The 72089-nt window shown below is 39.8% G+C and overlaps 1 protein-coding gene and 1 long non-coding RNA gene across 2 annotated transcripts in view; one reads left to right on the top strand and one right to left on the bottom strand.

Moving 5' to 3' along the window:
- Positions 1–24076: 24076 nt before the first annotated feature.
- Positions 24077–51075, bottom strand: LOC126596019 (uncharacterized). Its single transcript, XR_007613805.1, has 2 exons — positions 50842–51075; positions 24077–24136 (listed from the first exon to the last, which is right to left on the bottom strand). It is a non-coding gene; the product is annotated as an uncharacterized LOC126596019 (long non-coding RNA).
- A 20499-nt stretch (positions 51076–71574) lies between these two features.
- LOC126596634 (serine/threonine-protein kinase STY13-like) overlaps positions 71575–72089 on the top strand; it is a 5626-nt gene continuing 5111 nt past the window's right edge. The window contains exon 1 of the mRNA XM_050263286.1: positions 71575–71736. The gene's annotated coding sequence lies outside the window, so the exon portion shown is untranslated. The remainder of the gene's footprint in view (positions 71737–72089) is intronic.

Genomic DNA, 72089 nt, shown 5'->3' with positions numbered 1-72089 from the left:
AAAAAAACCCAAGCCACCTCCTATCCCTATAAATATACTCTCATTCTCACCAAAAAAGCCAATTCCAACACTTTGGCAAAAAATCCCAAAATTCTCTAAACACTCTCTCTCTAAATTCTAACTTTGGCATCGGAGGTTCTTCGGCCAAAGCCCCCCCCATTCATTGTGGGCGCGTGAGGCTCTTGGCCTTGACCTAAGGTGTTAATTATTTTGTAGGTGCAATTTTGTCCAAGAAGAAGAAGGCGGAAATTTGCATCCACAAATTGGTGCTTTCATTGAGAGTTGAAATCCATACTCGTAGAAGACTCTCGCACAAAAAGGTTTTTTCTTTATTTTCTAGTCCATTTGAATATTTTTCATACATTCTTATTATTAGAATTTTTTACTTGCAAAGGTTCTTTGATAAAACGTATAAGCAAAATATAAAGGCTAGAAATTTAGAAAATTCCACAAGTGAAAATTCTAATGTTCAAGAAATGGGATTGCGGAGATCAGTAAGGCTAAATGCGACAATAAGTGGAGCAGCATCACCACCACGAGTTTCCACCATGGGAACCACCACGGTGGCTACCTCGGTAGCCACCCGTGGCGTGGTCCATGGTACCTTCACCACGGCTCGAGCAGTGTCATCCAAGGCTTACGACATCAAGGCCACGACCCAAGTCGTGCCATCCAAGTTTGCACGGGCCCAGGCCCAAGCCTCGCATTCGTATGCATCACATACTAAGCAGCCTGTTCCCGCCAAGCAACCTGCTCTCGTGGCCCAGCCTGCTCCCGCCAAGCAACCTGCTCTCGCGGCCCAACCTGCTCCTGCCAAGCAGCCTGCTCTCGTGACCCAGCCTGTTCCCGCCAAGCAACCTGCTCTCGTGGCCCAGCCTGCTCTCGTGACCCAGCCTGCTCCCGACGAGCAGCCCACTCCCGTGGTGTTGGAAATGTGCCCTAAAACCAATCATATGATGATACTTTACGGACATTTCAAATGTTAAACTAATCTAGTTTAACATATAAAGGGCAAAGATTATTGTTTGAGCCGTCTCATATAAATATTATATGCTTAAACGATAAAGTCCAAGGAATATTTGATTGGGAGAATGCAATCTAATGAAGTTAGATTAATGAGACCATTCTTTCGTAGACACATCCTAAATGTTCCTGATCATAGGATTACCAATTGGGCATTGACAGTCCGTTAAGATCAGTACGTACTGTGTCTTCTCTCAGGGAGAGTGACTAGTCTCGAGTCATTGGTGTGTGTGACATCAAGACAAGTACGTAGGTGCTCAATAAGAGAATGAGTTCACTGAACGTGATCAACGAAGAGTTCTTATATTCCATGTCACATGAGAACTCATGGTTGGGATAATGCAAAGTAGTCCTTTGACCTGAGGCATCACAGTTGTCTTGTGGTTAAGTCCTTAATCTTTGATTATGTCTAATTCACCCCCTAGGGGTGTCACGGCATCGTTGGGGTTAAGCCACTTAGCTATGGAGACAAGTAAATGCGCAACAAGGGATCTCTAACCTTCAAACAGTTGAGGGAGAATACTCTATGATATGATTTGGAATCTCTGGCCAGAGTATGAATGAGATTGGGGAATGCGTTCCAAATCACATTCAAGGAAATCATATAAGCAAACGATTCACATTGGATAGTAGACATGAGTAAATAAACTATCATACCAAACAATGTGGTCAAGAGTATTAGATTAGAGAAGGACCGTATTGCATTTGTAATCCCGAACTGAATAGGTTCTCTAACCTCTTCTGATTAGCTTGGGTAACCATGACATGCTGCTAGGCGTCAACCATGGTTTGTGGAAGCCCTATACGTGTATAACCACTAAAGGGAGAATTGAAAATTGTTTCAATTCACAATCGATGTAAAATGGTTTTAATCGCCCACTGCCTCGCTAAAAGGAACCTAATGGATCGCACACCATAAAAGGTGGAGATTGAAGATTAAACGGAAATGAGTAAGAATGATTAAATGGTTTAATCATTTATTTATGGCAAGGATTAATTAATATGTTAATTAATCAAACGAATAAGTTCGTTAAAGACTTCGGGATAGTTTTGGACCTTAAGGCCCAATGGGCTTCGAACGTCAAGCCCATTAACTTAAGTTGTATGACACTTTAATGAATAAAGATTCATTAAGGCCCAAAAGCCCAAATCTCTCTATATGGCCGGCCATGAAGATGAATTAGGGTTTTTTGGTTGTTTAGGTCACTTAAAGAAGTGACTATATAAATGACTTTATAGCCAAATATTCATTATGTGATTAAGGGTTTATTTTGGGTGAAAATGGGTGAGAATTGTCTCTCCATTTTCTCTCTAAAGAGGCCAACACCTTGGAGGGTACATCTAGCAATCCTACTACTCCAAGGTCACTCATTTCTTCTACAATCAAACCTTGGTGAAGAGACTTAGAGGTTCCCTATTTTGGGAACTTGGAGAAACCTATTTTTCCATCCAAATCCATGGATCTAAGAAGCAAGGAATGAAGGCCCTATCTCTTTGGGTGATTAGCCTTTGCTTATGCAAAGAGGAATCTACAAAGGTAATAATTTCAACTCACTTTGTTTTGAGTTGATTATTGGTTCACCAATCTACTAGGCTTTGAATTTCATGGTAATGTTTTGTTTTTGAGTGCATGCAAGCATGATTCCGCCTTTAATTGTTAATTGCATGCTATATGATGTTGCTCAAATGAACATGTTTTTCAAAATAAATCCTTCACGTGGTCCAGCCTGCTTCCGTCGAGCAGCCCACTCCCGAGGCCTAACTTGCTTCTGCCAAGTAGCCTGCTCTTGTGACCCAACCTGCTCCCGACGAGCAGCCCACTCCCGTTGTCCAGCCTGCTTCCGTTGAGCAGCCCACTCCCGTGGCCCAGCCTGCTTCCGTCGAGCAGCCCACTCCCGTGGCCCAGCCTGCTCCTACCAAGCAGCTTGCTCTCGTGACCTAACTTACTCCCGACGAGCAGCTCACTCCCGTGGTCCAGCCTGTTTCCTTCAAGCAGCCTACTCCCGTGGCCCAGCCTGCTTTCGTCGAGCAGCCCACTCCCGTGGCCCAGCCTGGTCCTACCAAGCAGCTTGCTCTCGTGACCTAACCTGCTCCCGACGAGCAGCCCACTCCCGTAGTCCAGCCTGTTTCCGTCGAGCAGCCCACTCCCGTGGCCCAGCCTGCTTCCGTCGAGCAGCCCATTCCCGTGGCCCAGCCTGCTCCTGCCAAGCAGCCTGCTCTCGTGACCCAGCCTGCTCTCGACTAGCAGCCCATTCCCGCGGTCCAGCCTGCTTCCGTCGAGCAGCCCACTCTCACGGCCCATCCTGCTCTAGTGGTTTTCCAAGCAGCCCAAGTTGGCCCAAGACTATCTCAACCATCCAGACCTACCATCGAGCCGGGGGCATTCTCACCATATTTTTTCACGAATTTGACATTTCCCAACTCAAATCTCGTGCCCGGAGTCTACCACTCTTCCATTGCCCAAGGAGGCACATTCCTTCCAAGCTCTTCCAACCCAAATGGAGAACAACACTTGTCACGACAAGTCATAGAGTTGACAAGCGTCCTCGCACAGTAGACGACCTTGGTGAACCGACTCTTGCAACGCACCGAGATGCAATGTGCCCCAGACGAGGTGTTCCGAAGTAGGACAAGGGCAGAAAAAGAACTTCTCCAGCAGCGTTCTGGTAAGCAGCCACTCAACCAGCCACAAACGGAGCGTTCAGGCAGTATACACTACCGATTGGGCCCTCATGATAGCGTATACTCCCGTCTTAGAGCGTGGACGAGCGTGCACTCTCGACTAGGCCCACAGACGAGCATACATTCACGGTTAGGGTCGCACTTCGATAGTCAACATGAGCAGCCTTCCAGGCGAAGTGTTCATTTGTGGCTAAGCCCGCAAGGAGCATCATCCACCTCATATCGGAGTAGGCAGCCCGACGGACGGAGAGAAGCAGTCTCTCAATCCAGCTCAAGTTCAACCAGCAGCCTGCGAAGAACTCGTTTGCCTGCTAGGAACGCACCACATGCACTACATCCGCGACATAGACGAGCCAAACACATGGAAGAGCAACCTAGACCAGCAAGTCATGGTTGAGGGCAGCCGAGAGCTCCGCTACCCCAACAAAGGCAAATTAAGGAAGAAGTAGAGAGACTTTTGACCAAGCGATTGCATGATTTCCAACGCAACGAGGTCACCGACGAGGCACTACGACGAAACTTGACCAACATAAGCAGGTCCCCCTTCACGGACGAGATCGAGTAGGCAGAACCTCCATGCGAGTTCAGCATGCCACATTTCACATCTTTCAAAGGGGATGAAGACCCGGAGAGACACCTAAAGCGCTACCGAAGCTCAATGATCCTTTATCGAAACAACGATGATCTCATGTGCAAGATATTCGCCACCACTTTACAAGACGAGGCGCAAGATTGGTTCTACACCCTGCTGCCACAATCCATCCGAAATTTCTACGAACTTTCTTTGGTTTTCACCAAAGAATATTCATCCTATCGCTCGATCAAAAAGAAGTCTGACCATTTGTTCGACGTCAAGAAGAACCCAAAGGAGTCGCTTCACGACTATGTGAGGAGGTTCAAAGTAGAGAAGGCAAAAATAGTCGGATGCAACAACTCGATAGCTAGAGCAGCCTTCCAAAAAGGACTTCCAGCAGACCACCCTCTATTCAGAAAATTGATCATGAAAGAAGATCTAACTCTGGCATACTCTTTTGCTTTGGCAAATAAGCATGCACTTTGGGATGAGGCTCACCAATGCACATTCAAGGACTTGAAGAAGTACCCGACATCACCTCCCTAGAAGCAGCGGAGGACTTATTCGCATGTTTGACGATATCTAAAGTAGCAATAAGCTCTACCATCATGCGAGAAGAGTTGGGGGCCAGACTACCTGTATTCTACAGTTCAAAAGCTCTCCTCGATGCTATTAAAAATTCAAAAACTAACGTTGGCGATAATTGTTGTAACCCAAAAGCTTAAGTTTTACCTTCAAACGCAAGCAGTCATCATCATGACACACTATTCTGCCGAATCCAAACCAACGACGATAAAGGCGTAGACCCTAGCAGATGCAAGTTTTTTGACGAACGTAACAACTCGACCCAACGATGCCCCGAAGGCAGCCGAGCACACTTTAGCCACACCTGCTCCTTCAGTGGAGATTTCTGGCATTTTCATGTCGAAGGCGCATCGAACTACGAAGGCTCATGAGCAGCCGTGGTTCTTGCCACCCCAGACGTTTCAATGCTCAAGCAGGCGATCACTCTAAGCTTCAAAGCATCTAACAACGAAGCAGAGTACGAAGCCCCACTAGCAGGCCTTCGAATGAAAAAAGACTTGGTGGTGAAAAAGCTTTCAATTCATTCCGAGTCCTAGCTAATCACCAACCAGACTACTAGGGGTAAAGGCATGATGATCGTGACAACCGACTACTTCACCAATAAGAAAAGAAAATGGCCAAATGAACTCCAAGGATGTCTATGGGCATATCGCACAACCAAAAGACGAGCAACCGAAAGGAGATGGCCATAAGCTTAGATCTGGCAGAAGAGAGGCGCGAACAGACTATCACTAGCATCGTAGCCTACCAGCATCAGCTCCTCTCCAACTACAACAAAAGGGCCAAGATCCGGCAGTTCCAGCCTGGAGATCTGGTCATAAGAAAAACCTTCATCACTGCTAGCAGAAAAGGCTCCAAAAATATGGATCCCATCTGGGAAAGTCCGTACAAGATCAACAGAGTAGGTGGCAAGAACAATTACACCCTCGTCACCATAAAACGACAAAAAGATCGAAAAACAGTTGAACGCCTACAATCTGAGGAAGTACCATGTGTGACCTCTTGCTACATCAAAGCCCGAAGACTCAAGCAGCTCGACGGGCACTACCTCACCAACCAAGGATTATCCAGTTGTTATGCAGTTCTTACCTTACATCTAAGTTCTCGTTCATTTAACTCATTTTTCAATGAAGAATTTAAAAGTAATCACGACTTGGCTTGGCTACATGCTTACAACAACTGATCACTCCTGCACTTCAAAAGAAGACCGCACCCTTCTTAGGGACTTACCGCAGGAATTGCGCCCCCCGAGGGACCAACCATGCTTACCAGTGCGAGAGGGTAAACTAATTGCTCTCCAATGCGAGAGGGTAAACCAATTCCCCGACACCCACATGGGTCAGCTCTCCAAGAACGGGAGGATAAACTCTACACTCCGAATATCCAGACGTGGATGAGCCGGGCTGCCCTAGTATAACTAGATGCATGATGGCTTGCGCCGGGATTCCTAGAAGTAGTTGCAATGGTCTTTTTCAAGGCTTAGCTAACTGAAAGATTTTTGGTCTCTTGGCCTAATCCGTGGGGAACCGGGCCCTAGAGACGGAGAGGGCACATTACGCAGTACATCTGATGGACAGCTGCCCTGGAATCCTAAAGCTGCTACCGAGTGCACTAAGGTAGCCTACGGATTCCGGAAGACTGCCTACGGCTTGCCCTTCGAGCAGTAAAGCCGCACTAGACTTATACAACCACACATTCTTGTGAAAGGTTTGATTTTTCAGAAAACAAATAAATGTAACAGTAGCGTGAAAAGCATCTATGAAGATTATGAAGTATTTATTTTCTTCAATTGTTTGTGTGTGAAAAGTACCACAAATATATGTATGGATTATTTCTAAGAGTGGTTTGCTCCTAGTTGAACCCTCCTTTCTTTTATTTGTCATTTTTTTCCTTGACACAATCAATACAAAATTCAAAACCATTAAAATTCAATGAGGCAAGATTTGGTTTTTAATCAAAAGTTCCATTCTAGTTTTTGAAATATGACCAAGTCTCTTCCCAAAGATTTGAAGAGTTCTTTGGTCGTGTGGTTTCTTTATCAACATTGAAAATATTTTCAGTTTTATTTAAATGGAATTTGAACATACCATGACACACCCCGATCCTAGAATCAAGGCGTGCTGGCCGTCACGTGAGTGTGACGTAACCAAAAGTGCGACGCGGAAGCAATAGGTAAGAGAAATACGAAGAAATAAAAACCAAATACTAGCAATAATATCCAACTAGCATGCTAGAGTAGTGAAACACACATATTCAGAGCATAAGTACTAGGTGCAGTCAAGTAGGAACATTACTAAATTACAACACCCGAAGGTGAGTCCTACATGAGTAGTCTGTCAGAATGCCGTGGGAATCCTCGTGGGCCACCAACACTGATAACTAGAACCTGGAGGGGTGCAAAACAAAGTTGAGTGGGTCAGTAAAACAAAGCTTTTTGAAAACATTTCAATTAATAACATTTCTAACCCCTCGCTGTAAAACCTGTATACTTTCCCAGAAAATAACATAATATGCATATAAATCTTCCTATATCTCAAATCACAATTCTTTATCAAAAATCAGAAAGTATGTCATGCATAAATGTCAATAACATAATAAGGATGCATCAATATAACAAGTGAAATAGGGAATCAACCGGAGACCCTGTAGTTGGTCCTGTACGATTAATTCTAAAGCTCAATATGCCATCCAACCGGAGTCACCGCAGTGACCTAGACGGCGCTACTCTGCACATAAATCGGAACTACCTGAAGTAGTCTGTACGATAAGAAAGGTGTAAGAATACGCTCTAGTGCTTCTCTCATCAACAGCTGTATAATAATCTAAAATCACCTACAGTCGGAACCACTCTATGGTCTGTACGACATGTCGGAACCCTCTCATAGTCTGTACGACATGCACCTACTTGGATCCAAGGTGAGCATGTGGTGCGGGGTGAATAATATAAGCACTAACACCAAGGGTGCAGGTTATGAGCTCTCAACACAATTCACATCATCAATAAATCATATGAATAATATAAACTCACCTGATACTCACCTGTGCGTCCACAACACCATTTAACATATATATGCATCAATTACTAATTCATATAATTCATAATATGCATGCATGGCATTTTAAAAACATACTTTCATTTAAATTCAATTTCTGGGAAATTCAGTAGTATATAGGTAATAACAGAAAATAACTGCCCACTCATTGATAAGTCGAAGGGTGGCAACCCCCGTGACGTCCTTGAATGCGCTCGTCCTCGGGATAGGTATCACCTATATGCGACACAACTATAAAAACGTTAATTAAAGCACATAACCGACAATTCGAAATAACTTCTCATACGATGCTCAATATGGGTATATAAATATACCACAGTGACCTACTCGACGTCACAGATGTCGAGGTAGTTTTAGAAAAAAAATTTCGACGCCGCACGTGCCGGGAGGGGCACGGACCCACGCGCCCCCACGCACGTCACCTTCTTCCTCCAGTCGCCGGACTGGTTTCGCCGGCGACGGAAAAGTCGCTGATTTCTGGGAAATTTTTAAATCGCCATAACTTACTTATTTCTTCACTATTTTGAACTCTCTTTATATCAAAATGAAGATCTTGATGAGATGAACACATCCATACCTGCCTCGACCCCTAACTCGCCAGAGATTCATAGGAAAAAGCTTCGAAAGTTCTGGCTGAAATTGAAAAGTTCCGTTCTTCGTCCTCCGACGTCCAAATTTTACTAACGAAGTACCCCGAAGCTTGTGAGGACCTCCTTAAGCTCACTGTGAGCTTAAAATTCCCTGAAACACAGCATTTTACGTGTGCATGAATAGTGCACATTTTCGGGGTTATGGTTTCATGATGATATCGAAGGTTTTAAGTTCTAAAATTAGTATATTTGAACTCAGGGACTCAAGAGGAGTTCGATTCTTACCTTAGAACCTTGGATCTGTGAAGATTTGAGGGCTTTGTTCTTTGTCTGTACGGTTTCAAGAGGGAGAGAGTGAGAGAACTGAGAAGGAGGAGAGAAAGAGGGCACGGGATGAGTATGCTTGTCCCGTGTGTGTGTGGTCCAGCCAAAACAATCACGATCCAATTTTCTTAAGTCCCTAACCACACAAAATACATACAACCTTTAATCCAACGTAAATTTTCCAAAACTTAGGAAAGTATGCATTATTCAATAACATGTCACACACATAGCTTAATCACCTTAAGGGTAATTTCATCTTTTCACATCAACGATAAGGTAATTTCCGAGACGGGTTGTGACATACCATCACATAAAAAACCGGTGCATTAATGAGAAGAAATGTTAAAAAAAATGTTCAAGCCTTTATTATTCAAAGTAAAATAAAAAACTAACAAAACCAACTTCGAAATGAAACTAATTTCATTCTAATATAAGGCACATAAACCTCAAAGCTTCAACCTCAAAGCTTCACCTACAAAGCCTCAACACCAAAGCTTCGCCTACAAAGCTTAAATATATATATATATATATATATATATATACATACATTTTTTTTTCGGAAATTCGTAAATTCAAAAATTCAAAAAAAAAATAATAATAATTGCCTAAGCCTCCTCTTCTTTGGGCCTAACAACTTTCATAACAAATATATATGAAGGAGAAGTTTTGGGCTACCACTTAGAAAGGAAATGCCTCATTCGTCAACTCCCTCGACCGGAGACTTGGGGGACACCTACCATAAGCTACTGCACCTTGATACTCAGAAGTCTCACGACCACTCAATGACTTGGATTTTTCAAGTCTCCAACCGAGAAGTTTTCCTCACTCGAGAAATTAAGAGAGCACTACCTCAACATACATGTTTCACTCTCAAAGGTTCAACATACAAGCTTCAACAAAAGAAAAAATTCAAAGAACTTAGTGAAGAAGGCCTTGGTGTATTTAACATAATACGTTGAAATGAAGCAAAGCTTGTTTAGATATCTCCGATAAGTTACAAATATGTACATATACATGAATCAAAATAAACAAACAAGAGGGAGCCTTCACAAAGGTTGCTCGTGAGAAGTCTCAGCAGTCGGCAGAGCCCCAGAAAGAGTAGGCACCGGAGGGTGATCATTCGGAGCCTCAATATTGGGCAGAACCCCAAAAGGAGGAGGCACCGAAGGTTGATCATTCGGAGCTTCATTACGCGGTACAGCCCCAGAAGATGAAGGCAATAAATGCCTTTGGAACAAACCCACAAATCTCTGATGATCAAGCAAAATCTGACCATCAGATTCCTGTAGCTAGTCAAGCTTCCTCTTCATGTTTGTAGCATAGTCATGTACGAGCCTGTGTACTTGTTTATTCTCATGCTTGAGCCCTCTGCTCTCCTGTTTGAGACTTATCACTTCAGCCCCAATGATTCAACTTGGCGGGTTCGAGCAGATCGACGTTGGGCCATATTGGACATAGAACCTGCACACTGAACACTGAGAGACAAAGAATCATTAACAACCAACTCATCAGACTGTTTGGAAAGTAGTCTGTTATCTTTGGGAGTGAGAAGGTTCCTGGCCACCACCGCAGCGGTCATATCATTCTTCATCACAGAGTCCCCAACGGTAAGATGACCAGTAGGGGATAAGAAGGATGGGCTGAAGGATTATTTTGTGAAAACATGTTCTTTTAAGCAACATCAATAAGCATGCAATTAACAATTAAAGGCGAAATCATGCTAGCATGCACTTAAAAACAAAACATTAACCATGAAATTCAAAGCCTAGTAGATTGGTGAACCAAGAATCAACTCAAAACAAAGTGAGTTGAGATTTATACCTTTGTAGATTCCTCTTTGCATAAGCAAAGGCTAATCACCCAAAGAGAGGGCCTTCATTCCTTGCATCTTAAATCTATAGATTTGGATGGATCTACACCAAGGAGAGCATGGATGATAAATGAGTGACCATGGAAGAATAGATGGCTAGCTACAACTTCCATGGTGGCCGGCCTTTCTAGAGAGAAATGGAGAGACAATTCTCACCAATTTTCCCCAAAACAAACCCTTAATGAATAAAAGGCTATAAAGTCATATTTATACCTTTATTCATTTGAGTGGCAAACTTGTAATTCAAGCAAGTTCACTACCCTTTCTCTATATGGCCGGCCATGGGGGGTTGTTTGGGCTTTTGGGTCTTAGTGAATCATTATTCATTAAGTTGTCATACAACTTAAGTCAATGGGCTTGACGTTCGAAGCCCATTGGGCCTTAAGGTCCAAAACCTATCCCGAGGTCTTTAACGAACTTATTCGTTTGATTAATTAACATATTAATTAATCCTTGCCATAAATAATTAAACTATTCAATTATTCTTACTCATTTAGTTTGTTTCATCCATCTCCACCTTATACGATGTACGATCCATTAGGTTCCTTTTAGCGAGGCAGTGGGCGATCAAAACTCTTTCAAATCGATTATGAATTGAAACTTACTTTCAATTCTCCCTTTAGTGATAATACACTTTTAGGGCTTCCACAAACCATGAGTGACACCTAGCCGTATGTCATGGTTACCCAAGCTAATCAGAAGAGGTTAAGAACCTATTCAGTTTAGGATTACAAATGCAATACGGTCCTTCTCTAATACAATACTCTTGACCACATTGTTTGGTTTGATAGTTTATTCATGTCTACTATCCAATGTGAATCTTGTGCATATATGATTACTTTGAATGTGATTTGGAACGCATTCCTAAATCTCATTCATACTCTGGCTAGAGATTCTAAATCATATCATAGAGTATTCTCCCTCAAACGGTTTGAAGGTTAGAGATCCCTTGTTGCGCATTCACTTGCCTCCATGACTAAGTGGCTTAACCCCAACGATGCCGTGGACACCCCGATGGGGTGACTTTGACATAATCAAAGATCAAGGACTTAACCACAAGACAACTGTGATGCCTCAGGTCAAAGGACTAATTTGCATTATCCCAAACATGAGTTCTCATGTGACATGAGTATGAGAACTCTTCGTTGATCGCGTTCAGTGAACTCATTCTCTACTGAGCACCTACGTACTTGTCTTGATGTCACACACACCAATGACTCGAGACTAGTCACTCTCCCTGAGAGAAGACATAGCACGTACCGATCTTGACGGACTGTCAATGCCCAATTGGCAATCCTATGATCAGGAACATTTATGATGTGTCAACGAAAGAATGGTCTCATGAATCTAACTTCATTAGATTGCATTCTCCCAATCACATATTCCTTGGACTTTATCGTTTAAGCATATAACATTTATATGAGATGGCTCAAACAATAATCTTTGCCCTTTATATTAAACTAGATTAGTTTAACATGTGAAATGTCCGTAAAGTATCATCACATGATTGGTTTTAGGGCACATTTCCAACAATCTCCCACTTGCACTAGAGCCAATCAGCTTGGTCATCAGTGATGATACCTCTTCTGTAGTCATTTCATAAATGGCTGAATAGTAGGCCTAGACAATGGATATCTATATGTTATCCATAGAAGCAACCTTGAGAATAACGACGTCACCATTATACATGATTCTCAATCATGTGGTTCAGTCTCTCATATGAGTTCGGACCTTGATGAGACCTTGATTCCCTGGCTTGAGCTATCGCCCCATTAGTGTCATAGTGTCAGTACACTAGATACACTTTCTGGTTGGAACCGAATAGAGAGTTCACTAAATGAACTTTCCCATCCAAACAAGATTGTCCCAAACTTCTATATGGCAATATATTTTGCATTCATAATGGAACACACTACAGTCATTACTTTAATGTTTCCATCCAAAAATCTCTTTAGTCATAATAAAGAGATATTCGTTTATCTCTTCATTCATAATGAAGAAACATCCAATGATGGATTAGATTCATAATCTAATACATTTAAGCTTCCATTACGTTACTCTAATTCTTCCTCATTCTTTGAGGAATCTATCCTTTAGTATTTCTTAAATACTTAAGGACTCACTTGACAGTTGCCATGGTTCTGATCCTGGGCTTGCACTGATATCGTCTTGTACCGTTCTAGGTACAACTCATATCAATGTTTTTCATACAATATGAAATACATAAATCACCTTTATGCGTATGCATAAAGGATTCTTATTTACGCATTATTTCTTTGGGAGTCAAAGGCTACATTCCCTTTGAGAAGAGCTACCTCCTAGTCTCACTAGATTTGTTCTTCTGATTAAAGTTTATCATCATATGAGAAACTTCCTAGCATCTTTTGTCTATTATTAGGGATTTATATAATCAAATTATATCCTAAAATCTATCAATATAGATTTCCATCCCATGTATATAGACTATGTCTCCCATATACATTCTATCGTTATAGAATGCTTAAAGTCATAAGTTTAACGAAGAAATATTCTTTTCATTTCCAAAATTAATATATCATATATACATTCATATATATCACATATATATTTATATATATATATATATAAATTTTGGGAATATGATTAACTCCCACTAATCTTTTGTAAACCTAGTAAACAAAAGATTCATTTACATCTTTATGAGAAAGCAAACGATTTGACCTTTCTCTCATAAGATGCTTATAGCTCCCACTAGCTTGCTTAGATTCATGATGGTTGGATCTCTACAACTTATATGTCTTGTGATTCATAGTTTTAGACATATATATTATTAAGACTATCTTAATAATGGTTTCGGAAACCCATATAATGTCCAAACATTGAATCACCATTTAGTTGTCGCTAGCTATCTTCGAATTAATTGAAACTAAGACTACGTCAAAAATGGTTCCTTCAAAGTCAACCATTCTCTTTGATTGTAGTCACCTTAAGCTACCAATTAGCTATGAAGGTTTCATTATTTCGAGTCAAATGGTACTTTACCATTTCCTTGAGTATATATCATATATATACACTCAATGTAGTCATAAGGATTTTCATTCTTATTTCTTTCGAATTAAGAGGTGTAACTCTATGACATAGTCATAAAGTTCAAACCATTCAACTGAGACGGTTTATAAATCCTTCTCGACTACCTTGGAGCTTTTGATATAGGAACTAGGTTGTTATATTTGTTGATTATTATCTTGTCTCTCATAGAACCCATTCTTTGAGTTCTATCTCACGTTCATTTGCTTTTAGGCAAATCACATTGTAGAATTACAATGAACTACCCAACAAAACAACATTTGTTAATTGGTTTATAGAAGCGATATCCAAAAGTTAATTTAAGGATATCCTACAAGATTGTTATCAAACAAATATTGCTTATTAGCACACAACCCCAAATCTTAACATGCTTAAGATTTGTCTTTCTTTCCAACTACATCTTATGGAGTCATGAAAAATTTGGAAGATCTTCTAATTGACAATCATATTGTCTTAGAAGCATATATATCCTATATATGGGTAATTGATAATATCCAACGAACTAAATCTTATTCAAGTTCGTTCTTCTCCTAATGGAGAAATCTATTATCTTATGATGCTTCTTTCCTTGATATCTTTCAAGAAAACTATTCTAAAGTGTTACCATTCCTTGGATCAAATCTAAGGATGTAAATACTTTAGACGTCTTACTCATCAACTTACATTTCTTGAATTCTTTGAAACCTTTTGCAAAGTATTCGGACTTGTGTTTATTTAAAATAAACTATAGTCCAACCGAGGGTGATCTTCGGTGAATGTCATACAACATGAGTAGTATTATGTTGTGGACAAGTGCCACTAACATCTAAGTGAATTAACCTCAACAACTTTGTGATTCTTTATTCTTTCCAAAAGAATGAAGATTCAAATATTTTGCCTCTATACAATTTTAACAAGAAGGCATTGGATCCGGATCTAACGATCCTAAGTATCCATCTATGACTAACTTGTAATTTATGTTTTTAGAGGTATCACAAGTTTAGTTGGGATTAGTCACTACCTTGCAACCTTTTGGGTTTTAAGCATCGTTGTATTCTAAACAGTTAACACTACCATATCATCTCTACTATAGAGACAATCAATTAGATTACTATAATCCAATCATTGATTAATAAAGAACAATGTTTTGTCAAACAAAACATTCATCCATCTCTACTATAGTGACGGAATTAAATTCCTTAAAATTGGAATGTAAAGACAATCTTTGGTTTTTCCAATTTCTTTGGTAGTTCATATGAGGAAGTAAGTACCATCTGCTTTCGCAGAAATCTATATTTTATTCACTTTCCGAATGTGAAGTACTTTCTCTTCTCTCATTAATCTTCTACTTCTTATTAGCCACACTTTTACAACGATTGTAAAACATAGTTACTAATACGGAATCAAACATTCAAGTAGAAGAACCAACTGTTTTGAACTATTCAAGAACAATTTACAACACCTTCGAAAGGTGTGTTCTTGACACTTGCAAGACATTTCTTGCAAATACCCCTTCCAATGTCCATCCTTTCATAAAGAAAGTTTGTTCCCTTGGAGTTATTTCGCTTTCTTCATTTGACTTCTCCTTTGACTACCATAGTCAAGGTCCCTAAACTCCCACTATCTCTTTTGAAACTTATTTCAATTGTGTTATACACATCAAACATTTTGGAGAGCATGTGTTTATTGTACACTACATAGTTTACAATAAACTTAGTGAACGATTAGGATAGGGACACAAAGGTGAAGTCCTTGCCTAGTTCCCGTCTCTAGAAGTGTTCTAACACTTCAACACTCAATGATTCAAAATCATCATAAGTCCATGTTGATGCACTATTTTTGTCAACCAACCATTATGTTCTAAACATAATTACAAACTTTCAAGAGTTGTTCAAAGCAACTCTCATTTCTTCATACAACAATTTGTAAGTGAAGAATCATGGCACATTAAGTGTCCATGCCTTTGTGCTTTCTTCTTAAGTTCTATGTTCATTTAACAAAGAAACAAGCACTAAGTGTTTGCATTGACTAAGGGTTGTTCAAAACAACTCATTATTTCTTCATACAACGATTTGTAAGTGAAGAACTAATAACACTAAAAGTGTCCTTTTCTTTATGCTAATCTTCGTAAGTTCCTTTGTTCATATAACGAAGGAATAAGCATTGGTTGTTTGTGTTGTTCTCTTCATGATAGACTTTTCTAACATGTTCTTCCAATGATACATTATCATTAGGAAGATTGTGAGGATGAGACTACTTAGGTACATATGCAATCCTTTTTAAGACATTCTTTGGGATTGTAATACCAAGTCCGGAAACTAAAACATTCGGTTTTTATTTGTCAAGTGTTGGATAGCGTTTGCAAATATATTGGTAAACAAATACATAACGAATATAAATTGATTGATTTTAAGCCATTTGATTCGAGTCTTTAAATCAAATAGCACCACCTACTATTTTTGGCAAATTCCATATCCCTCATTGGAATTCGAGAGTTTTGGATGAAACTCTTAGTAGGTTATGGGAGACTCACTATTACCAAGCCCACCTCACAATGATATGATGTTGGCTAGCATTAATAATAATGAGAGAGTACACTTACTCATTTGCAACTAATGCAAGTACCCATCTTATTTGGCCTCTAGAGAATGTCACCTCACAATGATATGATGTTGGTTCCATTGCACTTAGTTAAGTCATTCCCACCATGCTTAGTTCGTGAAGGGGTTCAAGAATAGCCTCACGATGATACGATGTCGGCTATCCTCGTTGCCTACACTAACCTCATCATATGTTTATGGATTCCTCCTGAGTATAAGCATGCACTTTGTACTCCCCCATGATAGGGTGAAGCCGGTGTACAAGTCATAAACGATTGGAGCCACCACGGTGGAAGGCCTACGAAAGAGTGTTCTAAGCACTCTCACGCTTATCAACTTAATAATGGTTTGGTTGAGGATTTTATGTCTCATCACATACAAATATACATTTTAATCTCTATTAAAACTATTTTGGTCCTATTACAACTATTGGTCCATATGATTGTTTTAGTTGTATATAATACTCCCACTATGCTTATAAAACGGTTTTTAAAGCAAGAGTATATGATACTACTAACATAACCTTTGCATTCATTTGATGGACTATATAGTTGCCTTAGGGCCTTAGGATGACTATGAACCTTTGTTTAGATTCAACACGAGCCTTGTGTTGAATCTCGGTCTAGGGATGGTGATTGATTTTAGTTACGCGTTTAATCACATTAAGGCATGTTGTCTTAGGGGCGTTGGACCCAACTACTTCATTTTCATGCATATCAAATAAAGCAAGAAAGAAGTACTTCAAAGTAAAGGTGAGCTTATGCTCATTACAACATTTGCATAAAACAAATTACTTTAAAGTAAAGAAGAGCTTATGCCCTTTTACAACATTTGATCAAATCAAATTACAACCAAAATTAATCAACACATTCCCATGGTTCAAACAAATTTGAAACGGCTTTTCACATAGCTCAATTATATTAGGCTTAGGTTCATAATCACCCTTTAATTAATTAACACTTTAACTAATTAAATTGAATGCAACATTTTTCATTTGGTTTTTGTATCCATAAAATTGATTTAAATGGAGCTAAACAAAATGAAAATCCAATTCTCATTTAAAGAGACAAAACAATTTTGTTCTCAACCTAATTTGGGCCATCATGCAATAACCACAACTTATTTTGGTCATTAAGCAATTAACCTCAACTTTTGGGCTATGTTGCAAAACTTTTGGGGTCACTTTGTAAAGACACAAAAGTCCACTACTTCATGTAATTACAATAGAACCCAAAATTTAATCAATGCAAAAACTTCATTAAAGGATCAAAACAATTTGTCCTTTAGCGTTTTTGGACCTAAACGTAAAAACATAAACTTTTGGGCCAAAGTGCAAATACACAAAAGTATCAAAACTTTATGTAATTGCATAAAAGCCCCAAAAGTACTCCCACTAGGGGGTGGCCGGTTTTGGAAGAGGATATGAGTGATGTGTGTGTTGATTTGTGAGTTTTGACATAAAGCATGCAAGTGCACAAGTGGTGTGTGTGAAAGGGAATTAATCCTTTCACACCCACCATTATTTCTATTGCCATTTAAACAAATATCTAAAACATTTAAACATTTGAAAATGCATAAAACATAAACTTTATGAAATAAATCAAAACTTTGAATCAAAACACAAACCTTTTTGTTCTTGGCAAAAATGTCAAGAACAATGAAGAACATTCATGAAAAACCCAAAATTTTTCCATGAACTTTTTCCACCCAAAAACATTCCAAAACCATTCAAACTTTAGGGAAATAACATCTAACCAAACTAGGGAACATAAGGGTTCCAAAAGTCACTTGAAAACACTTTTAACAAGTCAAACAAGAACCCAAAAAATCATCCTATATATTTGGCCGAAAATTCCCAAAGTCATGGCACCAAATTTTAGCTCCAATATTCATGCTCATATGAACTACATCTACAACATTTGAGATGGCAAATTTTCTAACAAAATTTACATTCAAAGAAACAAGAATAAAGCTTGTAACATATTACAACTTTTAAATCACAAACTATGAACTACAAAACACAAAAGGATTCACCAACTACTAGACCTAGGCTCTGATACCAGTTGAAGGATTATTTTGTGAAAACATGTTCTTTTAAGCAACATCAATAAGCATGCAATTAACAATTAAAGGCGGAATCATGCTAGCATGCACTTAAAAACAAAACATTAACCATGAAATTCAAAGCCTAGTAGATTGGTGAACCAAGAATCAACTCAAAACAAAGTGAGTTGAGATTTATACCTTTGTAGATTCCTCTTTGCATAAGCAAAGGCTAATCACCCAAAGAGAGGGCCTTCATTCCTTGCATCTTAAATCTATAGATTTGGATGGATCTACACCAAGGAGAGCATGGATGATAAATGAGTGACCATGGAAGAATAGATGGCTAGCTACAACTTCCATGGTGGCCGGCCTTTCTAGAGAGAAATGGAGAGACAATTCTCACCAATTTTCCCCAAAACAAACCCTTAATGAATAAAAGGCTATAAAGTCATATTTATACCTTTATTCATTTGAGTGGCAAACTTGTAATTCAAGCAAGTTCACTACCCTTTCTCTATATGGCTGGCCATGGGGGGTTGTTTGGGCTTTTGGGTCTTAGTGAATCATTATTCATTAAGTTGTCATACAACTTAAGTCAATGGGCTTGACGTTCGAAGCCCATTGGGCCTTAAGGTCCAAAACCTATCCCGAGGTCTTTAACGAACTTATTCGTTTGATTAATTAACATATTAATTAATCCTTGCCATAAATAATTAAACTATTCAATTATTCTTACTCATTTAGTTTGTTTCATCCATCTCCACCTTATACGGTGTACGATCCATTAGGTTCCTTTTAGCGAGGCAGTGGGCGATCAAAACTCTTTCAAATCGATTATGAATTGAAACTTACTTTCAATTCTCCCTTTAGTGATAATACACTTTTAGGGCTTCCACAAACCATGAGTGACACCTAGCCGTATGTCATGGTTACCCAAGCTAATCAGAAGAGGTTAAGAACCTATTCAGTTTAGGATTACAAATGCAATACGGTCCTTCTCTAATACAATACTCTTGACCACATTGTTTGGTTTGATAGTTTATTCATGTCTACTATCCAATGTGAATCTTGTGCATATATGATTACTTTGAATGTGATTTGGAACGCATTCCTAAATCTCATTCATACTCTGGCCAGAGATTCTAAATCATATCATAGAGTATTCTCCCTCAAACGGTTTGAAGGTTAGAGATCCCTTGTTGCGCATTCACTTGCCTCCATGACTAAGTGGCTTAACCCCAACGATGCCGTGGACACCCCGATGGGGTGACTTTGACATAATCAAAGATCAAGGACTTAACCACAAGACAACTGTGATGCCTCAGGTCAAAGGACTAATTTGCATTATCCCAAACATGAGTTCTCATGTGACATGAGTATGAGAACTCTTCGTTGATCGCGTTCAGTGAACTCATTCTCTACTGAGCACCTACGTACTTGTCTTGATGTCACACACACCAATGACTCGAGACTAGTCACTCTCCCTGAGAGAAGACATAGCACGTACCGATCTTGACGGACTGTCAATGCCCAATTGGCAATCCTATGATCAGGAACATTTATGATGTGTCAACGAAAGAATGGTCTCATGAATCTAACTTCATTAGATTGCATTCTCCCAATCACATATTCCTTGGACTTTATCGTTTAAGCATATAACATTTATATGAGACGGCTCAAACAATAATCTTTGCCCTTTATATTAAACTAGATTAGTTTAACATGTGAAATGTCCGTAAAGTATCATCACATGATTGGTTTTAGGGCACATTTCCAACATGGGCGCCATATGTTTTCTTGAGAAGGCATGGCTGCCTCTTCACCAAAGTTCAAGTCAAAACGACGGTCGGATAGGCTAGACATTCTCAGAAATGATGAAGAAGAAATGAGGTGCAATAAATCTATGAAGTAAAGGGAAAATTCCTACAAGCAATAACTCTCTGAATGTACTTCTTGCACACAATTGGTGCCTTTATAAAAGAAAGGGCAACAGGGCTGTTGGTTCAAAAATCGAAGAGGCACCACTCTTCGGATTCCGAAGAGGCACTACTTTCCACACGCAATATCAGCTCATCGAGTACCATAGATAACTTTGCCAAAGATCTCTGACAAAGTTTAGACACATAAATTTTGAAGGTCCAACTACCCTACTATTACCCACAAGGGTAAAGGAACAGCACCACTGCTTAATAACTAGAAAGTCCCAATGTGTGTCAACCTTCGTGCTCCGGGGCAAGGCAGACTGGCAAAAATGCCCAACCTTTACTCACATTCGAGAAAACATTCCTAACAAGATTGCTTGCTCAAAAATCGAAGAGGAATCACTCTCCGAATCTCGAGAGCTAGACTCCCAACATGATTACTTTCTCAAAAATCGAAGAGACACTACTCTCCGAATCTCAAGAGTCAGACTCCCAATAGGATTGCTTTCTCAAAAATTGAATAGGCACCGTTCTCTGAATCTTGAAAGCCAGATCCCCGATAGGATTACTTGTTCGAAAACTGAAGAGGCACCGCTCTCCGAGCTTCGAGAGCTAGATTTCCTTGGATAAAGCTTGTTTGCAATCTTCACACGCAACATCAGCTTTCCAGATACCACAGACCACTTTTTCAAAGCGCTCTGACAAAGTTAAAACATGTGAAGCTTGCAGCTCCCACTACATTGCTATGACCAAGAAGGGTAAAGGAATAACATTATTACTTGCTCAAAAATCGAAGAGGCACCGCCCTCCGAATCTCGAGAGCCAGACTCCCAACAGGATTACTTTCTCAAAAATCAAATAGGCACCGCTCTTCGAATCTCAAGAGCCAGACTCCTAACAGGATTGCTTTCTCAAAAATAGAAGAGGTACTGCTCTCCGAAGCTCGAAAGCCAGATCCCCGACATGATTGCTTGTTAGAAAAACAAAAAGGCATCGCTCTCCGAACTTCGAGAGCCAGATTTCCTTGGATAAAGCTTTTCTCCAATCTTCACACACAACATCAGCTTTCTAGATACCACATACCACTTTTTCAAAGTGCTCTGACAAAGTTAAAACACGTGAAGCTTGCAGCTCCCACTACATTGCTACGACCAAGAAGGGTAAAGGAATAGCATTACTACTTGTTGTTAGGGAGACTCCTATATATGTCGACCTCCATCCTCCACGGACAGGCAGACCTGTAAAAATGCTCAACCCTTCCTCATATCTAAGAGGGCACTCCCAACAAAGCCTCTCGAAATACTCAGCTTTCTTCCCCCTCAATAATACCTATGCACACCAGCCACACCAGAGCAAGAGTATCTCATATCATCAGGGTCAAAAGCAAGAGTATCCCATATCATGCTTTTTCCCTGTCTTTTCCTTTTCCCTTGTTCTTACCTGCAAGACAAGGAGAAAGAGAGTAATCAATCAGCACTTGGAATTAAGCTTCCAGTCAGGAACTGACTGCCTAGAACCCCTTGCTTGATTACTTACCTAGCATTGCTCTCGAGTACTCATCTTCAACATCTTATGCTTCCAGAAAAGATACCATATCTGCCTGAGGAACAAATAGGGCAAGTGAGAAGGATACAAGGAAGCATGTGGAGACAAGCACAACAGAACACATGCCGATTCATCTATTATTTCGTCAATAGCAAAAGTATCCCATATCATCAAGGTTGAACGCACTCTTGATTTGATGGACTTGTTTTGACCCTCAAGTTCTTGAGTTGACCTTATACTCTGGAGGAAACCAGAAAACCCTCCAGCCGAGTTCAAGAATAAGCTTATGGAAAGTTACTTCTTCAAAAGCAAAAGTATCTCATATCATCTCTTCTCCATTTACTTCTCCTTATCCTTGTTGCTGTTTACGACACAATGAGAAGAAGAACATTCAACCGGAAGCCGAAGTCGAACCTTCGATCCAGGTTGCTTGCTTGGAAGTCTGATTGCTTACCTTGTCTGTTACCTCTTTTGGCAAATCTCCTAGCTCGGCAACTTAGGGGACTCCTACTATAGGGTTTTGTATCGCAATTGACCAAGCCCGAAACTACAAGTAAGCTTCAAGTGAAATTGATACATTACCTTGTGCATCTTCATCGGTTAAAGATACCACCCCTGGATGGAGGAAAAGTACTTCCAGAGAAGATGCCACATCTACGTATGAGACATATAAGGCAAGTGAAAATGATCGCACACTTCGATACTTAGAAGTTTCGTGATTACTCTATGGCTTGGATCTTGCAAGCCCCCAACCGAGGAGCTTCCTTCACTCGAGAACTTAGAGGAGCACTGTTTGTACCATACTTGACCAATCCCGAAACTACTGAGCACCGGTCAACGTTATACCGTCAAGGACCCAGAAGAGTTTCCCTCTAACTATGAGGCCAATCACAGCACGACACGTGTCGATATCAGAAGCCAATCATAGCGCGACACGTGTCAACATCAGAAGCCAATCATAACACGACACATGTCAATGTCAAAATGAAACTAGAAACTCTCTTCTATAAATAGAGATCATTCTCTCACAATATTTCCTAATGTCATTTGTACTAAATCATTCACTAGTACTCACTAAAGGAGAGCTTGAACCTATGTGCTTATGTAAACCCTTCACAATTAATGAGAACTCCTCTACCCCATGGATGTAGCCAATCTGGGTGAACCACGTACATCTTGTGTTTGCTTCCCTGTCCCTATCCATTTACATATTTATCCACACTAGTGACCGGAGCAATCTAGCGAAGGTTACAAACTTAACACTTTCTGTTGTACCAAAGTCCTCGCTGATTTTGTGCATCAACAACATGGACCAAAAAGGTTTCAGAAATTGGTACCTCAAAATTTCTGAGTTTCCAAGCAATGTTGATGATTTTGAGAATATATTCGCACACACTTCCTTCACCATCATACTTGATTGAAGTGAATGAATTCATGAGGTTGCCAGTTTCAGTTTTCTCAGACTCTTTGTACTTTTCCTCAATAGATTTCATTAACTCTTTTGCATTTGTTGCCTCTGGGAATCCTCCACAAACATCAGTCATTGTTCGTTGATTATTATTAGCGAGATCCAATTCAATTTTTGCCACTTTTCATACTTTGATCTTTGGCTGGAAGTGCTTCCATTGACAGTTAGTGGGGTTCCTCAATTCTCAATGCTAAATCCATATCCATGACACAAAAAACAATTTCCTAAGTCTTGTTTCCATTTCTTATAGTTGACACCAGTGATGGTTCAACTGTGTTAAGGTTCATGGAACTAGGGTTCATGGCTGCAACATGAAAAGTATTAATCTTTAATCCCCATTCTTTATATCATAAACTCAAGAACCTTTGGATTAACAAGTTATATGAAGGTTTTTCTTTAATCATAGCACCTTCACAGCCAACATATGTTTTTCCGTAGTCATTATTACAACCCTTTGTGGATTGCAAGAAGTAACTATGTTCATACCTTGGATTGTAAAGTGCCATGCCACTTGAGATCAAAACATAGGCTACTGAACATCTTTAGATTATTAGTGACGATGCGTCAATCCTAGTGCCAATCCTAATTTCGTATTCTTAATGAGAATCATATGTATTGCACAGATAGCTTTAGCTATCATATGCATACACATGTTCTCCCTGTATAATACGTAATTAGTCTTTAACCTAAAAACTTATAAAACAATTCTTTATGCTTTCCTCTTAGGGTTAATTGGTATGTGAAAGCTCTGATACCAAATGTAAGATCAATATATGCGGAATAAGTAAATCACAATACGAAATTAACCACTAACCTTGTGACGCCATTGCTGCAATGAACTAAGGGTTCTTCTACTCTCAACACAGACCGAATGCACTGTTACAATCAAAGGGGCTTGATATCTTTTGTGCGTAATTAGTGTAAGAGCAGGGGACCCTATTATATATCCTAAATGGTGGTGTTTGATAAGGATACTTCCCATCATATAATCTTTATCAAACTATCAAATTAATAAACCGTATCACCACGAAACCATACTATTCATATCAATATAGATATATCTACTCATATCAGAATTACTTTAACTATATATTAGTCCACATACATTCCTTGATAGCGTACAAGTCAATCCTAATCTCTTATGATCTCTGTTTGTACCATACTTAGGGCCTCTGTATTTAGATCTCGTATAAATACTCGAGGGACTCAAATGTAATTATGTAATAAAGGAATGGGCAAATATGTAATAAGGAGCCCTTATTCTATAAAAGGGACTCATCACCCTCACAATGAGAGCAAGCCTCCTCACCCCTAGAGAGTCTCACTCTTACTCACATTAAAGAAGTTCTCTCCCTCACAATCTTCTCAGAGAAATACAATAATCAGTGTGGACGTAGCCCAAACATTGGGGTGAACCACGATACATCTTGTGTTATTTACTTTCTTGCAAATTCACAGTCAGATTTACGTTGTTCCAAGACCCTTCCGGTTTTGTGCATCAATATTTGGTGTCGTCTGTGGGAATCGACATGAAAAGCTATGTCGGTTCTCTCTCAAATTTTCATCTCACCACCGTGAAACCTCACCACAATATCCATCGAGAATCTGCAAAACCCAAGCAATCTCTCTCTCTCTTCTCCTTTTCCTTTCCGACCTTTTTTTTCTCTCTCTCTCTATCTGAGATTCTGAGTACACAAAACAAAACAAAACTGATTAATTAAGATTCGTCCAAGAAGAAAATCCAGTAAAAAGAGATCAGACGAGAGAGAAAGCGGGAAAGTAAGCGGTCAAATGTGTCCGGAGTCGAGCTTATCAGACGGAGGCGAAGGAAAAGGAGGAAGTGGTGGCGGCCCAGAGATAGAATCTTCATCATCTGCAAATGTATCCGCTGCATCAACTTCATCGTCTTCTTCACCATCTCCCTCTGCGAAGCGGAGCAGAGATCCTAAAGATGAGGTTTACCTCGACAATTTCCACTTTCACAAGCGTTATCTCAGCGAGATTATGGCATCTAGTTTGAGTCAAGTTTACATATTGGGTCAGGTCAAAATCCTCAAGTGAAGAAATCCCCAAAACGGCGCCGACTCAGCTGCCACAAAAGCAGAATCCCAAGCCCCAAGCTCCAAATCTCGGAAACACGAACCGGACGAACCCGGAAATGAAATGGGTTGCTAAGCTGAGCAAATAGGCAGATCCAAATCAGACTGCCGGTTTCTACGCCATCCTCTACCTCTGCCATCATTTTTCACCAAGAAGGGCGCTAGCACAAGCACCAAAGCTGCGGCAAGCAAGCTACTGAAGCTTATGTGGCTAAATTCATAGTTGGGCCGGCTAGTTTATTAGATCTCTCCGGCGTCGTCTCACGGTTTCCTCACGTCTTTCCCATAGGGACGGTAACAGAGAGCTCCAGTGCTACCAGGATGGCTGCCCCCACATAGAACCTCTCCTAGGCCATCTCCTAAAGACCAATGATTCCTAGGGGTAGATTCGTGAAAACACGGAGTCAGCCATGGACATTCCCTGTGACGACGTCGTCGTGATCCAGCTGGGGAAGACTCCCGATGAGCCATCTGTCTTCACCCTCAAACTGCCTCGACACATTCTTTCGACGACAATTTCAGTATAATGTGGTCTGAGAACCATTTTACAACTTCAGCAGGAATGCAGATTGGAAGCACTGACAGAAGCAATGATATTGGCAAATTTAGATCAAAATCCACTACGCCTACGCAGAAAAAGAAAAAGAAAGTGAAAAGAGAAAGCAAAAGCAAGTACAGGTGAGTATGTCTGGAGGTGGAAAGACAGAGAGAGGTGCAGCAGAAAAGAAAAAAGAAGAAAAGCAAAAGCAAAGCACAAAAATCCGAGAAAAAGCAGAAAACAAAAGGGAGGCACAAGGGGACACTGCAAAAGCAAGGAATAATCACCCCCCAGAAAGATGTGATTTACTTTTTTTATTTTTGAATGATGTGGTTTATTTTTCTTACATTTCGGAAACATCTGTATAACCCCATCAGAGGGTAAAAAAAAAAGGCTAAGCCCAAAGTAATGGGCTAAAATGTTATGTGGAGGGCGAAGGCCCATAACCCCAAAATAGCACCGACCAGGTGATCAAAAGTACGTCCAGTACTACCAAAATTGTTCGGCACCCTGCCTCTATTACCACCAACCAGGTGATCAAAAATACGCTCAGTACTCCAAAATTATTTGGCACCCTACCGCTATTATCACCAACCAGGTGATCAAAAGTACGTCCAGTACTTCAAAATTATACATGAGCATTACTCATGTCAATCATACATAAACATTCATGAGCATCACTCATGTCAATCATACATAAACATTCATGACCATCATTCATGTCAACATTCATGAGCATCACTCATGTCAACATTCATGAGCATCACTCATGTCAACATCCATAAGCATCACTCATGTCAATCAACATAAACATTCATGAGCATCGCTCATGTCAATCAGCTTCAAAAGCTTCATTTACAAAAGCTCTAGCTTCATTTACAGAGCTCTAGCTTTGAAAGCTTCATTTACAGAGCTCTAGCTTCAAAAGCTTCATTTACAGAGCTCTAGCTTCAAAAGCTTCATTTACAGAGCTCTAGCTTCAAAAGCTTCATTTACAGAGCTCTAACTTCAAAAGCTTCATTTACAAAAGCTCCAGCTTCAAAAGCTTCATTTACAAAGCTTCAGCTTCAAAAGCTTCACTTGCAAAGCTTCACCTACAAAGTTTCAGTGCAGGGTATACAAATACCGTCTCCAAACAACCACCACTTCGACCCATACATGGATTCAATTTGAAGTCTCCAGCCAACAGACTCTATTGACCGAAGACTTGGGGGACTACATTATGTACCATAAATTGGGCCTCAACTGGACCTCATGAAAAATACTTGGGGGACTTAGCCCATTATTTATGTATTGAGGAGCGAGCCCTTATTCTATAAAAGGGACTCCCTCACTTTCATTAGAGAGCACCCATTATTCATGTACTGAGGAGCGAGCCCTTATGTAATAAAAGGGACTCCCTCACCTTCATTAGAGAGCATCGTCGTTAGCTGAGCAATCGCCTCGCCGCAAGCATCACTCCTAACCCATTATTCATGTACTGAGAAGCGAGCCCTTATTTTATAAAAGGGACTCCCTCACCATCATTAGAAAGTATCGCCGCCTGTTGAGCAACCGCTTCACCGCGAGCATCACTCTAGCCCATCATTTATGTATTGAGGAGCGAGCCCTTATTCTATAAAAGGGACTCCCTCACCTTCAAACGCCACAGGCCGAGCCAACCAAGGCAACATAAGCCACAAACAGAGCAGCTTCGCAACATGTGCTACTTTTAGTTGAGCATCATTTCAAATTGGGCACCGCCTCATATCGAGTATCAGTTCTAGACGACATCTAGTTACTTCGGCCCACACATGGACTGAATTTAAAGTCTCCAGCCAAAAAACTCTCTTGACTGAAGACTTGGGGGACTACTATTTGTACCATACTTAGGGTCTTCGTATTTAGATCTCATATAAATACTCAAGAGACTCAAATGTAATTATGTAATAAAGGAAGGGGCAAATATGTAATAAGTTAAGAGCCCTTATTCTATAAAAGGGACTCCTCACCCTCACAATGAGGGCAAGCCTCCTCACCCCCAGAGAGCCTCACTCTCACTCACATTACAGAGGCTCTCTCCCTCACAACCTTGGTGTATTTAACACAATACGTTGAAATGAAGCAAAACTTGTTTATTGATATCTTCGATAAGTTACAAATATGTACATGTACATGAATCAAAATAAACAAACAAGAGGGAGCCTTCACAAAGGTTGCTCAGGAGAAGTCTCAGCAGTCGGCAGAGCCCCAGAAAGATGAGGCACCAGAGGGTGATTATTCAGAGCCTCAGTACTAGGCAGAACCCCAGAAGGAGGAGGCACTGAAGGTTGATCATTTGGAGCTTCATTACGCGGTACAACCCCAGAAGGCGAAAGTAATAAATGCCTTTGGAAGAAACCCACAAACCTCTGATGATCAAATAAAATCTGACCATCAGATTCCTGCAGCTGGTTGAGATCCCTCTTCATGTTTGTAGCATAGTTGTGGAGCCAAAAATAATCACAAGGCGACACGTGGATTTTTAACAAAATAAGACAAAACTACCCTTGAGGCATATCGGGATTCCTACGCGCAAGCAGCAGGCAATTATCCCTCAACCAAGTCAAAAGTGCCCAAAATAGGTATAAACTTAAAACCTAATTTATTCATATATTTCCCATTTCATTATTTAGCTAATCAATTAGCCAAATAATATACTTATTCCTTTCATATTTCCTAAAATCATAATAATTGACTAATTAAGGGATTAATTACCTAATCCATCCCTTAATTATCAATTGAAACACCCATCCAAACCTAAAATTACTAAAGTGGCCGGCCAATCCCATCAAGAAAAGTAAACCATCTTATTCTCCACCTTTTCCACTATTTTCTCCATTTTATTACCGCATTTATACAAATAATCAATTTTGTAACTCCTAATTAAACCTAAATTAAACCCAAAAAAACCCAAGCCACCTCCTATCCCTATAAATATACTCTCATTCTCACCAAAAAAGCCAATTCCAACACTTTGGCAAAAAATCCCAAAATTCTCTAAACACTCTCTCTCTAAATTCTAACTTTGGCATCGGAGGTTCTTCGGCCAAAGCCCCCCCCATTCATTGTGGGCGCGTGAGGCTCTTGGCCTTGACCTAAGGTGTTAATTATTTTGTAGGTGCAATTTTGTCCAAGAAGAAGAAGGCGGAAATTTGCATCCACAAATTGGTGCTTTCATTGAGAGTTGAAATCCATACTCGTAGAAGACTCTCGCACAAAAAGGTTTTTTCTTTATTTTCTAGTCCATTTGAATATTTTTCATACATTCTTATTATTAGAATTTTTTACTTGCAAAGGTTCTTTGATAAAACGTATAAGCAAAATATAAAGGCTAGAAATTTAGAAAATTCCACAAGTGAAAATTCTAATGTTCAAGAAATGGGATTGCGGAGATCAGTAAGGCTAAATGCGACAATAAGTGGAGCAGCATCACCACCACGAGTTTCCACCATGGGAACCACCACGGTGGCTACCTCGGTAGCCACCCGTGGCGTGGTCCATGGTACCTTCACCACGGCTCGAGCAGTGTCATCCAAGGCTTACGACATCAAGGCCACGACCCAAGTCGTGCCATCCAAGTTTGCACGGGCCCAGGCCCAAGCCTCGCATTCGCATGCATCACATACTAAGCAGCCTGTTCCCGCCAAGCAACCTGCTCTCGTGGCCCAGCCTGCTCCCGCCAAGCAACCTGCTCTCGCGGCCCAACCTGCTCCTGCCAAGCAGCCTGCTCTCGTGACCCAGCCTGTTCCCGCCAAGCAACCTGCTCTCGTGGTCCAGCCTGCTCTCGTGACCCAGCCTGCTCCCGACGAGCAGCCCACTCCCGTGGTGTTGGAAATGTGCCCTAAAACCAATCATATGATGATACTTTACGGACATTTCAAATGTTAAACTAATCTAGTTTAACATATAAAGGGCAAAGATTATTGTTTGAGCCGTCTCATATAAATATTATATGCTTAAACGATAAAGTCCAAGGAATATGTGATTGGGAGAATGCAATCTAATGAAGTTAGATTAATGAGACCATTCTTTCGTAGACACATCCTAAATGTTCTTGATCATAGGATTACCAATCCGTTAAGATCAGTACGTACTGTGTCTTCTCTCAGGGAGAGTGACTAGTCTCGAGTCATTGGTGTGTGTGACATCAAGACAAGTACGTAGGTGCTCAATAAGAGAATGAGTTCACTGAACGTGATCAACGAAGAGTTCTTATATTCCATGTCACATGAGAACTCATGGTTGGGATAATGCAAAGTAGTCCTTTGACCTGAGGCATCACAGTTGTCTTGTGGTTAAGTCCTTAATCTTTGATTATGTCTAATTCACCCCCTAGGGGTGTCACGGCATCGTTGGGGTTAAGCCACTTAGCTATGGAGACAAGTAAATGCGCAACAAGGGATCTCTAACCTTCAAACAGTTGAGGGAGAATACTCTATGATATGATTTGGAATCTCTGGCCAGAGTATGAATGAGATTGGGGAATGCGTTCCAAATCACATTCAAGGAAATCATATAAGCAAACGATTCACATTGGATAGTAGACATGAGTAAATAAACTATCATACCAAACAATGTGGTCAAGAGTCTTAGATTAGAGAAGGACCGTATTGCATTTGTAATCCCGAACTGAATAGGTTCTCTAACCTCTTCTGATTAGCTTGGGTAACCATGACATGCTGCTAGGCGTCAACCATGGTTTGTGGAAGCCCTATACGTGTATAACCACTAAAGGGAGAATTGAAAATTGTTTCAATTCACAATCGATGTAAAATGGTTTTAATCGCCCACTGCCTCGCTAAAAGGAACCTAATGGATCGCACACCATAAAAGGTGGAGATTGAAGATTAAACGGAAATGAGTAAGAATGATTAAATGGTTTAATCATTTATTTATGGCAAGGATTAATTAATATGTTAATTAATCAAACGAATAAGTTCGTTAAAGACTTCGGGATAGTTTTGGACCTTAAGGCCCAATGGGCTTCGAACGTCAAGCCCATTAACTTAAGTTGTATGACACTTTAATGAATAAAGATTCATTAAGGCCCAAAAGCCCAAATCTCTCTATATGGCCGGCCATGAAGATGAATTAGGGTTTTTTGGTTGTTTAGGTCACTTAAAGAAGTGACTATATAAATGACTTTATAGCCAAATATTCATTATGTGATTAAGGGTTTATTTTGGGTGAAAATGGGTGAGAATTGTCTCTCCATTTTCTCTCTAAAGAGGCCAACACCTTGGAGGGTACATCTAGCAATCCTATTACTCCAAGGTCACTCATTTCTTCTACAATCAAACCTTGGTGAAGAGACTTAGAGGTTCCCTATTTTGGGAACTTGGAGAAACCTATTTTTCCATCCAAATCCATGGATCTAAGAAGCAAGGAATGAAGGCCCTATCTCTTTGGGTGATTAGCCTTTGCTTATGCAAAGAGGAATCTACAAAGGTAATAATTTCAACTCACTTTGTTTTGAGTTGATTATTGGTTCACCAATCTACTAGGCTTTGAATTTCATGGTAATGTTTTGTTTTTGAGTGCATGCAAGCATGATTCCGCCTTTAATTGTTAATTGCATGCTATATGATGTTGCTCAAATGAACATGTTTTTCAAAATAAATCCTTCACGTGGTCCAGCCTGCTTCCGTCGAGCAGCCCACTCCCGAGGCCTAACTTGCTTCTGCCAAGTAGCCTGCTCTTGTGACCCAACCTGCTCCCGACGAGCAGCCCACTCCCGTTGTCCAGCCTGCTTCCGTTAAGCAGCCCACTCCCGTGGCCCAGCCTGCTTCCGTCGAGCAGCCCACTCCCGTGGCCCAGCCTGCTCCTACCAAGCAGCTTGCTCTCGTGACCTAACCTACTCCCGACGAGCAGCTCACTCCCGTGGTCCAGCCTGTTTCCTTCAAGCAGCCTACTCCTGTGGCCCAGCCTGCTTTCGTCGAGCAGCCCACTCCCGTGGCCCAGCCTGGTCCTACCAAGCAGCTTGCTCTCGTGACCTAACCTGCTCCCGACGAGCATCCCACTCCCGTAGTCCAGCCTGTTTCCGTCGAGCAGCCCACTCCCGTGGCCCAGCCTGCTTCCGTCGAGCAGCCCATTCCCGTGGCCCAGCCTGCTCTCGTGACCCAGCCTGCTCTCGACTAGCAGCCCATTCCCGCGGTCCAGCCTGCTTCCGTCGAGCAGCCCACTCTCACGGCCCATCCTGCTCTAGTGGTTTTCCAAGCAGCCCAAGTTGGCCCAAGACTATCTCAACCATCCAGACCTACCATCGAGCCGGGGGCATTCTCACCATATTTTTTCACGAATTTGACATTTCCCAACTCAAATCTCGTGCCCGGAGTCTACCACTCTTCCATTGCCCAAGGAGGCACATTCCTTCCAAGCTCTTCCAACCCAAATGGAGAACAACACTTGTCACGACAAGTCATAGAGTTGACAAGCGTCCTCGCACAGTAGACGACCTTGGTGAACCGACTCTTGCAACGCACCGAGATGCAACGTGCCCCAGACGAGGTGTTCCGAAGTAGGACAAGGGCAGAAAAAGAACTTCTCCAGCAGCGTCCTGGTAAGCAGCCACTCAACCAGCCACAAACGGAGCGTTCAGGCAGTATACACTACCGATTGGGCCCCCATGATAGCGTATACTCCCGTCTTAGAGCGTGGACGAGCGTGCACTCTCGACTAGGCCCACAGACGAGCATACATTCACGGTTAGGGTCGCACTTCGATAGTCAACATGAGCAGCCTTCCAGGCGAAGTGTTCATTTGTGGCTAAGCCCGCAAGGAGCATCATCCACCTCATATCGGAGTAGGCAGCCCGACGGACGGAGAGAAGCAGTCTCTCAATCCAGCTCAAGTTCAACCAGCAGCCTGCGAAGAACTCGTTTGCCTGCTAGGAACGCACCACATGCACTACATCCGCGACATAGACGAGCCAAACACATGGAAGAGCAACCTAGACCAGCAAGTCATGGTTGGGGGCAGCCGAGAGCTCCGCTACCCCAACAAAGGCAAATTAAGGAAGAAGTAGAGAGACTTTTGACCAAGCGATTGCATGATTTCCAACGCAACGAGGTCACCGACGAGGCACTACGACGGAACTTGACCAACATAAGCAGGCCCCCCTTCACGGACGAGATCGAGTAGGCAGAACCTCCACGCGAGTTCAGCATGCCACATTTCACATCTTTCAAAGGGGATGAAGACCCGGAGAGACACCTAAAGCGCTACCGAAGCTCAATGATCCTTTATCGAAACAACGATGATCTCATGTGCAAGATATTCGCCACCACTTTACAAGACGAGGCGCAAGATTGGTTCTACACCCTGCTGCCACAATCCATCCGAAATTTCTACGAACTTTCTTTGGTTTTCACCAAAGAATATTCATCCTATCGCTCGATCAAAAAGAAGTCTGACCATTTGTTCGACGTCAAGAAGAACCCAAAGGAGTCGCTTCAAGACTATGTGAGGAGGTTCAAAGTAGAGAAGGCAAAAATAGTCGGATGCAACGACTCGATAGCTAGAGCAGCCTTCCAAAAAGGACTTCCAGCAGACCACCCTCTATTCAGAAAATTGATCATGAAAGAAGATCTAACTCTGGCATACTCTTTTGCTTTGGCAAATAAGCATGCACTCTGGCATACTCTTTTGCTTTGGCAAATAAGCATGCAATTTGAACATACCATGACACACCCCGATCCTAGAATCAAGGCGTGCTGGCCGTCACGTGAGTGTGACGTAACCAAAAGTGCGACGCGGAAGCAATAGGTAAGAGAAATACGAAGAAATAAAAACCAAATACTAGCAATAATATCCAACTAGCATGCTAGAGTAGTGAAACACACATATTCAGAGCATAAGTACTAGGTGCAGTCAAGTAGGAACATTACTAAATTACAACACCCGAAGGTGAGTCCTACATGAGTAGTCTGTCAGAATGCCGTGGGAATCCTCGTGGGCCACCAACACTGATAACTAGAACCTGGAGGGGTGCAAAACAAAGTTGAGTGGGTCAGTAAAACAAAGCTTTTTGAAAACATTTCAATTAATAACATTTCTAACCCCTCGCTGTAAAACCTGTATACTTTCCCAGAAAATAACATAATATGCATATAAATCTTCCTATATCTCAAATCACAATTCTTTATCAAAAATCAGAAAGTATGTCATGCATAAATGTCAATAACATAATAAGGATGCATCAATATAACAAGTGAAATAGGGAATCAACCGGAGACCCTGTAGTTGGTCCTGTACGATTAATTCTAAAGCTCAATATGCCATCCAACCGGAGTCACCGCAGTGACCTAGACGGCGCTACTCTGCACATAAATCGGAACTACCTGAAGTAGTCTGTACGATAAGAAAGGTGTAAGAATACGCTCTAGTGCTTCTCTCATCAACAGCTGTATAATAATCTAAAATCACCTACAGTCGGAACCACTCTATGGTCTGTACGACATGTCGGAACCCTCTCATAGTCTGTACGACATGCACCTACTTGGATCCAAGGTGAGCATGTGGTGCGGGGTGAATAATATAAGCACTAACACCAAGGGTGCAGGTTATGAGCTCTCAACACAATTCACATCATCAATAAATCATATGAATAATATAAACTCACCTGATACTCACCTGTGCGTCCACAACACCATTTAACATATATATGCATCAATTACTAATTCATATAATTCATAATATGCATGCATGGCATTTTAAAAACATACTTTCATTTAAATTCAATTTCTGGGAAATTCAGTAGTATATAGGTAATAACAGAAAATAACTGCCCACTCATTGATAAGTCGAAGGGTGGCAACCCCCGTGACGTCCTTGAATGCGCTCGTCCTCGGGATAGGTATCACCTATATGCGACACAACTATAAAAACGTTAATTAAAGCACATAACCGACAATTCGAAATAACTTCTCATACGATGCTCAATATGGGTATATAAATATACCACAGTGACCTACTCGACGTCACAGATGTCGAGGTAGTTTTAGAAAAAAAATTTCGACGCCGCACGTGCCGGGAGGGGCACGGACCCACGCGCCCCCACGCACGTCACCTTCTTCCTCCAGTCGCCGGACTGGTTTCGCCGGCGACGGAAAAGTCGCTGATTTCTGGGAAATTTTTAAATCGCCATAACTTACTTATTTCTTCACTATTTTGAACTCTCTTTATATCAAAATGAAGATCTTGATGAGATGAACACATCCATACCTGCCTCGACCCCTAACTCGCCAGAGATTCATAGGAAAAAGCTTCGAAAGTTCTGGCTGAAATTGAAAAGTTCCGTTCTTCGTCCTCCGACGTCCAAATTTTACTAACGAAGTACCCCGAAGCTTGTGAGGACCTCCTTAAGCTCACTGTGAGCTTAAAATTCCCTGAAACACAGCATTTTACGTGTGCATGAATAGTGCACATTTTCGGGGTTATGGTTTCATGATGATATCGAAGGTTTTAAGTTCTAAAATTAGTATATTTGAACTCAGGGACTCAAGAGGAGTTCGATTCTTACCTTAGAACCTTGGATCTGTGAAGATTTGAGGGCTTTGTTCTTTGTCTGTACGGTTTCAAGAGGGAGAGAGTGAGAGAACTGAGAAGGAGGAGAGAAAGAGGGCACGGGATGAGTATGCTTGTCCCGTGTGTGTGTGGTCCAGCCAAAACAATCACGATCCAATTTTCTTAAGTCCCTAACCACACAAAATACATACAACCTTTAATCCAACGTAAATTTTCCAAAACTTAGGAAAGTATGCATTATTCAATAACATGTCACACACATAGCTTAATCACCTTAAGGGTAATTTCATCTTTTCACATCAACGATAAGGTAATTTCCGAGACGGGTTGTGACATACCATCACATAAAAAACCGGTGCATTAATGAGAAGAAATGTTAAAAAAAATGTTCAAGCCTTTATTATTCAAAGTAAAATAAAAAACTAACAAAACCAACTTCGAAATGAAACTAATTTCATTCTAATATAAGGCACATAAACCTCAAAGCTTCAACCTCAAAGCTTCACCTACAAAGCCTCAACACCAAAGCTTCGCCTACAAAGCTTAAATATATATATATATATATATATACATACATTTTTTTTTCGGAAATTCGTAAATTCAAAAATTCAAAAAAAAAATAATAATAATTGCCTAAGCCTCCTCTTCTTTGGGCCTAACAACTTTCATAACAAATATATATGAAGGAGAAGTTTTGGGCTACCACTTAGAAAGGAAATGCCTCATTCGTCAACTCCCTCGACCGGAGACTTGGGGGACACCTACCATAAGCTACTGCACCTTGATACTCAGAAGTCTCACGACCACTCAATGACTTGGATTTTTCAAGTCTCCAACCGAGAAGTTTTCCTCACTCGAGAAATTAAGAGAGCACTACCTCAACATACATGTTTCACTCTCAAAGGTTCAACATACAAGCTTCAACAAAAGAAAAAATTCAAAGAACTTAGTGAAGAAGGCCTTGGTGTATTTAACATAATACGTTGAAATGAAGCAAAGCTTGTTTAGATATCTCCGATAAGTTACAAATATGTACATATACATGAATCAAAATAAACAAACAAGAGGGAGCCTTCACAAAGGTTGCTCGTGAGAAGTCTCAGCAGTCGGCAGAGCCCCAGAAAGAGTAGGCACCGGAGGGTGATCATTCGGAGCCTCAATATTGGGCAGAACCCCAAAAGGAGGAGGCACCGAAGGTTGATCATTCGGAGCTTCATTACGCGGTACAGCCCCAGAAGATGAAGGCAATAAATGCCTTTGGAACAAACCCACAAATCTCTGATGATCAAGCAAAATCTGACCATCAGATTCCTGTAGCTGGTCAAGCTTCCTCTTCATGTTTGTAGCATAGTCATGTACGAGCCTGTGTACTTGTTTATTCTCATGCTTGAGCCCTCTGCTCTCCTGTTTGAGACTTATCACTTCAGCCCCAATGATTCAACTTGGCGGGTTCGAGCAGATCGACGTTGGGCCATATTGGACACAGAACCTGCACACTGAACACTGAGAGACAAAGAATCATTAACAACCAACTCATCAGACTGTTTGGAAAGTAGTCTGTTATCTTTGGGAGTGAGAAGGTTCCTGGCCACCACCGCAGCGGTCATATCATTCTTCATCACAGAGTCCCCAACGGTAAGATGACCAGTAGGGGATAAGAAGGATGGGCTGAAGGATTATTTTGTGAAAACATGTTCTTTTAAGCAACATCAATAAGCATGCAATTAACAATTAAAGGCGAAATCATGCTAGCATGCACTTAAAAACAAAACATTAACCATGAAATTCAAAGCCTAGTAGATTGGTGAACCAAGAATCAACTCAAAACAAAGTGAGTTGAGATTTATACCTTTGTAGATTCCTCTTTGCATAAGCAAAGGCTAATCACCCAAAGAGAGGGCCTTCATTCCTTGCATCTTAAATCTATAGATTTGGATGGATCTACACCAAGGAGAGCATGGATGATAAATGAGTGACCATGGAAGAATAGATGGCTAGCTACAACTTCCATGGTGGCCGGCCTTTCTAGAGAGAAATGGAGAGACAATTCTCACCAATTTTCCCCAAAACAAACCCTTAATGAATAAAAGGCTATAAAGTCATATTTATACCTTTATTCATTTGAGTGGCAAACTTGTAATTCAAGCAAGTTCACTACCCTTTCTCTATATGGCCGGCCATGGGGGGTTGTTTGGGCTTTTGGGTCTTAGTGAATCATTATTCATTAAGTTGTCATACAACTTAAGTCAATGGGCTTGACGTTCGAAGCCCATTGGGCCTTAAGGTCCAAAACCTATCCCGAGGTCTTTAACGAACTTATTCGTTTGATTAATTAACATATTAATTAACCCTTGCCATAAATAATTAAACTATTCAATTATTCTTACTCATTTAGTTTGTTTCATCCATCTCCACCTTATACGGTGTACGATCCATTAGGTTCCTTTTAGCGAGGCAGTGGGCGATCAAAACTCTTTCAAATCGATTATGAATTGAAACTTACTTTCAATTCTCCCTTTAGTGATAATACACTTTTAGGGCTTCCACAAACCATGAGTGACACCTAGCCGTATGTCATGGTTACCCAAGCTAATCAGAAGAGGTTAAGAACCTATTCAGTTTAGGATTACAAATGCAATACGGTCCTTCTCTAATACAATACTCTTGACCACATTGTTTGGTTTGATAGTTTATTCATGTCTACTATCCAATGTGAATCTTGTGCATATATGATTACTTTGAATGTGATTTGGAACGCATTCCTAAATCTCATTCATACTCTGGCCAGAGATTCTAAATCATATCATAGAGTATTCTCCCTCAAACGGTTTGAAGGTTAGAGATCCCTTGTTGCGCATTCACTTGCCTCCATGACTAAGTGGCTTAACCCCAACGATGCCGTGGACACCCCGATGGGGTGACTTTGACATAATCAAAGATCAAGGACTTAACCACAAGACAACTGTGATGCCTCAGGTCAAAGGACTAATTTGCATTATCCCAAACATGAGTTCTCATGTGACATGAGTATGAGAACTCTTCGTTGATCGCGTTCAGTGAACTCATTCTCTACTGAGCACCTACGTACTTGTCTTGATGTCACACACACCAATGACTCGAGACTAGTCACTCTCCCTGAGAGAAGACATAGCACGTACCGATCTTGACGGACTGTCAATGCCCAATTGGCAATCCTATGATCAGGAACATTTATGATGTGTCAACGAAAGAATGGTCTCATGAATCTAACTTCATTAGATTGCATTCTCCCAATCACATATTCCTTGGACTTTATCGTTTAAGCATATAACATTTATATGAGACGGCTCAAACAATAATCTTTGCCCTTTATATTAAACTAGATTAGTTTAACATGTGAAATGTCCGTAAAGTATCATCACATGATTGGTTTTAGGGCACATTTCCAACAATCTCCCACTTGCACTAGAGCCAATCAGCTTGGTCATCAGTGATGATACCTCTTCTGTAGTCATTTCATAAATGGCTGAATAGTAGGCCTAGACAATGGATATCTATATGTTATCCATAGAAGCAACCTTGAGAATAACGACGTCACCATTATACATGATTCTCAATCATGTGGTTCAGTCTCTCATATGAGTTCGGACCTTGATGAGACCTTGATTCCCTGGCTTGAGCTATCGCCCCATTAGTGTCATAGTGTCAGTACACTAGATACACTTTCTGGTTGGAACCGAATAGAGAGTTCACTAAATGAACTTTCCCATCCAAACAACATTGTCCCAAACTTCTATATGGCAATATATTTTGCATTCATAATGGAACACACTACAGTCATTACTTTAATGTTTCCATCCAAAAATCTCTTTAGTCATAATAAAGAGATATTCGTTTATCTCTTCATTCATAATGAAGAAACATCCAATGATGGATTAGATTCATAATCTAATACATTTAAGCTTCCATTACGTTACTCTAATTCTTCCTCATTCTTTGAGGAATCTATCCTTTAGTATTTCTTAAATACTTAAGGACTCACTTGACAGTTGTCATGGTTCTGATCCTGGGCTTGCACTGATATCGTCTTGTACCGTTCTAGGTACAACTCATATCAATGTTTTTCATACAATATGAAATACATAAATCACCTTTATGCGTATGCATAAAGGATTCTTATTTACGCATTATTTCTTTGGGAGTCAAAGGCTACATTCCCTTTGAGAAGAGCTACCTCCTAGTCTCACTAGATTTGTTCTTCTGATTAAAGTTTATCATCATATGAGAAACTTCCTAGCATCTTTTGTCTATTATTAGGGATTTATATAATCAAATTATATCCTAAAATCTATCAATATAGATTTCCATCCCATGTATATAGACTATGTCTCCCATATACATTCTATCGTTATAGAATGCTTAAAGTCATAAGTTTAACGAAGAAATATTCTTTTCATTTCCAAAATTAATATATCATATATACATTCATATATATCACATATATATTTATATATATATATATATAAATTTTGGGAATATGATTAACTCCCACTAATCTTTTGTAAACCTAGTAAACAAAAGATTCATTTACATCTTTATGAGAAAGCAAACGATTTGACCTTTCTCTCATAAGACGCTTATAGCTCCCACTAGCTTGCTTAGATTCATGATGGTTGGATCTCTACAACTTATATGTCTTGTGATTCATAGTTTTAGACATATATATTATTAAGACTATCTTAATAATGGTTTCGGAAACCCATATAATGTCCAAACATTGAATCACCATTTAGTTGTCGCTAGCTATCTTCGAATTAATTGAAACTAAGACTACGTCAAAAATGGTTCCTTCAAAGTCAACCATTCTCTTTGATTGTAGTCACCTTAAGCTACCAATTAGCTATGAAGGTTTCATTATTTCGAGTCAAATGGTACTTTACCATTTCCTTGAGTATATATCATATATATACACTCAATGTAGTCATAAGGATTTTCATTCTTATTTCTTTCGAATTAAGAGGTGTAACTCTATGACATAGTCATAAAGTTCAAACCATTCAACTGAGACGGTTTATAAATCCTTCTCGACTACCTTGGAGCTTTTGATATAGGAACTAGGTTGTTATATTTGTTGATTATTATCTTGTCTCTCATAGAACCCATTCTTTGAGTTCTATCTCACGTTCATTTGCTTTTAGGCAAATCACATTGTAGAATTACAATGAACTACCCAACAAAACAACATTTGTTAATTGGTTTATAGAAGCGATATCCAAAAGTTAATTTAAGGATATCCTACAAGATTGTTATCAAACAAATATTGCTTATTAGCACACAACCCCAAATCTTAACATGCTTAAGATTTGTCTTTCTTTCCAACTACATCTTATGGAGTCATGAAAATTTTGGAAGATCTTCTAATTGACAATCATATTGTCTTAGAAGCATATATATCCTATATATGGGTAATTGATAATATCCAACGAACTAAATCTTATTCAAGTTCGTTCTTCTCCTAATGGAGAAATCTATTATCTTATGATGCTTCTTTCCTTGATATCTTTCAAGAAAACTATTCTAAAGTGTTACCATTCCTTGGATCAAATCTAAGGATGTAAATACTTTAGACGTCTTACTCATCAACTTACATTTCTTGAATTCTTTGAAACCTTTTGCAAAGTATTCGGACTTGTGTTTATTTAAAATAAACTATAGTCCAACCGAGGGTGATCTTCGGTGAATGTCATACAACATGAGTAGTATTATGTTGTGGACAAGTGCCACTAACATCTAAGTGAATTAACCTCAACAACTTTGTGATTCTTTATTCTTTCCAAAAGAATGAAGATTCAAATATTTTGCCTCTATACAATTTTAACAAGAAGGCATTGGATCCGGATCTAACGATCCTAAGTATCCATCTATGACTAACTTGTAATTTATGTTTTTAGAGGTATCACAAGTTTAGTTGGGATTAGTCACTACCTTGCAACCTTTTGGGTTTTAAGCATCGTTGTATTCTAAACAGTTAACACTACCATATCATCTCTACTATAGAGACAATCAATTAGATTACTATAATCCAATCATTGATTAATAAAGAACAATGTTTTGTCAAACAAAACATTCATCCATCTCTACTATAGTGACGGAATTAAATTCCTTAAAATTGGAATGTAAAGACAATCTTTGGTTTTTCCAATTTCTTTGGTAGTTCATATGAGGAAGTAAGTACCATCTGCTTTCGCAGAAATCTATATTTTATTCACTTTCCGAATGTGAAGTACTTTCTCTTCTCTCATTAATCTTCTACTTCTTATTAGCCACACTTTTACAACGATTGTAAAACATAGTTACTAATACGGAATCAAACATTCAAGTAGAAGAACCAACTGTTTTGAACTATTCAAGAACAATTTACAACACCTTCGAAAGGTGTGTTCTTGACACTTGCAAGACATTTCTTGCAAATACCCCTTCCAATGTCCATCCTTTCATAAAGAAAGTTTGTTCCCTTGGAGTTATTTCGCTTTCTTCATTTGACTTCTCCTTTGACTACCATAGTCAAGGTCCCTAAACTCCCACTATCTCTCTTGAAACTTATTTCAATTGTGTTATACACATCAAACATTTTGGAGAGCATGTGTTTATTGTACACTACATAGTTTACAATAAACTTAGTGAACGATTAGGATAGGGACACAAAGGTGAAGTCCTTGCCTAGTTCCCGTCTCTAGAAGTGTTCTAACACTTCAACACTCAATGATTCAAAATCATCATAAGTCCATGTTGATGCACTATTTTTGTCAACCAACCATTATGTTCTAAACATAATTACAAACTTTCAAGAGTTGTTCAAAGCAACTCTCATTTCTTCATACAACAATTTGTAAGTGAAGAATCATGGCACATTAAGTGTCCATGCCTTTGTGCTTTCTTCTTAAGTTCTATGTTCATTTAACAAAGAAACAAGCACTAAGTGTTTGCATTGACTAAGGGTTGTTCAAAACAACTCATTATTTCTTCATACAACGATTTGTAAGTGAAGAACTAATAACACTAAAAGTGTCCTTTTCTTTATGCTAATCTTCGTAAGTTCCTTTGTTCATATAACGAAGGAATAAGCATTGGTTGTTTGTGTTGTTCTCTTCATGATAGACTTTTCTAACATGTTCTTCCAATGATACATTATCATTAGGAAGATTGTGAGGATGAGACTACTTAGGTACATATGCAATCCTTTTTAAGACATTCTTTGGGATTGTGGTACCAAGTCCGGAAACTAAAACATTCGGTTTTTATTTGTCAAGTGTTGGATAGCGTTTGCAAATATATTGGTAAACAAATACATAACGAATATAAATTGATTGATTTTAAGCCATTTGATTCGAGTCTTTAAATCAAATAGCACCACCTACTATTTTTGGCAAATTCCATATCCCTCATTGGAATTCGAGAGTTTTGGATGAAACTCTTAGTAGGTTATGGGAGACTCACTATTACCAAGCCCACCTCACAATGATATGATGTTGGCTAGCATTAATAATAATGAGAGAGTACACTTACTCATTTGCAACTAATGCAAGTACCCATCTTATTTGGCCTCTAGAGAATGTCACCTCACAATGATATGATGTTGGTTCCATTGCACTTAGTTAAGTCATTCCCACCATGCTTAGTTCGTGAAGGGGTTCAAGAATAGCCTCACGATGATACGATGTCGGCTATCCTCGTTGCCTACACTAACCTCATCATATGTTTATGGATTCCTCCTGAGTATAAGCATGCACTTTGTACTCCCCCATGATAGGGTGAAGCCGGTGTACAAGTCATAAACGATTGGAGCCACCACGGTGGAAGGCCTACGAAAGAGTGTTCTAAGCACTCTCACGCTTATCAACTTAATAATGGTTTGGTTGAGGATTTTATGTCTCATCACATACAAATATACATTTTAATCTCTATTAAAACTATTTTGGTCCTATTACAACTATTGGTCCATATGATTGTTTTAGTTGTATATAATACTCCCACTATGCTTATAAAACGGTTTTTAAAGCAAGAGTATATGATACTACTAACATAACCTTTGCATTCATTTGATGGACTATATAGTTGCCTTAGGGCCTTAGGATGACTATGAACCTTTGTTTAGATTCAACACGAGCCTTGTGTTGAATCTCGGTCTAGGGATGGTGATTGATTTTAGTTACGCGTTTAATCACATTAAGGCATGTTGTCTTAGGGGCGTTGGACCCAACTACTTCATTTTCATGCATATCAAATAAAGCAAGAAAGAAGTACTTCAAAGTAAAGGTGAGCTTATGCTCATTACAACATTTGCATAAAACAAATTACTTTAAAGTAAAGAAGAGCTTATGCCCTTTTACAACATTTGATCAAATCAAATTACAACCAAAATTAATCAACACATTCCCATGGTTCAAACAAATTTGAAACGGCTTTTCACATAGCTCAATTATATTAGGCTTAGGTTCATAATCACCCTTTAATTAATTAACACTTTAACTAATTAAATTGAATGCAACATTTTTCATTTGGTTTTTGTATCCATAAAATTGATTTAAATGGAGCTAAACAAAATGAAAATCCAATTCTCATTTAAAGAGACAAAACAATTTTGTTCTCAACCTAATTTGGGCCATCATGCAATAACCACAACTTATTTTGGTCATTAAGCAATTAACCTCAACTTTTGGGCTATGTTGCAAAACTTTTGGGGTCACTTTGTAAAGACACAAAAGTCCACTACTTCATGTAATTACAATAGAACCCAAAATTTAATCAATGCAAAAACTTCATTAAAGGATCAAAACAATTTGTCCTTTAGCGTTTTTGGACCTAAACGTAAAAACATAAACTTTTGGGCCAAAGTGCAAATACACAAAAGTATCAAAACTTTATGTAATTGCATAAAAGCCCCAAAAGTACTCCCACTAGGGGGTGGCCGGTTTTGGAAGAGGATATGAGTGATGTGTGTGTTGATTTGTGAGTTTTGACATAAAGCATGCAAGTGCACAAGTGGTGTGTGTGAAAGGGAATTAATCCTTTCACACCCACCATTATTTCTATTGCCATTTAAACAAATATCTAAAACATTTAAACATTTGAAAATGCATAAAACATAAACTTTATGAAATAAATCAAAACTTTGAATCAAAACACAAACCTTTTTGTTCTTGGCAAAAATGTCAAGAACAATGAAGAACATTCATGAAAAACCCAAAATTTTTCCATGAACTTTTTCCACCCAAAAACATTCCAAAACCATTCAAACTTTAGGGAAATAACATCTAACCAAACTAGGGAACATAAGGGTTCCAAAAGTCACTTGAAAACACTTTTAACAAGTCAAACAAGAACCCAAAAAATCATCCTATATATTTGGCCGAAAATTCCCAAAGTCATGGCACCAAATTTTAGCTCCAATATTCATGCTCATATGAACTACATCTACAACATTTGAGATGGCAAATTTTCTAACAAAATTTACATTCAAAGAAACAAGAATAAAGCTTGTAACATATTACAACTTTTAAATCACAAACTATGAACTACAAAACACAAAAGGATTCACCAACTACTAGACCTAGGCTCTGATACCAGTTGAAGGATTATTTTGTGAAAACATGTTCTTTTAAGCAACATCAATAAGCATGCAATTAACAATTAAAGGCGGAATCATGCTAGCATGCACTTAAAAACAAAACATTAACCATGAAATTCAAAGCCTAGTAGATTGGTGAACCAAGAATCAACTCAAAACAAAGTGAGTTGAGATTTATACCTTTGTAGATTCCTCTTTGCATAAGCAAAGGCTAATCACCCAAAGAGAGGGCCTTCATTCCTTGCATCTTAAATCTATAGATTTGGATGGATCTACACCAAGGAGAGCATGGATGATAAATGAGTGACCATGGAAGAATAGATGGCTAGCTACAACTTCCATGGTGGCCGGCCTTTCTAGAGAGAAATGGAGAGACAATTCTCACCAATTTTCCCCAAAACAAACCCTTAATGAATAAAAGGCTATAAAGTCATATTTATACCTTTATTCATTTGAGTGGCAAACTTGTAATTCAAGCAAGTTCACTACCCTTTCTCTATATGGCCGGCCATGGGGGGTTGTTTGGGCTTTTGGGTCTTAGTGAATCATTATTCATTAAGTTGTCATACAACTTAAGTCAATGGGCTTGACGTTCGAAGCCCATTGGGCCTTAAGGTCCAAAACCTATCCCGAGGTCTTTAACGAACTTATTCGTTTGATTAATTAACATATTAATTAATCCTTGCCATAAATAATTAAACTATTCAATTATTCTTACTCATTTAGTTTGTTTCATCCATCTCCACCTTATACGGTGTACGATCCATTAGGTTCCTTTTAGCGAGGCAGTGGGCGATCAAAACTCTTTCAAATCGATTATGAATTGAAACTTACTTTCAATTCTCCCTTTAGTGATAATACACTTTTAGGGCTTCCACAAACCATGAGTGACACCTAGCCGTATGTCATGGTTACCCAAGCTAATCAGAAGAGGTTAAGAACCTATTCAGTTTAGGATTACAAATGCAATACGGTCCTTCTCTAATACAATACTCTTGACCACATTGTTTAGTTTGATAGTTTATTCATGTCTACTATCCAATGTGAATCTTGTGCATATATGATTACTTTGAATGTGATTTGGAACGCATTCCTAAATCTCATTCATACTCTGGCCAGAGATTCTAAATCATATCATAGAGTATTCTCCCTCAAACGGTTTGAAGGTTAGAGATCCCTTGTTGCGCATTCACTTGCCTCCATGACTAAGTGGCTTAACCCCAACGATGCCGTGGACACCCCGATGGGGTGACTTTGACATAATCAAAGATCAAGGACTTAACCACAAGACAACTGTGATGCCTCAGGTCAAAGGACTAATTTGCATTATCCCAAACATGAGTTCTCATGTGACATGAGTATGAGAACTCTTCGTTGATCGCTTTCAGTGAACTCATTCTCTACTGAGCACCTACGTACTTGTCTTGATGTCACACACACCAATGACTCGAGACTAGTCACTCTCCCTGAGAGAAGACATAGCACGTACCGATCTTGACGGACTGTCAATGCCCAATTGGCAATCCTATGATCAGGAACATTTATGATGTGTCAACGAAAGAATGGTCTCATGAATCTAACTTCATTAGATTGCATTCTCCCAATCACATATTCCTTGGACTTTATCGTTTAAGCATATAACATTTATATGAGACGGCTCAAACAATAATCTTTGCCCTTTATATTAAACTAGATTAGTTTAACATGTGAAATGTCCGTAAAGTATCATCACATGATTGGTTTTAGGGCACATTTCCAACATGGGCGCCATATGTTTTCTTGAGAAGGCATGGCTGCCTCTTCACCAAAGTTCAAGTCAAAACGACGGTCGGATAGGCTAGACATTCTCAGAAATGATGAAGAAGAAATGAGGTGCAATAAATCTATGAAGTAAAGGGAAAATTCCTACAAGCAATAACTCTCTGAATGTACTTCTTGCACACAATTGGTGCCTTTATAAAAGAAAGGGCAACAGGGCTGTTGGTTCAAAAATCGAAGAGGCACCACTCTTCGGATTCCGAAGAGGCACTACTTTCCACACGCAATATCAGCTCATCGAGTACCATAGATAACTTTGCCAAAGATCTCTGACAAAGTTTAGACACATAAATTTTGAAGGTCCAACTACCCTACTATTACCCACAAGGGTAAAGGAACAGCACCACTGCTTAATAACTAGAAAGTCCCAATGTGTGTCAACCTTCGTGCTCCGGGGCAAGGCAGACTGGCAAAAATGCCCAACCTTTACTCACATTCGAGAAAACATTCCTAACAAGATTGCTTGCTCAAAAATCGAAGAGGAATCACTCTCCGAATCTCGAGAGCTAGACTCCCAACATGATTACTTTCTCAAAAATCGAAGAGACACTACTCTCCGAATCTCAAGAGTCAGACTCCCAATAAGATTGCTTTCTCAAAAATTGAATAGGCACCGTTCTCTGAATCTTGAAAGCCAGATCCCCGATAGGATTACTTGTTCGAAAACTGAAGAGGCACCGCTCTCCGAGCTTCGAGAGCTAGATTTCCTTGGATAAAGCTTGTTTGCAATCTTCACACGCAACATCAGCTTTCCAGATACCACAGACCACTTTTTCAAAGCGCTCTGACAAAGTTAAAACATGTGAAGCTTGCAGCTCCCACTACATTGCTATGACCAAGAAGGGTAAAGGAATAACATTATTACTTGCTCAAAAATCGAAGAGGCACCGCCCTCCGAATCTCGAGAGCCAGACTCCCAACAGGATTACTTTCTCAAAAATCAAATAGGCACCGCTCTTCGAATCTCAAGAGCCAGACTCCTAACAGGATTGCTTTCTCAAAAATAGAAGAGGTACTGCTCTCCGAAGCTCGAAAGCCAGATCCCCGACATGATTGCTTGTTAGAAAAACAAAAAGGCATCGCTCTCCGAACTTCGAGAGCCAGATTTCCTTGGATAAAGCTTTTCTCCAATCTTCACACACAACATCAGCTTTCTAGATACCACATACCACTTTTTCAAAGTGCTCTGACAAAGTTAAAACACGTGAAGCTTGCAGCTCCCACTACATTGCTACGACCAAGAAGGGTAAAGGAATAGCATTACTACTTGTTGTTAGGGAGACTCCTATATATGTCGACCTCCATCCTCCACGGACAGGCAGACCTGTAAAAATGCTCAACCCTTCCTCATATCTAAGAGGGCACTCCCAACAAAGCCTCTCGAAATACTCAGCTTTCTTCCCCCTCAATAATACCTATGCACACCAGCCACACCAGAGCAAGAGTATCTCATATCATCAGGGTCAAAAGCAAGAGTATCCCATATCATGCTTTTTCCCTGTCTTTTCCTTTTCCCTTGTTCTTACCTGCAAGACAAGGAGAAAGAGAGTAATCAATCAGCACTTGGAATTAAGCTTCCAGTCAGGAACTGACTGCCTAGAACCCCTTGCTTGATTACTTACCTAGCATTGCTCTCGAGTACTCATCTTCAACATCTTATGCTTCCAGAAAAGATACCATATCTGCCTGAGGAACAAATAGGGCAAGTGAGAAGGATACAAGGAAGCATGTGGAGACAAGCACAACAGAACACATGCCGATTCATCTATTATTTCGTCAATAGCAAAAGTATCCCATATCATCAAGGTTGAACGCACTCTTGATTTGATGGACTTGTTTTGACCCTCAAGTTCTTGAGTTGACCTTATACTCTGGAGGAAACCAGAAAACCCTCCAGCCGAGTTCAAGAATAAGCTTATGGAAAGTTACTTCTTCAAAAGCAAAAGTATCTCATATCATCTCTTCTCCATTTACTTCTCCTTATCCTTGTTGCTGTTTACGACACAATGAGAAGAAGAACATTCAACCGGAAGCCGAAGTCGAACCTTCGATCCAGGTTGCTTGCTTGGAAGTCTGATTGCTTACCTTGTCTGTTACCTCTTTTGGCAAATCTCCTAGCTCGGCAACTTAGGGGACTCCTACTATAGGGTTTTGTATCGCAATTGACCAAGCCCGAAACTACAAGTAAGCTTCAAGTGAAATTGATACATTACCTTGTGCATCTTCATCGGTTAAAGATACCACCCCTGGATGGAGGAAAAGTACTTCCAGAGAAGATGCCACATCTACGTATGAGACATATAAGGCAAGTGAAAATGATCGCACACTTCGATACTTAGAAGTTTCGTGATTACTCTATGGCTTGGATCTTGCAAGCCCCCAACCGAGGAGCTTCCTTCACTCGAGAACTTAGAGGAGCACTGTTTGTACCATACTTGACCAATCCCGAAACTACTGAGCACCGGTCAATGTTATACCGTCAAGGACCCAGAAGAGTTTCCCTCTAACTATGAGGCCAATCACAGCACGACACGTGTCGATATCAGAAGCCAATCATAGCGCGACACGTGTCAACATCAGAAGCCAATCATAACACGACACATGTCAATGTCAAAATGAAACTAGAAACTCTCTTCTATAAATAGAGATCATTCTCTCACAATATTTCCTAATGTCATTTGTACTAAATCATTCACTAGTACTCACTAAAGGAGAGCTTGAACCTATGTGCTTGTGTAAACCCTTCACAATTAATGAGAACTCCTCTACCCCATGGATGTAGCCAATCTGGGTGAACCACGTACATCTTGTGTTTGCTTCCCTGTCCCTATCCATTTACATATTTATCCACACTAGTGACCGGAGCAATCTAGCGAAGGTTACAAACTTAACACTTTCTGTTGTACCAAAGTCCTCGCTGATTTTGTGCATCAACAACATGGACCAAAAAGGTTTCAGAAATTGGTACCTCAAAATTTCTGAGTTTCCAAGCAATGTTGATGATTTTGAGAATATATTCGCACACACTTCCTTCACCATCATACTTGATTGAAGTGAATGAATTCATGAGGTTGCCAGTTTCAGTTTTCTCAGACTCTTTGTACTTTTCCTCAATAGATTTCATTAACTCTTTTGCATTTGTTGCCTCTGGGAATCCTCCACAAACATCAGTCATTGTTCGTTGATTATTATTAGCGAGATCCAATTCAATTTTTGCCACTTTTCATACTTTGATCTTTGGCTGGAAGTGCTTCCATTGACAGTTAGTGGGGTTCCTCAATTCTCAATGCTAAATCCATATCCATGACACAAAAAACAATTTCCTAAGTCTTGTTTCCATTTCTTATAGTTGACACCAGTGATGGTTCAACTGTGTTAAGGTTCATGGAACTAGGGTTCATGGCTGCAACATGAAAAGTATTAATCTTTAATCCCCATTCTTTATATCATAAACTCAAGAACCTTTGGATTAACAAGTTATATGAAGGTTTTTCTTTAATCATAGCACCTTCACAGCCAACATATGTTTTTCCGTAGTCATTATTACAACCCTTTGTGGATTGCAAGAAGTAACTATGTTCATACCTTGGATTGTAAAGTGCCATGCCACTTGAGATCAAAACATAGGCTACTGAACATCTTTAGATTATTAGTGACGATGCGTCAATCCTAGTGCCAATCCTAATTTCGTATTCTTAATGAGAATCATATGTATTGCACAGATAGCTTTAGCTATCATATGCATACACATGTTCTCCCTGTATAATACGTAATTAGTCTTTAACCTAAAAACTTATAAAACAATTCTTTATGCTTTCCTCTTAGGGTTAATTGGTATGTGAAAGCTCTGATACCAAATGTAAGATCAATATATGCGGAATAAGTAAATCACAATACGAAATTAACCACTAACCTTGTGACGCCATTGCTGCAATGAACTAAGGGTTCTTCTACTCTCAACACAGACCGAATGCACTGTTACAATCAAAGGGGCTTGATATCTTTTGTGCGTAATTAGTGTAAGAGCAGGGGACCCTATTATATATCCTAAATGGTGGTGTTTGATAAGGATACTTCCCATCATATAATCTTTATCAAACTATCAAATTAATAAACCGTATCACCACGAAACCATACTATTCATATCAATATAGATATATCTACTCATATCAGAATTACTTTAACTATATATTAGTCCACATACATTCCTTGATAGCGTACAAGTCAATCCTAATCTCTTATGATCTCTGTTTGTACCATACTTAGGGCCTCTGTATTTAGATCTCGTATAAATACTCGAGGGACTCAAATGTAATTATGTAATAAAGGAATGGGCAAATATGTAATAAGGAGCCCTTATTCTATAAAAGGGACTCATCACCCTCACAATGAGAGCAAGCCTCCTCACCCCTAGAGAGTCTCACTCTTACTCACATTAAAGAAGTTCTCTCCCTCACAATCTTCTCAGAGAAATACAATAATCAGTGTGGACGTAGCCCAAACATTGGGGTGAACCACGATACATCTTGTGTTATTTACTTTCTTGCAAATTCACAGTCAGATTTACGTTGTTCCAAGACCCTTCCGGTTTTGTGCATCAATATTTGGTGTCGTCTGTGGGAATCGACATGAAAAGCTATGTCGGTTCTCTCTCAAATTTTCATCTCACCACCGTGAAACCTCACCACAATATCCATCGAGAATCTGCAAAACCCAAGCAATCTCTCTCTCTCTTCTCCTTTTCCTTTCCGACCTTTTTTTTCTCTCTCTCTCTATCTGAGATTCTGAGTACACAAAACAAAACAAAACTGATTAATTAAGATTCGTCCAAGAAGAAAATCCAGTAAAAAGAGATCAGACGAGAGAGAAAGCGGGAAAGTAAGCGGTCAAATGTGTCCGGAGTCGAGCTTATCAGACGGAGGCGAAGGAAAAGGAGGAAGTGGTGGCGGCCCAGAGATAGAATCTTCATCATCTGCAAATGTATCCGCTGCATCAACTTCATCGTCTTCTTCACCATCTCCCTCTGCGAAGCGGAGCAGAGATCCTAAAGATGAGGTTTACCTCGACAATTTCCACTTTCACAAGCGTTATCTCAGCGAGATTATGGCATCTAGTTTGAGTCAAGTTTACATATTGGGTCAGGTCAAAATCCTCAAGTGAAGAAATCCCCAAAACGGCGCCGACTCAGCTGCCACAAAAGCAGAATCCCAAGCCCCAAGCTCCAAATCTCGGAAACACGAACCGGACGAACCCGGAAATGAAATGGGTTGCTAAGCTGAGCAAATAGGCAGATCCAAATCAGACTGCCGGTTTCTACGCCATCCTCTACCTCTGCCATCATTTTTCACCAAGAAGGGCGCTAGCACAAGCACCAAAGCTGCGGCAAGCAAGCTACTGAAGCTTATGTGGCTAAATTCATAGTTGGGCCGGCTAGTTTATTAGATCTCTCCGGCGTCGTCTCACGGTTTCCTCACGTCTTTCCCATAGGGACGGTAACAGAGAGCTCCAGTGCTACCAGGATGGCTGCCCCCACATAGAACCTCTCCTAGGCCATCTCCTAAAGACCAATGATTCCTAGGGGTAGATTCGTGAAAACACGGAGTCAGCCATGGACATTCCCTGTGACGACGTCGTCGTGATCCAGCTGGGGAAGACTCCCGATGAGCCATCTGTCTTCACCCTCAAACTGCCTCGACACATTCTTTCGACGACAATTTCAGTATAATGTGGTCTGAGAACCATTTTACAACTTCAGCAGGAATGCAGATTGGAAGCACTGACAGAAGCAATGATATTGGCAAATTTAGATCAAAATCCACTACGCCTACGCAGAAAAAGAAAAAGAAAGTGAAAAGAGAAAGCAAAAGCAAGTACAGGTGAGTATGTCTGGAGGTGGAAAGACAGAGAGAGGTGCAGCAGAAAAGAAAAAAGAAGAAAAGCAAAAGCAAAGCACAAAAATCCGAGAAAAAGCAGAAAACAAAAGGGAGGCACAAGGGGACACTGCAAAAGCAAGGAATAATCACCCCCCAGAAAGATGTGATTTACTTTTTTTATTTTTGAATGATGTGGTTTATTTTTCTTACATTTCGGAAACATCTGTATAACCCCATCAGAGGGTAAAAAAAAAAGGCTAAGCCCAAAGTAATGGGCTAAAATGTTATGTGGAGGGCGAAGGCCCATAACCCCAAAATAGCACCGACCAGGTGATCAAAAGTACGTCCAGTACTACCAAAATTGTTCGGCACCCTGCCTCTATTACCACCAACCAGGTGATCAAAAATACGCTCAGTACTCCAAAATTATTTGGCACCCTACCGCTATTATCACCAACCAGGTGATCAAAAGTACGTCCAGTACTTCAAAATTATACATGAGCATTACTCATGTCAATCATACATAAACATTCATGAGCATCACTCATGTCAATCATACATAAACATTCATGACCATCATTCATGTCAACATTCATGAGCATCACTCATGTCAACATTCATGAGCATCACTCATGTCAACATCCATAAGCATCACTCATGTCAATCAACATAAACATTCATGAGCATCGCTCATGTCAATCAGCTTCAAAAGCTTCATTTACAAAAGCTCTAGCTTCATTTACAGAGCTCTAGCTTTGAAAGCTTCATTTACAGAGCTCTAGCTTCAAAAGCTTCATTTACAGAGCTCTAGCTTCAAAAGCTTCATTTACAGAGCTCTAGCTTCAAAAGCTTCATTTACAGAGCTCTAACTTCAAAAGCTTCATTTACAAAAGCTCCAGCTTCAAAAGCTTCATTTACAAAGCTTCAGCTTCAAAAGCTTCACTTGCAAAGCTTCACCTACAAAGTTTCAGTGCAGGGTATACAAATACCGTCTCCAAACAACCACCACTTCGACCCATACATGGATTCAATTTGAAGTCTCCAGCCAACAGACTCTATTGACCGAAGACTTGGGGGACTACATTATGTACCATAAATTGGGCCTCAACTGGACCTCATGAAAAATACTTGGGGGACTTAGCCCATTATTTATGTATTGAGGAGCGAGCCCTTATTCTATAAAAGGGACTCCCTCACTTTCATTAGAGAGCACCCATTATTCATGTACTGAGGAGCGAGCCCTTATGTAATAAAAGGGACTCCCTCACCTTCATTAGAGAGCATCGTCGTTAGCTGAGCAATCACCTCGCCGCAAGCATCACTCCTAACCCATTATTCATGTACTGAGAAGCGAGCCCTTATTTTATAAAAGGGACTCCCTCACCATCATTAGAAAGTATCGCCGCCTGTTGAGCAACCGCTTCACCGCGAGCATCACTCTAGCCCATCATTTATGTATTGAGGAGCGAGCCCTTATTCTATAAAAGGGACTCCCTCACCTTCAAACGCCACAGGCCGAGCCAACCAAGGCAACATAAGCCACAAACAGAGCAGCTTCGCAACATGTGCTACTTTTAGTTGAGCATCATTTCAAATTGGGCACCGCCTCATATCGAGTATCAGTTCTAGACGACATCTAGTTACTTCGGCCCACACATGGACTGAATTTAAAGTCTCCAGCCAAAAAACTCTCTTGACTGAAGACTTGGGGGACTACTATTTGTACCATACTTAGGGTCTTCGTATTTAGATCTCATATAAATACTCAAGAGACTCAAATGTAATTATGTAATAAAGGAAGGGGCAAATATGTAATAAGTTAAGAGCCCTTATTCTATAAAAGGGACTCCTCACCCTCACAATGAGGGCAAGCCTCCTCACCCCCAGAGAGCCTCACTCTCACTCACATTACAGAGGCTCTCTCCCTCATAATCTTCTTAGAGAAATACAATAATCAATGTTGACGTAGCCCAAACATTAGGGTGAACCACGATACATCTTGTGTTATTTACTTTCTTGCATATTCACGGTCAAATTTAGGTTGTTCCAAGACCCCTCCGGTTTTGTGCATCAATAATCTCAATTCCTTAAGCACGTGTTAAACAAGTGAGCAGCTCTAACAAAGCTTACATGTTGATCAAGTAAATACAACTATCTCTATTCTCCACCCAATCCACTGCACAAGAGAGAGAAAAGTGCACGTGGTGTTTAATTTGAGTACAATTCCTACTTTCTTGGTTGTCTTCGGTGTACTCTATCTTGTATTAAGGCCAAGACGACCGTGTAAGAGTATGAGTATGATTCTTCCAAGTCTTGGGATAATTGATATTATAAAGAAGTCTAAATCTGATAAGGAATGCAGTATTGAGAGAAGTTCCAATTGGTTTTGGAAAAGAACTTTGTGTTGGAACTTTATAAGGTCTCATGAATCTTTATGGTTTGTAAGTCTTTGAATCCTAGTCCAATTCTGATAGGGAATGGACGGAGGAGCACTATATATTTATGGTTCAAACCACTGCTCTTACGATATCAGCTTATGTTGTTCTAAGTCCTATTGATTAGATAAGCTATTGTGATTGTAAAAGAGGAGAAGGTTTCGAACACAGAGGCTGCAATGGCTTCTTCATCGGGATCAAACAATGCAGAACTAGGTTTGAGTTCCTGTCTCCTTAGAAATCAAGGATATAAAGGTACGATCCTATAGAACAGATCATGTTCAGGTATGTACTGGTGCAATTGTTTCTGTTTTCACATTCACATTACATACACGATCAAAGGGTTGTGATTTAGTTGATTAGTCCTTATGTTCTTGGCTGATGAGTTAGTCTATAAGTTTATATGTCTTCTTACATGTGGTATCAAAGCCAATGGATTTTTCATCTAAATTCAATCTTAAAATCGTTCTTTAAAATCTGCAAAACAAACTGACTTGAAGGATAAAGTCTGTTTAAATTTGAATTGCAGAATACGACGTCATTTTTTATAGTATTCTTAAAAATTATGACCGTTGGCTTCGAAAAACCAAAATGAGTTTTTAAAATTACTTTTAAAATTTTTGACCGTTGTCGAAGCAAATAAGGAAAACAACTCTCGATCTTCAATCTCTGGAGGAAAGATCCATTATCTGATATGGCAATTTCGTCTTTCCTAAACATCATAAAATCAAATTTCTTGTATATCTACTGTTTCTGCTGCGTTGATTATGATGTCTGCAAATTGAGGTAATTTTTGTTTCCTCATAATCCATCTTGTGTTAATTCAGTAATACATAAAGATATATTCTGGAATTTCTACCATGATTAATTAAAAACGTTGATATCGCTGTATTCTAAAAGGGGTATGCACTACGGAGTTTTGTCTGTTTAGGATAGAATGGAAAGAGTAGGAGTTAGCCCTGATATGGTGACGTACAATTCTCTTATGTATGCGTCATGTAGAGAAGGTAGGATGAGGGAGGCTGTAAGACTTTTCCGTGAAATCAAAGGTTCTTCACATTGACAGCAGACCCTGTATCTCTTATCTTACAATAAGCATTAATCAATGTGTTACATGTGACATTGTCAGGTTCAATGTTCCTTTCCCTCATCTCATTCAATGCGTTTAATTCCATATCTGCAATTAATTGACATGTTGTTCTTTTGTTGTCTTGTCACAATTGGAATTATGATTGGTGTGATGATTGAGTTTCTGTATACACAAATGGGTTGTCTCCCCTAATCTATATACGCTTTTCATGTTCATGAGAAATTTGTATATATGACTAAATTGATTCATAAGCATTGTGTGTTAAGTGAAAATGGATGGAAATCAAGAACCTTTTGGTTCTTCTGTTGAGATTTCATTTTAAATTTGTTTGGTTTCACTTAAGACGTTTAACCTTGCTAGTGTGCCTATTCTTTTTTGGGAATTGGTGCCGACAGGATTTTGGCCGATAACTTTGGTGATGGCAATCCATATGGATGGGTCTCGAGCATTGATGGATAATTTATTTCGTTGATTTGAAGCCAAGGAATTGCAATCGGGTTGACGAATACGGGTCCAATGATGCATTTAGGTAACTCACTTCACTGTTTCATGCATGATTAATTGTTCTCTTATATGCATGATTATAGTGTGATGAGTTGGAGCATAATAAATTAGGGCTTTTGCTATTTTGAGTAGGCTTGTTTAAATATATTGTGAAGGCATGATTAAACTCGAAATCCCTATAGATGCCAACTTGTGATTTATGTGAGATGTCAGGAATCATCCTTTGCTGCATAAATAAATTAGTGTAGGTCTAGATATACTCTTCTATATTGAATTAAAGAGTCTATGTGCATGCTAATGGTATGTACCGTCTTCATTATGAGAGCATATCTTGCAAAGCAATTCTTAATATTTCCTTGATCCTCTTAATTCTTAGCAAGATTAACCTTAAATCTTCGACTGCATGATTAATTTTTACAAAGTTGGACTTTAAATGTGGGAGGTTTAAGTAGACGGAATACAAGATATGCTTGTTTGGTTTGGAGTGGATTCGACTGAATATATAAAGTGGATGCCTATTGTTTTGTGATAGCATATATGAATGAAATTTGTATGCATATGGAGATAGCATTTGAGCATAGATGTTGTAATTATGGGCATGCGGTTTTATCTATATCAAATAGAACTTGCATAAGTTTCTCTGCATATTGATGCTTGCATACAAGAAAATATATGAACAAATGAATATATAAGGTAGATGTTTTATTGACCGCCTACAATGAGTCTTGCGACAATAAACTTTTAGCCATTTACAAAATGTATATTCTATTATGAATCGGAAAGCAAATAATTATTTTGTCATCTTATTGGAAATTCATAAGATTAATGATATGCGGATGTCATTATTTTCTCCATTGACTTGCTTACGAATCTGTATATGATTGATGATGGTGTTGACAATGAATTAAAGGCATGAAGATTTTTTAATTTGGATTATTGTCCACTAAATTTATCATGTATATATCAGTGCATGCTTATTGTATATGTACTAGTTAAGACAATAGTGGTCTTGATTATCTCGTTTTAATCAAGACATATTGTTGTGATATATATCCAGACATTATCAAATTTTAATTGATCTTGCTTGATGGATATTGAACTAGTTAAGATCAAATTGAATGCAAAAATATTGTGCTTGCTATTCTGATTTTGATCATTGTTGAAAATGGTGATTTTGGGTTTATGTGAGATAAGTTTTTCTGAATGGATTGTGACTATCTTTTGATACATAGACTGTTTGCCTAATGGTTTAGGTGTATATGACTAAACTGAGATTATACAATTGGTGAGGAATCGGGAATCAATTGGTTCATATCTCTGATTTCTTTATTGGCTGTGTAGTACATTCTACTTATGCTTAAGTAGGAGAATCATATGTTTGAATGTAAGCATAAGGCTAAGAGTATTTAGGCCGGCTATTATAATTCATTTGAATGCTTAAAAACCAGTTTATGGTTTTATTGAAGCAATTGGTTGAATTAGTTGTGTTATTTAATTTGTTTAAGTAATGAGATAAAAGGAAACGAATTTGGTTTCCATATGAATTCTGATTAGTCATTCATTGTATTGGAATGATTTTGAGTTAATATGGTTGATATTAACTTGTACTTAACTTGGTTATGTTAAGTATGGCCTAGATTAGTGGGAGCAAATTGGTTTTATTTGCTATATTGGTTCACATAATTACAAAGTGCAAATTAAGTATGTTGTGACTTTTGAGTTAATTTTGTGATGTAACAGAAAAGATTCTTAAGTTCAATACTTTAAAATGCATAGGTAAGTTGTAGGTGAGGATAAGCTTTTGTTATCCAAAAGATTTGGTGATATTATAAAGTTATTGATTGATATAACTGTGCTATTCATATGATTATGAATAATTTTAAGATGACAACCTACTGTCCAGGATGTTTGGTAATTTTTATATCAATTTGGGCTATATGAGTGGGAGTAGACATCTTGTTTTACTCTTGAGCTTAGATACATTGCTATGAACATGAACTGGACATTGTGATTTGTAAGTTAAATCTGTATTTTGTGTTGCAGAGGCAATTATAAATTCATTGTTTTGGTTTATGTAAGTTGGTTGTGTCCATGTACTAGTGTGATGGTGAATGACTTATGTGATCACCTTTATAATAATTTGAGATGATTATCTTTGTGATGAATCATACTCAAGTGGGAGAATGTAAGAGTATGAGTATGATTCTTACAAGTCTTGGGTTAATTGATATTATAAAGAAGTCTAAATCTGATAAGGAATGCAGTCTTGAGAGAAGTTCCAATTGGTTTTGGAAAAGAACTTTGTGTTGGAACTTTATAAGGTCTCATGAATCTTTATGGTTTGTACGTCTTTGAATCCTAGTCCAATTCTGATAGGGAATGGACAAAGGAGCACTACATATTTATGGTTCAAACCACTGCTCTTGCGATATCAGCTTATGTTGTTCTAAGTCCTATTGATTAGAGAAGCTATTGTGATCGTAAAAGAGGAGAAGGTTTCGAACACAGAGGCTGCAATGGCTTCTTCATCGGGATCGAACAATGCAGAACCAGGTTTGAGTTCCTGTCTCCTTAGAAATCAAGGATATAAAGGTATGATCCTATAGAACAGATCATGTTCAGGTATGTACTGGTGCAATTGTTTCTGTTTTCACATTCACATTACATACACGATCAAAGGGTTGTGATTTAGTTGATTAGTCCTAATGTTCTTGGCTGATGAGTTAGTCTATAAGTTTATATTTCTTCTTACAGACCGAAGCCAAAAATCAATTGAAAATCTGCAAATGTGATTTATGGTAAGATTGGCTAAGGATTATGGAAACGCTGTTGGGGAGAGTGGTTTCTAACATATCCTCGTGGAGCAGATATTATTAAAACAGCGACTGGCTCTGATATCTATAGCTAGTCGTAGCCTATATAACCACTTGGTCTTTGAGCTCTAAATTTGTATCTTTAGAGGTTGTGCGATACAAGAAAATTGAACATGTTTTACGGTCGGAAAAAAGATTGATTGACTTATGAAAAGGAAATATATTTGTGATTAAAGCTCATTTCTTTCTTTTGTATTATATAGAAAAGATAATACTATCATAAATAAGGTATAATTTGTGGGATTGAGCAATACCTTCACTTGCGTTTTACATGAAATGTAAAAAGGGTCCATTGACGGGAGAAAAATGATAAAAGTGAGCAGAAAGTAGAGGTGGCTTTAGTTAATTGGTTGCAATCCTAAATTGCATGGGCTAAAGAGTGGAAGAGATGAATTGTAGCTAGCTGAGTTAGGCCTTTGTGGTGTGGGCCAAGGAAAGAATATTTGGATGGAGTTGGGTTTTTGGATTTTTTTTTTTGTCATGGCAAAATGCTAGTGTAAGCGTTGAACGGGAATCCTACATCGGAGAAAGAATGGACTTAGAATGTGCATATAAGAAGTTGTGATGCTTTTCATATTGCTATTGGCGATTAGTTTTGTATAAGAACCTCACTTTTACTCAATAAGTGCTCTAATGAGCATGAATGACCATCTAACGACTTTTTAAGGATATTTGTCAAACCAACCCCTTCACTTAACGAAAATATTACAAACTTTGTATGGAATGACCAAAATGATTTACGACGGACAAACTCAGGGACCACACCTATCGATTTTCATTGTCTTCGATCAAAGTGAGTAGTTATGTCAATCTCAGAAGCCATTTTTGCTAAAAAGCCAATATTAATTTTTAGAGGACTAAAATGTAGCCAAGGGCTAAGTTTAGTCCTCCATTATGGAGATGGCAGAAGACCATCTACAATAGTTTTGTTTAACTTTTACTAGTTTAGCGGGTGAACAGTGTCGAAAAACTACTCTAATGACACACCTTGATTTGAAATATCCACGTGTCAAGGCGTGTTGGCCGACACCTAGAAGGTGAGGAATCCATAAAGTGTAGTTGATGTGGAAAGTACGAATAAATTAAAACTTGGACTAAAAGAACCAATAGTGCGTAAGTGAGATGGTCATAACATTTATTACAAAATATCAGTGTCTGAGCATAAGTGTAGCAAAAGTAGAAAGTATTCACATCCTAAAAGGATGTATATTCGTGTTTGGTTATGAAAATTGCAATAGTTTGAAAGAATATTAAATAAATAGGTGTTATAATTCTATTGGGCCACACATGATCAACAAATTAGGTACTTCCCGATGAGTAACCCAATATTTTTTCTTAAAAAGTTACAAACAACCAAATACGGACATGATCATATATTAGGGTTTTTATCATAAATGGTCTCCGAAATTGACCTACCCAATCAAGCTGGTCCATGAAATTGAAAATCAATCAATATTGTTGATGCGCAAAATCAGTGAGGACTTTGGTACAACAAAAAATGTTAAATTTGTGACCTTCGCTAGATTGCTCCGGTCATTAGTGTGGATAAGTATGTAAATGGATAGGGACAGGGAAGCAAACATGAGATGTACATGGTTCACCCATAGATTGACTACGTCCACGGAGTAGAGGAGTTCTCATTAATTGTGAAGGGTTTACATAAGTACATAGGTTCAAGCTCTCCTTTAGTGAGTACTAGTAAATGATTTAGTACAAATGACATTAGGAAATATTGTGAGAGAATAATCTCTATTTATAGAAGAGAGTTTCTAGTTTCATTCTGACATTAACACGTGTCGTGTTATGATTGGCTTCTGATGTTGACACGTGTCGCGCTATTACTAGCTTCTGATGTCGACACGTGTTGCGCTGTGATTGGCCTCCTGGTTGGAGGAAACGTTTCTGGGTCCTTGACGGTATAACGTTGACCGGTGCTCAGTAGTTTCGGGATTGGTCAAGTATGGTGTAAACAGTGCTCCCCTAAGTTCCCGAGTGAGGGAAGCTCTTCGGTTGGGGACTTGCAAGATCCAAGCCATTGAGTAATCACGAAACTCCTAACTACCGAAGTGCGGTATCATTTTCACTTGCCTTATATGTCTCATATGTAGATGTGGCATCTTCTCTAGAAGTACTTTTTCTCCATCCAAGGGTGGTATCTTAAACTGATGAAGATGCACAAGGTAATGTATCAATTTCACTTGAAGCTTACTTGTAGTTTCAGGCTTGGTCAAGTGCGATACAAACCCTATAGTAAGAGTCCCTCAAGTCACCGAGCTAGGAGATTTGCTGAATGAGGTAACATACAAGGTAAGCAATCAGACTTCCAAGCAAACAACCTGGATCGGAGGTTCAACTTCGGCTTCCGGTTGATTGTTCTCCTCCTCCTTGTGTCGTAAACAGCAACAAGGATAAAGAAAAGCAAATGGATAAGAGATGATATAAGATACTTTTGCTTTTGAAAAAGTAACTTTCCACAGGCTTATTCTTGAATTGGGCTAGAGGGTTTTCTGGTTTCCTCTAGAGTATAAGGCCGACTCAAGAATTTGAGGGTCAAAACAAGTCCATCAAATCTATAGTACATTCGACCCTGGTGATATGGGATACTTTTGCTATTGACAAAGTAGTGGATGTATTGGCACGTGTTCTGTTACGCTTGTCTCAACATGCTTCCTTGTATCCTTCTCACTTTCCCTATCTATTCCTCAGGCAGATGTGGTATCTTCTTTGGAAGCATAAGATGTTAAAGATGAGTACTCGAGAGCAATGCCAGGTAAGTAATCAGGCAAGGGGTTTCAGGCAGTCAGTTCCTAGCGGAAGCTTGATTCCAAGTGCTGACTGATTGCTCTCTTTCTCATTGTCTTGCAGGTAAGAACAAGGCCAAAGGAAAAGACAGGGAAAAAGCATGATATGGGATACTCTTGCTTTTAACCCTGATAATATAAGATACTCTTACTCTGGTGTGGCTTGTTTGCAGAGGTATTATCAGGAGGAAAAGAAGCTGAGTATTTTGAGAAACTCTGTTGAGAGTGCCCTCTCGGATGTGAAGAAAAGTTGAGCATTTTTTTTTATTTGCAGGTCTGCCTGGTTGTGGAGGATGAAGGTCGACATATATAGGAGTTTCCCTAACAACAAGTAGCAGTGCTATTCCTTTACCCTTCTTGGTCATAGCAATGTAGTAGGAGCTGCAAGCTTCACGTGTTTTAATTTTGTCAGAGCACTTTGAAAAAGTGGTATGTGGTATCTGGAAAGCTGATGTTGCATGTAAAGATGGCAAACAAGCTTTATCCAAGGAAATCTGGCTCTCGAATTTCGGAAAGCGGTGCCTCTTCGGTTTTCGAACAAGCAATCTTGTCGGGGATCTAGCTCTCGAGATTCAGAGAACGGTGCCTCTTCGTTTTTTGAGAAAGCAATCTTGTTAGGAGTCTGACTCTTGAGATTCGGAGAGCAGTGTCTCTTCGATTTTTGAGAAAGTAATCCTATTGGGAGTCTGGCTCTAGAGATTCGGAGGGCAGTGCCTCTTTGATTTTTGAGCACGTAATCCTCTTGGAAGTCTGGCTCTCGAGATTCGGAGAGTTGTGCCTCTTCGATTTTTGTGAAAGCAATCATGTTGGGAGTCTGACTCTTGAGATCCGGAGAGCAGTGTCTCTTCGATTTTTGAGAAAGTAATCCTATTGGGAGTCTGGCTCTCGAGATTCAGAGGGTGGTGCCTCTTCGATTTTTGAGCACGTAATCCTGTTGGGAGTCTGGCATTCGAGATTCAGAGAGTTGTGCCTCTTCGATTTTTGAGCAAGCAATCTTGTTGGGAGTGTTTTCTCAAATGTGAATAAAGGTTGGGCATTTTTGCCAGTCTACTTTGCCACAGAGCACGGAAATTGACACACATTGGGACTTTCTACTTATCAAGCAATGGTGATGTTCCTTTACCCTTATGGGTAATAGTAGGGTAGTTGGACTTTCAAAATTTATGTGTCTAAACTTTGTCAGAGATCTTTGGCAAAGTTATCTATGGTACTCGATGAGCTGATATTGCGTGTGGAAAGTAGTGCCTCTTCGGAATCCGAAGAGTGGTGCCTATTCGATTTTTGAACCAACAGCCCTGTTGCCCTTTCTTTTATAAAGGCACCAATTGTGTGCAAGAAGTACATTCAGAGAGTTATTGCTTATAGGAATTTTCCCTTTACTTCAGAGATTTATTGCACCTCATTTCTCCTTCATCATTTATGAGAATGTTTGGCCCATTCGACCGTCGTTTTGACTTGAACTTTGGTGAAGAGGCAACCATGCCTTCTCAAGACAACATATGGCGCCTATCCTTCTTATCCCCTATTGGTCCTCTTACTGTTGGGGACTCTGTGATGAAAAATGATATGACTGCTGCGGTGGTGGCTAGGAACCTTCTCACTCCCAAAGATAATAGACTACTTTCCAAACGGTCTGATGACTTGGCTGTTAAGGATTCTCTGGCTCTCAGTGTTCAGTGTGTAAGTTCTATGTCTAATATGGCCCACGCCTATTTGCTCAAACCTGCCAAGTTGAATCATTGGCAGCTGAAGTGATAAGTCTCAAACAGGAGATCAGAGGGCTCAAGCATGAGAATAAACAGTTGCACAGGCTCGCACATGACTATGCTACAAACATGAAGAGAAAGCTCGACCAGCTGCAGGAATCTGATGGTCAAATTTTATTTGATCATTAGAGGTTTGTGGGTTTGTTCCAAAGGCATTTATTGTCTTCGTCTTCTAGGGCTGTACAGCGTAATGAAGCTCCAAATGATCAACCTTCGGTACCTCTTCCTCCTGGGGTTCTGCCTAGTACTGAGGCTCCGAATAATCACCCTCTGGTGCCTCCTCTTTCTGGGGCTCTGCCAACTGCTGCGACTTCTCCTGAGCAACCTTTATGAAGGCTCCCTCTTGTTTGTTTATTTTGATTCATGTATATGTACATATTTGTAACTTATCGGAGATATCAATAAACAAGCTTTGCTTCATTTCAATGTATTGTGTTAAATATACCAAGGCCTTCTTCACTAAGTTCTTTGAAATTTTTCTTTTTTTGAAGCTTGTATGTTGAAGCATTGTGAGTGAAGCATGTAGGTTGAGGTAGTGCTCCCTTAATTTCCCGAGTGAGGAAAACTTCTCGTTTGGAGACTTGAAAATTCCAAGTCACTGAGTGGTCGTGAGACTTCCGAGAATCAAGGTGCAGTAGCTTATGGTAGGAGTCCCCTAAGTCTCCGGTCGAGGGAGTTAATGAATGAGGCATTTCCTTTCTAAGTGGTAGCCCAAAACTTTTCCTCATATATATTTGTGATGAAAGTTGTTAGGCCCAAAGAAGAGGAGGCCTAGGCAATTTTTTTTTTCAAATTTTTTTTTTCTAAATTCTTTTTTCAATTTTTTTTTTTTTGAATTTTTGAATTTTCGAATTTCCGAAAAAAAAAATATATATATATTTTAAAGCTTTGGTGTTGAAGCTTTGTTGGGTACCATGAATTGATTTTGCTTCACACTATCTTGATCAAGATAGTGTGAAGCTTTTGTAGGTGAAGCTTTTGTGTTGAAGCTTTGTAGGTGAAGCTTTTGTGGGTGAAGCTTTTGTAGTGGGTGAAGCTTTTGTTGGTGAAACTTTTATGGGTGAAGCTTTTGTGGGTGAAGTTTTTGTGGTGGGGGAAGCTAGATAGTGTGAAGCTTTTGTAGGTGAAGCTTTTGTGTTGAAGCTTTTGTTCGTGAAGCTTTTATGGGTGAAGCTTTTATGGGTGAAGCTTTTGTGGGTGAAGCTTTTGTGGTGGGGGAAGCTTTTATGGGTGAAGCTTTTGTTGGTGAAGCTTTTATGGGTGAAGCTTTTGTAAGTGATGCTTTTGTGGTAGTTGAAGCTTTTGTGGGTGAAGCTTTTGTGGTGGGTGAAGCTTTTGTTGGTAAAGCTTTTATGGGTGAAGCTTTTGTAGGTGAAGTTATTGTGGGTGAAGCCTTTGTAGGTGAAGCTTTGGAGTTGAAGCTTTTGTTGGGTACCATGAATTGATTTTGCTTCACACTATCTTGATTAAGATAGTGTGAAACTTTTGAGAATTTGTAGTTGTCCTCCATTGATGAAGCTTTGGAGTTGAAGCTTTTGTTGGGTACCAGGAATTGATTTTGCTTCACACTATCTTGATCAAGATAGTGTGAAGCTTTTGAAAATTTGTAGTTGTCCTCCATTGATGAAGCTTTTGTTGGTGAAGCTTTTGTGTTGAAGCTTTGTAGGTGAAGCTTTGGAGTTGAAGCTTTTGTTGGGTACCATGAATTGATTTTGCTTCACACTATCTTGATCAAGATAGTGTGAAGCTTTTGAGACTTTGGGGACTCCTACTATAGGGCTTTGTATCGCACTTGACCAAGCCCGAAACTAAAAGTAAGCTTCAAGTGAAATTGATACATTACCTTGTGCATCTTCATCGGTTAAAGATAGCACCCTTGGATGGAGGAAAAGTACTTCCAGAGAAGATGCCACAACTACATATGAGACAGATAAGGTAAGTGAAAATGATACCACACTTCGATACTGAGAAGTTTCGTGATTACTCAATGGCTTCGATCTTGCAAGTCCCTAACCGAGGAGCTTCCCACACTCGGGAACTTAGGGGAGCACTGTTTGTACCATACTTGACCAATCCCGAAACTACTGAGCACTGGTCAACATTATACCGTCAAGGACCCAGAAGAGTTTCCCTCAAACCAGAAGGCCAATCACAGCGCGACATGTGTCGACATCAGAAGCTAATCATAGTACAACACATGTCAATATCAGAAGCCAATCACAACACGACACGTGTCAATGTCAGAATGAAACTAGAAACTCTCTTCTATAAATAGAGATCATTCTCTCACAATATTTCCTAATGTCATTTGTACTACATCATTCACTAGTACTTACAAAAGGAGAGCTTGAACCTATGTACTTGTGTAAACCCTTCACAATTAATGAGAACTCTTCTACTCCATGGACGTAGCCAATCTGGGTGAACTACGCACATCTTGTGTTTGCTTCCCTGTCTCTATCCATTTACATACTTATGCACACTAGTGATCGGATCCATCTAGCGAAGGTCACAAACTTAACACTTTCTGTTGTACCAAAGTCCTCGCTGATTTTGTGCATCAACAAGTTGTACCACTCGTCTTCTGGTAGGTGGAATGAATGGTGAGTTGCTTTCATCACTTGGTTGGTGGTACGAAGGTGAGTTCCTTTATCACCTTTCATCACATTTCGTCACCTGGTTGGTGGCACGAGGATGAGTTCCTTCTTCACCTGGTTGGTGGTATGAATGGCAAGTTGCCAAATGATATTAGAGTACGGGTTGTACATTTCATCACCTGGTTGGTGGCATGAAGATGAGTTCCTTCTTCACCTGGTTGGTGGCATGAGTGGCAAGTTGCCAAATGATATTAGAGTACTGGTTGTACATTTCATCACCTGGTTGGTGGCATGAATGAGAGTACGGGTTGTATATTTCATCATATTTCATCACCTGGTTGGTGGCATGAAGGAGAGTACGGGTTGTACATTTAATCACCTGGTTGGCGGCACAAAGATGAGTTCCTTCTTCACCTGGTTGGTGGCATGAGTGGCAAGTTGCCAAATGATATTAGAGTACGAGTTGTGCAGTTTATCACCTGGTTGGTGGCATGAAAAAGAGTACGGGTTGTACATTTCATCACCTAGTTGGTGGCATGAAGATGAGTTCCTTCTTCACCTGGTTGGTGGCATGAGTGGTAAGTTGCCAAATGATATTAGAGTACGGGTTGTACATTTCATCACCTGGTTGGTGGCATGAAGGAGAGTACGGGTTGTACATTTCATCACCTGATTGGTGGCATGAAGATGATTCCTTCTTCACATTTCATCACCTGGTTGGTGAGAATAAGGGCAAGGTGTCAAGGCACATTGTAGCAGGTGTCGAAGACACAAAGTATGTTGAACCCTTTCAAAGCAGAATTGGCTTATGTATGGATGTGTTGGAATGTATGATGTTTATGTATGAATGTGTTGGAATGTATAATGTTTATGTTGATTGATATGAGTGATGCTTATGAATGTTTTGCTATGCATGAAGGGATCCATGCTTTTGATATGTGAACCATGTTGGTTGTAACACTTCGTATCACATACTTTGTGTCAAAGTACGCATGTTGAAGCTCTAAGTTGGAGTATAAGGGTAGGTCAGTGTAGACCAAGTGTTCCAGTGCTAGGAACGCAAAAGACTCAGAATAAGTTGTCTGAATTCCCTCTTCTTTAAATATTTGCCGAATGGCTTGTGTGACAAAAGATCTCAAGCGATTGAGAGTCAAAACATTTGTAATTTGTATGCCTTCTTATAATAGCATTTCCTTCAGTACCTAGTCCTCCACTTTGAAAGAGTAAGGCTTGGCCCATAGTCATAATAGTCGACGGTACGTTCACCCCTGGTTGTCTTGATACGAACTTTTATCCCTCTTGTTGTAATGGGCTTGCTGAGAGTAAAAATCCTTCCTCTTACCAAGAAACAGATACGTTTGGTGACTTAGCGAGTAGCTAAATGAGGCAGGAGCTGATGCAATGGGTGTCTGAATAGCCAATATCTCCGCACTTGATAGAACTTGACTTCCACTTCCCATTTGTTGATAGGGGCTAACCATATGGGGGTTCCCTTGGTATATCATTGCTTCGGCGGAAGCGTGGTTGTAAGCATGTGCCATCACCTCAGAGTAAGTCTTCCAAGTGTTAGCATTGATCATGTACTTGAAGAAACAATCATGTAGGCCTACCGCGAAGGTTTTAAGGGCGGTCTTGTCATCTACCTCAGCGCAGCGAGAATACTCATGGCTGAAGCAACCGACATACTCTCGTAGTGATTCGTCCGGCTTCTGGCGAATAGTGTACAAGTCATCTGCAGAATGCAAGTGATCGGTCTGGAAGATGTGTTGAGAGACAAATAGTTTCCTCAATTCCTCAAATGAGTCTACTGTCTCAGGTGGAAGACGACAATACCAGTTTAGAGCTCCGCCAGAGAGGGTGGAAAGGAAGAGAAGACATCGTTTTTCGTTGGTGTGCATCCAATATGCCATGGTGGACTTAAAGAGGTTAAGGTGTTCAATTGGGTCCTCCTTTCCAGTATAAAGTTGTAAACCAAACTTTTGTTTTGTCTTCGCTTGAATGGGGTGTCGAGGATCCTTCTTGTGAGAGGGCCAGGCCTGGGTTGGTTCCAGTCAGGTATCTCGACCTGATGTTCGGCCTTCCACTTGTTTACTTCCTTAAGGAGCTGTAGGACAAGGGGGTCCTGAGTGAAGTCATTTACCACTGGAATTTTCTTTCGTAAGTCTCCATCGCCTCTTGGAAGTAGGAAAGTTTGAGCAAAGGTGTTTGGCTTTTTCTTGGACTCATCGTACTGACTTCTAGGGCAAGTATGTCAGAATACCTCAGAGTCCCCCGTACCTTCATGTTCCTCTAGGACCTATCGTTCCTTCCCTAGATTGGCAGCTGGCCTCGGTCGTGGGAGGGGACCGAGTCTTTCAAAAACCCTTGGGTCATTGATCTTCAAGCATATATGGAGGGGATTGTCTCGACGTTGCTTTAGGAAATCTCGATAGTCGCGAAAGACGACTTTCGATCCTTCCACTCCTTCTGTAAGGAGGTGTCTTCCTCCACTTCTCCTACTTCAGGTCGAAGCAGCTGGGTTGAGAGAAGTCTCATGTTGATCAATGTTTTGATGATTAGCTCGCTCTTCATCAGGGATACCCATGTCGAAGGAAGGCGACCCTCCGTGTTGGGGGGCACCCAGATGATGGTTGATGTCCACAGGGGTAATGAGCTCGCATGTTTGAGTACGCCTAGCTTCATGGAGCGTCTCAAAGAGCTTCTTATACTGCTCCTGGAGGATCTCATTCTTCATTGCTATCTTGTTGTTATGAGCTTTTAGCTCATCGACTTTAGCTTGAAGAGCAACCCTCTTTCCTTCCTTCTTTCGTTGCCTCGCACCAAGTGCAAGAGAGGTGTCATTCTGCGTGCTATGGCTTCCTTTGCTCCCCATGTTGGAGAGGGATGCCTGGTCAAAAGAGACCGTATGAATGGTGGAAACCAGCTTGGCAAAGCTGAAGAAGGTGGGAATAAGTGTCGTTCCCATAGACGGCGCCAAATGTTGATGCACAAAATCAGCGAGGACTTTGGTACAACAGAAAATGTTAAGTTTGTGACCTTCGCTAGATTGCTCCGGTCATTAGTGTGGATAAGTATGTAAATGGATAGGGACAGGGAAGCAAACACGAGATGTACATGGTTCACCCAGATTGGCTATGTCCACGGAGTAGAGGAGTTCTCATTAATTGTGAAGGGTTTACACAAGTATATAGGCTTAAGCTCTAGTGAATGATTTAGTACAAATGACATTAGGAAATATTGTGAGAGAATGATCTCTATTTATAGAAGAGAGTTTCTAGTTTCATTCTGACATTGACACGTGTTGTGATTAGCTTCTGATGTTGACACGTGTCGCGCTATGATTGGTTTCTGATGTCGACACGTGTCGCGCTGTGATTGGTCTCCTGGTTGGAGGGAAGCTCTTCTGAGTCCTTGACAGTATAACGTTGACCGGTGCTCAGTAGTTTCGGGATTGGTCAAGTATGGTGTAAACAAATATTATTCATGAAATTGGGTGATGTAAATCAATATCGTCTTTCTGTTTGAATTCTATTAAAAAATCCGTTAGTATGTTGACGTGGCATATTGTTGTAGGTACCCCTCTCCAATACTATGATGCCATGTAAATTAGAATAACAAAATTTTAATTTTAATTAGTCCTTGTATTAATTAAATAGAAAAAATAAAAAATGAAAAAAATAAAATAAAAGCTTGATCCCTTCCTTTCTTGCTGGGCATCGTCTCGAGTCGCCAGAAAGCTAGGCACAAGAATTTCAGTCTCTCTCTATTAACTGATGCCATGGTTGTTGACCGGTTCAATCCATCTAAGCCACTAAAACTTTAATGACTGACAACAAAGCCTCACGGGCTCATCCCAGCCACCTCCCTCTTATACTCGTGGCTCATGCGGCCGGCCCTCTCCTTCCACCGAGGCGACCCCTTTACCCCCTAACAAAACCCACCCTCTCTCTATTCCCACCCATTCCCCAATTTTCCCACACCCAAAACCCATTGTTCCAGATGGGCGACCTAACGGACATTTAAACGACGCCGATCAATGCCACGACCACCACCTCCCCCGCCCTCCTCCGACCATCTCTCCGTTCGCTAAGATAACTGGAGCAAGGACGCAACGTCGACTGTCGTCGACGCTTGGAGCTGCCGTTACCTCAAGCTCAACCGCTAGAATCCCCGCCAGAAGGACTGGCAGTGGCAGGAGGTCGCTAGCAAGACCACGACTCTTTTATTTTTAATTTTTTTTAATTTTTTTGAAACAAATTTATTTATTTTTAATTAAAAATAAATTTTTATCTAATCTACATGCCATCATAATATTGAAGTCTGTGCCACATTAGTACACTAACAGATTTTTTAATGAAATTCAAATAGAATGACAACATTTATTTACACCATCCAATTTCAAGGACGACATTTATTGATTTTCAACTTCCAAAATCATCTTGATTGAATAAGTCAATTTCAATAACTATTTGTAATAAAAAAACATTATATTTATGACCTATATTAGCCATCAGCTATCATATGGATTTTTTTTAGCAGTTTTTATAGGAATTAAGAGAGGGAACGTATTGAAGAAAATATGTTACATGCACGGAGGGAGGGAGGGAGGGAGGGAGGGAGGGAGGGGGACGGCTCACATGCAAGCCGACTCTCTTGTAATAAAATGTAAAAATAAAAATAAAAAAAAGAATAAAAAGAAAAAGGAAAAACATTATTATTGAAAAATAGAAAAAAAGGAGGTGAGAGAGAGAAGAAAGGACGACTTGGGAGACTGAGAGGAAGAAGAGGTCTTTGCTTCCTGCGTGCACGATTCCATTTGATCTTCCTCAATCCGACTGCTGCCCTCGTTTTTATTGATTGAGGTACGTGTTTGTCTTTGCTCGTCATCTATCAATGGAATTACCTAATTACCCAGCTTCTGAATCACTTCCCCATTTTCTTAAATACTTTTGATCTCTGTGATTTCCTCTCACTCCTTGTCATTTGAATGATATGGCGATTTGTTCAGATTCTTTCTTTAAATTGATTGTTTGATTTCGCATTTGTTGGCGTATTTTTCTTAATAATTAGTTAATTTTCATTAATGTTTTCTTGATAGAGTTGATTTTGTGGTGTTAATCAACCTAGAACATACCATTCCCGGTCCCCTTAAATAACGGGATTTTATCCTTATTAGATGCTTAGTCCCAGGGAATACTGTCCTGTCTTCTGCAGT

This window comes from Malus sylvestris, chromosome 13 (assembly GCF_916048215.2).
Source record: "Malus sylvestris chromosome 13, drMalSylv7.2, whole genome shotgun sequence".
NCBI classification, from domain to species: Eukaryota; Viridiplantae; Streptophyta; class Magnoliopsida; order Rosales; family Rosaceae; genus Malus; species Malus sylvestris.
This window is presented reverse-complemented; position numbering and strand designations above follow the sequence as displayed.